Source organism: Brassica napus, chromosome C4 (assembly GCF_020379485.1).
Source record: "Brassica napus cultivar Da-Ae chromosome C4, Da-Ae, whole genome shotgun sequence".
Lineage (NCBI taxonomy): Eukaryota > Viridiplantae > Streptophyta > Magnoliopsida > Brassicales > Brassicaceae > Brassica > Brassica napus.
Window position 1 is genome coordinate 31,735,866 of NC_063447.1, and position 72,089 is coordinate 31,807,954.

The 72,089-nt window shown below is 35.8% G+C and overlaps 2 protein-coding genes and 2 long non-coding RNA genes across 10 annotated transcripts; 2 read left to right on the forward strand and 2 right to left on the reverse strand.

The window, feature by feature from the left end:
- Nucleotides 1–28,958: 28,958 nt before the first annotated feature.
- Nucleotides 28,959–30,713, reverse strand: LOC125585137. Its single transcript, XR_007322052.1, has 6 exons — nt 30,287–30,713; nt 29,985–30,012; nt 29,677–29,898; nt 29,490–29,558; nt 29,356–29,407; nt 28,959–29,233 (listed from the first exon to the last, which is right to left on the reverse strand). It is a non-coding gene; the product is annotated as an uncharacterized LOC125585137 (long non-coding RNA).
- A 23,079-nt stretch (nt 30,714–53,792) lies between these two features.
- On the reverse strand, nt 53,793–57,408 carry LOC125585138. Of its 5 annotated transcripts, none has more exons than XR_007322055.1 (4): nt 55,684–56,781; nt 55,327–55,565; nt 54,629–54,993; nt 53,793–54,249 (listed from the first exon to the last, which is right to left on the reverse strand). It is a non-coding gene; the product is annotated as an uncharacterized LOC125585138 (long non-coding RNA). The 5 variants fall into 5 exon arrangements; XR_007322056.1 differs by having other exon boundaries at nt 54,629–54,737; nt 55,684–56,775; XR_007322057.1 differs by having other exon boundaries at nt 54,629–55,462; nt 55,684–57,408.
- Nucleotides 57,409–64,931: 7,523 nt separating this feature from the next.
- LOC111212273 (UPF0481 protein At3g47200) lies at nt 64,932–67,122 on the forward strand. 3 transcript variants are annotated; one of them, XM_022713732.2, is made up of 2 exons: nt 64,932–66,609; nt 66,663–67,122. In XM_022713732.2, the coding sequence occupies exons 1-2, from the start codon at nt 65,545–65,547 to the stop codon at nt 66,915–66,917; spliced, it is 1,320 nt and encodes a 439-aa protein (XP_022569453.1). In that variant the 5' UTR covers nt 64,932–65,544; the 3' UTR covers nt 66,918–67,122. The 3 variants fall into 3 exon arrangements, with proteins under 3 accessions (XP_022569453.1, XP_022569452.1, XP_022569451.1); XM_022713731.2 differs by having other exon boundaries at nt 64,937–66,565; nt 66,650–67,122; XM_022713730.2 differs by having other exon boundaries at nt 64,937–66,565; nt 66,681–67,122.
- A 962-nt stretch (nt 67,123–68,084) lies between these two features.
- On the forward strand, nt 68,085–69,524 carry LOC111212275 (solute carrier family 35 member F1-like). The gene is made up of 8 exons (XM_048755771.1): nt 68,085–68,150; nt 68,199–68,282; nt 68,335–68,432; nt 68,526–68,612; nt 68,983–69,034; nt 69,114–69,182; nt 69,264–69,350; nt 69,441–69,524. Exons 1-8 carry the CDS (start codon nt 68,085–68,087, stop codon nt 69,522–69,524), a joined length of 627 nt encoding a protein of 208 aa, XP_048611728.1.
- Nucleotides 69,525–72,089: the final 2,565 nt, after the last annotated feature.

The following is a 72,089-nucleotide window of genomic DNA, read 5'->3' on the forward strand; positions in this document are numbered from 1 at the left end:
TGGACATAGTTAAAAATCGAGATATGATCACCAAAGAACGGTGTTATTACCAAAGGTCCTATTTGATTGGAGAAATCCCAGAATCCAGGACTATAAGTCCGTGGATGAGTCTATTGCTAGCTGGACAAAATAATGGATTACTGATGAGAAACAATGAATTGAGACCTCTTGGATTAACCCCATTACCTGATAACAATAAGGCCGCAGAAAAAAAAGGTAACCATGTCCAGAATTATAGACCACACGGTCATGGCCGTGGAGGGTGGAAAGGACGTGGCCATGGCCACTATAACACATTTGGCATGGGAATCACTATGGCAAAGGCTGTGGGTATCAACCCAATTTGAGCCATGGTCAAGGCAGTGGCCGTGTTATATCCTTTAAACCACAAAGCTCGACCAAATCAGTGTGCCATCGATGTGGAATGGGGAACCATTGGGTTAAGATATGAAGGACTCCCAAACATTTTTGTGACCTCTATCAAAGAGAGTCTGAAATGGAAGAATCCTGAAACTCACTTGGTCTATAAAGATGGTAAAAATAATTTCGAACAAGATCAAGATGATCTTATGGAATATGAGACTTATGATTGCCTAAAAGAATCAAGTTGATAATCTGATTTCGACATCAAACTTGTGTGAATGCTTTGCTTGTATGTTTTCTCTGATTTTTATCTCCTTGAATTTATTTCTATTACATTGTCTGCTTAGTTTAAATGAATGAATAATTTTTCTATATGAGTACACTGAAAAACGCCAATATAAGTACTAAAGCAGGTATCGCCAGTCTGAAAGAAGACTATGGCTAGGCTAATATATTATTGCCTAAAGGTATGCATCTAGAAATCAGTGATGCCTTATATTCACCCAGCTCTAAGAGCAAGAGCAGCCTGTTGAGTTTTAAAGATATAAGAATGAATGATTTCCATATTGAAACAATGGGCGAAGGAAACAAAGAGTTCCTTTAGATATATGTATAAAATCGCCCAAGGCCATAATAAGTTCTAAAGACTATACATGCATTCTCTACTGACCTAGACTATGCATAGATCAATATGATAGAGGCTAAAAGCCTGCGAAAATATACACTTTATGGCACGATCGGATTGGCCATCCTGGTCCAAAAATAATGCGAAAATTGATATTCAAAAGGCACACATTAAAAGATAAGAAAAGTTATCCCAAAGAATCTCAAGTGTGTAGCATGTACACAAGGAAAACTCATTAGGCCATCACAAGTAAAACGGCTACGAGCCCCTTTTTCATAAATAAAGACTATATGTCTAGATAATACTGGTGAATACATGTCCCAAGCGTTTAGATGATTATGATATGTCTATGGGGGTAAGTGTGGACAATTCTGTGATATATGTCCATACCAAGAACGGCTTGGCCAAAATCTTTTAAAACGCAAATAGCTGATTGATAGACCATAACTTATGAGGTCAAAACTCCCATTCACAGCTTGGGCCACACTAAATTTACATGCACCTAAGTTAATACGCATCAGGCCATTTAGTGAGCATAGATATCCCCTATCACAATTATAAACGGGTCAAGAGCCAGACATACCCCATCATAAGACATTTGGATGTGCTGTCTATGTACTAATTGCTCCACCACAGAGAACTAAGATGGGACCTCAAAAGGAGGATGGGGATATATGTTGGATATGATTCTCCCACAATAATAAAGTACTTTGAGCCAACTATGGGTGATTATATTTGAGGCCAGGTACACAGATTATTTTAAGACCAGGAGGAGAAAAAAAAAATAAAGCTGGTAAAAGAATGGTAAAATGAATAGAATGGAATCAACCATCAATGTCTTGGCAAGATCCTCGGACTAAAGAATGTGAAATAGACGTCCAAAGATCATAGATTTACAAAGCTAGCTAATCAAATACCAGACACATTTGCTGACCCGAAAAAGAATGACTAAGTCATATATAAATCAGCTTGTAAAGCACCAACGAATTTGATGTCCAAGAAGAGACACAGTCAAGTTGCTACAGAGTATAGAAAACGTATGAAACGTGGTAGACCAATAGGTTCCAAAAGATAAGAATCCTCGAAAACAAAAGAAAGGTGCAGAGAATGATAATCAAAATCCAAATCCGAGGTTACTAAGGAAACCATCCCAGACATGGAGATAAGGCTAGCCGGGTCTAAGGTACAGGTACCAAACAATGTAGCTTGGGACGCCAAGCTGCAAAGTATTAAAGGTCCTGATAATAATGAATCTCAATCGATTATATCATGTCTGGAACATAATGGAACCAATAAGGAATGTCGACATAAAAGGAACAGAATGGAATCAACCATCAATGTCTTGGCAAGATCCTCGGACTAAAGAATGTGAAATAGACGTCCAAAGATTATACATTTACAAAGCTAGCTAATCAAATGCCAGACACATTTGCTGACCCGAAAAAGAATGACTAAGTCATATATAAATCAGCTTGTAAAGTACCAACGAATTTGATGTCCAAGAAGAGACACAGTCAAGTTGCTACAGAGTCTAGAAAACGTATGAAACGTGGTATACCAATAGGTTCCAAAAGATAAGAATCCTCAGAAACAAAAGAAAGGTGCAGAGAATGATAATCAAAATCCAAATCCGAGGTTACTAAGGAAACCATCCTAGACATGGAGATAAGGCCAGCCGGCTCTAAGGTACATGTACCAAACAATGTAGCTTGGGACGCCAAGCTGCAAAGTATTAAAGTTCCTGATAATAATGAATCTCAATCGATTATATCATGTCTGGAACATAATGGAACCAATAAGGAATGTCGACATAAGATGATTTATTTGCATACAAGGTAGCACTTGAATTTATGAATATAAGCGAGGATCATGAACCCACGTCAATATAATAGTGCGCACTCGTAGAACAGATTCGATTGAATGGAAACGTGGGGTTAAATAGTTTAAGGAAGAAATGCGTATTTGGCCATATGATTAAAACGCCATATGACGTTAAAACCAGTGGATATAAATGAGTCTTGTGAGGAATAGAAATCGTGAGATATAAACCTGATGTTGTACAAAGATTCTCACAAAGACCAATAATAGATTATGAGGAGACATACTCCATGTGGTGGATGTAACTACTTTTAGATTTCTCATAAGTCTGGCTATATAAGAGAGAAAATTAGATTTGCAGCAAGTTGATGTAGTGATTGCATATTTATATGGCCTACTGGATAATGAAAGTACTAGAGGGTATTGAGCTGAAAGTACATCAAGTTCTCGAGAACAATATTGATAATCATCAAAGTATATGATCCTAATATCCTAGGAACCTCTGGATACAATTTCCCAAACAGTTGAATATCTCAAGAAAGAGTTTGAGATGAAAGATCTTGGAAAACAAAGTTTTGTTTGGGATTACAACTTGAGTACATTAACAATGAAATCTTGTGCATCAAATAGTATATACAGAAAAGAGTACTCAAGAGATTTAATATGGACTAGTCTCAATCATTATCTAGTACATGGGCGTGAGATCACTTGTTTTGGACACTGATCCATTCAGTCCAAAGGTGGACGATAAAGAAGTCCATTTAGTCATGAGATGGACGATACAGAAGTCTTGTTTTAGACACTAATCTGATTGGTCCATAAGAAGGACGATGAAGAAGCCTTTGATTTTGGTTTAGTTTATACTAACCAGCCCAAATAGGGGTTATTTGGTTTTGTTGATTTGTTTTCAGACAGGTTATGTTTTACACATGGTGGTACACGCATATCACAACAACATCATCCAAGATTTCGTGTGTGTGTATTTGAGGTCGATGACTCAATATGTTCGATCAGATTGTGGCATGGCCGATGGTAAAGAAGAACCAACTATCATGTTCGAGGACGAAGCATATTCTGTCCAAGATCTTCATCACCCACGGATTGCAGAAAATTGGAGAGGTCCAAGGGACCTTCAGTAATGTCCAAATCAGGGGGAGTAATATGTGTTGTACTCTTTTTCCTTCACCGAGGTTTTGTCCCAAATGAGTTTTCTAGGTAAAGTTTTAATGAGACAACATTAAAGCACATTACAAGCTCTAAATGGTTATGGCATCCAAGGGAGAATGTTATGAACCAGATTATGGATGGCTCATAACCAAGAGATTATGATTTGTAATCTTTCCATTTGTCTATGACGGTGTAATCTTCTATATAAAAAACATCTATGTTACAAATAAATATAGACTTTTCCATTACTTTTATAACATATAACATAAGAAATCTTTTAAGCCACCAAAATTTCTAATTCAGTCTTGTTGCGTTGTAGTAATTTACAGAACCATACATTTTTAAAATTTATATGGTGTACTGTAGACTGTAGAAGTTTAAATTTATATTCTACATTATAAGGAATATATTATATAGGAATTCATAATTGACACCATTTAATAATTATAGAAAGTCACATTTACCTTATTTTAGAAATATAGAAAGTCCCACATACATTTTAGTACAATGTATATTTGACAATTGACATAAAATCAATAACTATATTTATTTCTTTCCAAAAACATTTGTACCTTACATAATTTGAGTTATTATGCCTTTGAAACTTTCCAAAATCATTCTAACTACACAAACTCACACTAAAATTATTTTTTGCTAATAAGTTGTTTTGCTTTTCGAACACGTACATTATATATATGATATAAATTTGTAATATTTATCACCAAGCGTGGTTAGTGAAATTTTAACCGGTACTTGGTATTAAAAGAGTTCAGATTAACTTACATATATGATATTTCTATTTAGATAAATTATTCACAAACTTGTGTAAACCAAACCAAATTTAATTTTACTTTTGAATTCATGTCATCTTAGTTGTCTCTATTCAATATATTCAACAATTGATATGACCTTCAAGCTTATGCAAAATTGACCTTAGAAATTATCCATGTTTATCTGTCTCCAACCATTAATAGATCATAAATCTCGTGAGTTATATATATCTTTTTAGATATATTATTCTCAAACATAGTAAACGAAACAGAAATCAATTAATAATATCAAATAACATAAAAGGTTCTAAATAGACGAATTGTGAGTTATGTCCATACATGGTTGCACAATAGAGAGGTTCACAGTGCTCAACAACGTGTACTTGTTGAGTATTTTTGTGAGTTTAAAGTCGTAAGAACAGTCATTGTCATCTCTATTCTCTGATTTAAATATAAGTTTATAATGTTCAAGCTTTTTTTGTGTGGCAGAGATTAAAGAATGTAATCTATCAATAAACTGTGCTGACGTGATAAAGTACAAGAAGGGGTGTGCTAATTATAAATGTATAGTATACCTATCTGCAAAATTTTGACTTTGATTGAACCAGAAAGTATGTGAGGTATGCTAAATATACGATGGTCCCTATGTTCGGTTCTGTTGTTGGTCTGTCGATTGTGATAGTTGAACTTGAGTAATAACTGATACGTAAGCTAATAATAGTATAATACTAACTGAGTGATTAGGATTATTGTCACATTTGTTACAAACTTAATGATTCAAATATTCTGTTTGTAGTAAAATATAAGGAATATATGTATATGCTAATTTTATACGATATATATGCAACTGTTGTGTTTTATACGATCCTAACAGGATTACATATATATGCAGCTGTTACGTAATGATATTTATTACTAGGGATATGCGACCAAAGTTATATTTTGAAGGTGCTCTAAAATTCTTCTAAATAACATTTAGAAGGCATATACAACTGCAACATAGGATGAAATTTTCTTAATTTTTACAAAATTAAGATTATAACTATTTAAAAGATCATCAACTAATATATAGAAGATTTTTAATGCTCTAATTGGTAGATAACTTAAAAATATTACCAATTATGCATTAATGCTCCAATTGTTGACGTTCAATATATAATGCTATTAGGTTAAGACGTGCGTCTTGCGCAGGGCGAGAGTAATTTTACAATTTTTTGTCACATTATATTTTATAAAATTATGTTTCTAACTTACAAAAGATTTGCAACTTGTAAAAACTAACAATAAGAAAGTGAATTACAAAAAAAACAATACAATACTTGTATATTTACTTCACTCTAAAGCCTGGATTTCCGGAACCTGCTCAGGGTCAAACAAAAATTTTGAAAACCTTTTAATGTTAGTTACATGATTGAATCCACCTAATCAGAAACAAAGTTGTAAGGTTACCAGGCTAATAAGGAATATGATCATGGACATTTGTAATTATTATAAATTTAAGTTACCTTCTCCCTAATCTATTTGCCAAAACCTTAAACAAATAGTACTACACTAGTATTACCACCTGTGCATATTCTCTGTTTCAAAAATTATTTGATCATCGTTTTAATTTTCAAATAAAGTGAATGTTATTTCAGCACGTAATATTAGAGGTACATGCATGATACAAAGCTGTTAAAAGGTCGAAACAATAACTTTGATATCATTACAAAATTGATACATGTTTGTAGAATTTTTCATAAATAAATAAAATATATACCGAAATACAAAATATACTTGAAATACAATATTTGATGGTTAAGTACAGAGTAACAAATGATTATAAGAAATTTATTATTTTAGTTTGTTTATAGTTTGAAATTGACATTTTATGTTAATTTACCTAACATGTTTTTTTTAAAAGCACACATTTAACCAAAATTAACCCATATTAGTCATTATTTATTTTGATAGTTCACTACAAGAAAATAGCGATATTCTGACGGACATTCCGACGGAAAATAAAATCCTCGGAATATACCGAGGAATTTCCGAGGAAATTCCGAGGGAACACAAAATTGGGTTTCCTCGGAATTTCCTCGGAATATACCGACGGAATTCCGAGGAAACTACAGTCCGTCGGAATATTCCGAGGAAATTCCGAGGAAAACTGTGTTCCTCGGAAAAAACCGATGAATTCCGAGGAAATATTATAGCCGTTGGAGAGCCGTTGGGGGATTTTACAAAATTCCGAGGAAATTCCGACGAACTAGTTTTGTCCGTCGGAATTCCGTCGGAATTTCCTCGGTATGTCGGCAGGATTTAAACTATAAATACAAGCACTCCTCTTCCTCTTCATTCACTTCATATCTTCATCCTCCCTCTTACTCTATTTACACACGAATTTGATTCATAAAAAATATGTCTTCTTCAAATTATTTTCGTTCTTGGATCGATCGACCTCATTTGGATCCGAACACGAGATTGCTTACGGAAGAATACCAACGAGGTATAACTGAATTCATGGGGTTAGTTCACCGACAACCGGAAGCAAAAACAGGTATGTTAAGATGTCCTTGCTCTAATTGTAAAAATAGAAAGGTTATTAAAGAGTGGGATGTTTGGACTCATCTATATTTGAGTGGGTTTACACGAAGTTACAAAATTTGGTATCATCATGGGGAAACTGATTATGAACATGGTAGTACTAGTGAACCTCAGCCAGCGGTTAGATTAGAAGAACCAATTAGAACGGATGTAGATTATGGTGTAGGTACTGAGCAGATGGTAAATGATCATTTTAGAGGGGAAGATTTACCCAATGCAGAAGCTAGGAGATTTTATGATATGTTGGATGCTGGAAAGCAACCATTGTACGAAGGTTGCAGAGATGGTCATTCAGCTTTATCATCTGCTACAAGATTGATGGGCATTAAAACAGATTATAATTTGGCTGAAGACTGTGTGGATGCGATTGCTGATTTTGTAAAAGGTATTCTACCCGAGGATAATGTAGCTCCTGGTTCATACTACGAGGTTCAGAAACTCGTAGCTGGTCTTGGTTTATCGTATCAGGTAATAGATGTATGCAGCGACAACTGCATGATTTATTGGAGGGCGGATGAACAGCGGGTTACATGCAAATTTTGTGGAAAGCCTCGTTATAAAGATACGAGTGGAAGAGTTCCAGTGCCATATAAAAGGATGTGGTATTTACCTTTGACGGAAAGGTTGCAGAGGTTGTATCTGTCTGAACGCACAGCGCAACCAATGAGATGGCATGCGGAGCACTCAACAGATGGTGAGATCAGACATCCTTCAGATGCAAAAGCGTGGAAGCATTTCCAATCAAAGTATCCCGACTTTGCGTATGAGAGAAGAAATGTCTACCTTGGATTATGTACTGATGGTTTCAGTCCGTTTGGCAAGAGTGGAAGACAGTATTCTCTATGGCCCGTCATTCTTACACCATACAACCTCCCCCCAAACTTGTGCTTGCGACGAGAGTTTTTGTTTCTCTCGATTCTCGTTCCCGGACCAGAGCATCCTAAGAGATCACTTGATGTGTTTCTTCAGCCACTAATATATGAGTTGCAACAACTATGGGCTCAAGGTGCTGAAACATACGATGTTTCGTGTAAAGAAAACTTTCAAATGCGGGCAGTACTAATGTGGACAATAAGTGATTTTCCAGCATATGGTATGTTGTCTGGATGGACAACGCATGGAAGGCTATCATGTCCATATTGTCAAGATAACACTGATGCTTTCCAACTAAAGCACGGAAGGAAAACGTGTTGGTTTGACTGTCACAGGAGATTCCTACCACCTGATCATCCATATCGTAGGAGTAGGAATTTGTTTACGAAGAACAAGAGGGTGTTTGACAGTCCACCTCCGGAAATTTGTGGGAAAGATTTGAAGATACAACTAAGAGATTTTGGTGCAGAAAGGACGCCAGAAGTCGGTGGACATGAGCGTTTTCCGGTAGATGCTGTTGGAGAACTACATAACTGGCACAAAAAAAATATTTTCTGGGATCTGCCATACTGGGAGGATCATCTGCTAAGGCATAATTTAGATGTCATGCATATTGAGAAGAACTTTTTTGACAATCTCATGAACACGATCCTTAATGTTCAAGGTAAAACAAAGGATAATTTGAAGTCAAGACTGGATTTAGTCGATATATGTGCTCGTTCAGAACTTCATGTTGATGAGAATGGTAGGGCTCCTTTTCCCATATACCGACTTGATGCAGCGGGAAAAGATGCGTTCTTTGATTGGATTTCAAACGATGTGGAATTTCCAGACGGTTACGCATCAAATTTGCGTAACTGTATCGACAGAAAGGAAGGAAAGTTTACTGGCTTGAAAAGCCACGATTGCCATGTAATGATGCAGCGCCTCCTTCCGTTCGCCTTCAAGGAAATATTACCACGAAATGTTCATGAAGCAATTGCAGGGATAAGTGGTTTCTTCCGCGATTTATGCACGAGATCAGTGACTCTTGAAGGTATTGAAAATTTGAAGACTAACATAGCCGTGATTCAGTGCAACCTTGAGAAGATATTTCCTCCCTCATTTTTTGATGTTATGGAGCATCTTGTTATTCACCTGGCAAGAGAATTGGAACTTGGTGGTCCTGTGCAGTATAGATGGATGTATCTGTATGAGCGGTATATGTTCCATTTGAAGAAGATGGTGAAAAATTTAAGTAGGGTGGAAGGTTCTATAGTCGCACAGATGATCAATGAAGAAACTTCAAACTTTGCCGAGTACTACTTTCCAGCAGAAGTTCAGACCAAAAACAGAAGACCTGCTCGGCATGATGATAGAGGCGAACGGGCAACATATCATGTTACGGTTCCAGACATTTTCACAGACGTTGGACGACTTAGCGGAAAACCAAAGGACCGTCGACTTACTGAGCAGGAGCGCAGTCATTTGCAAACATATTTGCTCACCAACTGCGAAGACGTTCTTCAATATGAGAGGTAAATAAATGAGCTTACAAATTTTTATTTTAACAAGTTGAAATTTAAATCTTAATTAATTACATTATTGTCATCATATACAGGATTTTCATGGCAGAAAAGCGGTTCGAGTATAGATACGCCACAGAGGACGAACTAGAAGAAATGAAGCAAGAGAATTTACTGGATGGATGTTTACTTATGTGAGTGCTTTAAACAAATAAAATATATTTTATCACATATTTATACTAATTCACATTTATTGATATAATATATATATATGTGCTATTAATAGGTGTCTGCTGGTTTGGCCAGAGGTGAAACATTTGACGATTGGATACGTGAGATGGTCGTTGGACCAAACTTTGTTGTGAAGTCATATCCGAGATTTTGTACTCGAGGATATGCATTCACAACTCAGAAGAGGAGACGTTCGAGTACGACTTATGATGCTGGCGTTTGTTCTGCATCAGGAGATGATGTATACTACGGACACATACATGAGATTTTGGAAATCAAGTATTTGGGCATGGTTGGATTGCGCTGTACTGTTTTCTATTGTGATTGGCACGACAACACCCCAGATCGAGGTGTGAGAACAGATGCATTTGGTGTTACATCAGTAAATTCGAGGCGAAAGCTGCAATATTATGATCCTTTCATTCTTGCTTCCCAGGCCGATCAGGTAATTAAATGTTAATTATTCAGAATGATTCATCATCATGTGTATTAATTTATAATTTTTCTAAATGTTACAGGTTTGTTATATCAAGTACCCCCGGGTAAGGAACAGAGATGATCCATGGGTTACTGTTACAAGACTCAACCCGAGAGGCCGAGTTCAGGGAAGTTCTGAGCTGGAAGACCCACTACAACCAAGCACATCCGGCAACTGTAGTGCAGCAGAAGATTTAGCTGGAGTTGGCCTTGTAGTCGATTTAACCGACTTTGGAGAGGAAGCCGTCGTTCACGTAGAGGATGAACCAGTGATTGGAGAGTTTCACCAAGATCCAGATTCAGATTCATCTGGTGATGATGACTCGGAAACAGACTACCATTGAACTTTTTTTTTTTTTTTTTTAAGAAATACCGAGGAAATTCCGAGGAACACTTGATATAACCTCTTTCCTCGGATAATAGTTATTTGGTTTATCTAGCAAGGCAAAGCTGAATACGAATTAAAAGCTACACAAAACACAACCAAATAAAACAAAGAAACCATGTAAAAGAAATACGAACTCATAATTAAGAAACCTAAAAAAAAACTCAGTTCAAAATTAACAGAAAATAAGACCATAAAACGTTAGAATAGAAAAGAAAATAAAATAGCCGGTGATAGCTCCTACTCCTCGTCTCCTGCTCCAGATGTTCCTGCATCGTTGGGTCTCTTGGACCTCTTTCTTACCCTGTGTGTACCACTCGAACCCGAACCAGAGCTGGATGGAGAGTTGTCCCGATGAACTACATCATCCTTTTGGCAACGACACGGCCTGATACGTGAAATGGCAGCCCAGATCTTGTGTAGCATGTCGTTGTTTGTCTTTATGCTCTGATCTCTCCAATGTTGTTGCTGGCGCGAAGTGGCGTTCGGTGGAAGCTCTTGCAGCTTGTACTGGCTGGAGTCTGATGGGAGTAGCTGATGGGGTTGTGAATCATCTGGAATGGCTTGTGCAGCCTCATCTTGTCCTTCTTCATCAACCACGCCCTTGCCTTTGGTCTGATATTTTGGCGTGAAGAAGGATGGCTTGTCTACTAGTGCGGTAGCAGGGGGTAGGAACTCAACTGCAGCCTCTGAAAGTAGAGCAGTCAGGCCGATCTGAGGCAGGTGGCAGTAGAGTGTTTTCTTCGCTCGGTCCTGGAATACGTAGACGTAAGGACCATCCCGATGGATCCTCGAGTGGGGACCAGCTATGAACTCCTTACTTACTAGAGAAATGACATCCAGGTAGTTCCAAGCAATGTTGTTCGATCTGTCCAGTGCTACCTGCTGGTTCTCGCAGTCTACACCCACATGTCTAAGGATCCGAGTAATCACTGCACCAAATCCACATGCATTGCTCTTGGATTTGGTTACTTTCCCCTTGTATCCTGCTAAGTTTGCGGCCAGCACCGCTCCCATGTTGAAGGCAGTAGCAGGTGGGAATGTAGAGTTTCCAAATGCCGGTAGCAAATGCCTCACACCTTGGTACAGGAGGCACAACTCCCATTGCGTGACTGATGCGGCTGTGGTTGTCCCGTATAGCAATGAGCCAATGAGGCGTGTGGCATATCTCAGTACTGGGCTCCGGATAAGTGACTCCTTTGCCTGAGAAGATCTATAAACCCCTGTGCCAATCGTTTCCCAGAAGTTCAACAGCTCTGAAGTCCAATAAAGACCCGATGTCCTCTCCCCTGCACTCAATCCAAATAGTCCGCAGAGGTCTGTGAAAGATACCTCATAGTATACTTTCTGCACTACGAATGCCAGAAAACCTTCCTGATGGCTATCATCGGGACGGGTGACGTATGCGGATGCTATGAACTGGCGTACCAACTCCGGATAAGTGGGTTCGTTGAGGTTGCATAGTTGGCCTAGACCCATGTTCTGGAACAGTCCTTCAATGTCTGCTTTGATTCCCAATATTGTCATCGTCTCAGGACATGCTAGTTGTGTAGCCGGAACGGCTACCTTCTTCATGTTGTTGTAGTGGGTGGTATCAGACTTATCCCACTTCTTTGGCCTTTGCTTCTCCAGCTGAGACGAACCCTCTTCTTGTGTGTTTTCTTTGCTGATGTTTTCGTGCGCTTCATTCTCTACAAAATAGAATCATTGCTCTCAACATGGTTATAATCAATTAAGAACTCAAAGCAACATGAAAATGAAAAGCGAAATCGAGTTGTGATAAAAAAAAACCAAATTGAAAAAAATTCTCAATCCCTAAATCATCTCAAATCTGTTCCAAACTCGTTGATCACAGACAATTGTGTTCTATTCCATGTTTAAACATCTGTTTCATGCATATTTGATCAAGGAATCAACACGGAAATAAGAAATTCACAAAACCCAAAAAATTGCTCAAGAACACGATTTCAGAATGTGGAGATTCGCGGAGTATACCTGTCTTAGGGTGAAGACGAGTGTAGGAATCAGGTAGAGCTCGAAAAATCAAGTGGAATAGAGCCCAAAATTGTTCAAATCGGATGATTATAGAGAGAGAAAGGGGGGGCGAATTATAGGGGAAATCGGAGGGGATGAGATTTCTAAGGTTTAGATCCAAAAAAGGTCGGGTTTTGCCTTATAATTCTGTTTTCCGAACACGCATCGATCGATGCGTTTTGTTCTATAACGCATCGATCGATCACATTCTTACGGCCCGGGCCATCTTGGTAATCGATCGATGCGTTTTTGTTCTATAACGCATCGATCGATGCGTTTTTAAAAAACATACAAGATTTTCCGAGGAAATTCCGAGGAACAATTCAGATTGTCGATCGATCGATGGGATACTCTCATCGATCGATCACAATCTTACGGCCCGGGCCATCTTAGTAATCGATCGATTTGTTTTTGTTCAAAACGCATCGATCGATGCGTTTTAAAAAAACATACAAGATTTTCCGAGGAAATTCCGAGGAACAATTCAGATTGTCGATCGATCGATGGGATACTCTCATCGATCGATCACAATCTTACGGCCCGGTCCATCTTAGTAATCGATCGTTGTTTTTGTTCAAAAACGCATCGATCGATGCGTTTTTAAAAAACATACAAGATTTTCCGAGGGCATTCCGAGGAACAATTCAGATTCTCGATCGATCGATGGAATACTCTCATCGATCGATCACAATCTTACGGCCCGGTCCATCTTAGTATCGATCGATTTGTTTTTGTTCAAAAACGCATCGATCGATGCGTTTTTAAAAAAACATACAAGATTTTCCGAGGGCATTCCGAGGAAACAATTCAGATTCCCTTAGGCCCGGGTCCATCTAGTAATCGATCGATTGTTTTTTGTTCAAAAACGCATCGATCGATGCGTTTTTTTTTTAAAAAATTACGTTTTGAAACCCAAACACTAGTTCGTCGGAATTTCCTCGGAATATTCCGAGGAAATTCCGAGGAGAAGAGGGTTTCCTCGGAGTTCCCTCGGAATAACGAGGAAATTCCGAGGAAATAGGGTTTAAACCGAAAACAACGTTTTGCCGTTTGAATAACACCTATATAACCCTTATTAAGTGTCTTACGTTCATTATGAAGTCAAAAATTTGTTCCTTACCGTATAATTAACACTTTTCCGATTGTATGAACGAAATCTCGCAACATAAGAGAAACACTTATACCTTTTAATGAACGGTAAAGGGAATACTTTCAATTAGTTTTGAAATTTGTTATTTCATGGTTTATGCTCATGTATACAAAGAATCCTCAATGGTATGCATTACAATTGTATAAGAAATGAAATACGGCAAAAAAAATTGATGTTTTGAAACCCCAAACACTAGTTCCTCGGTATTTCCTCGGAATATTCCGAGGAAATTCCGACGGATATTTTACTATCTGTCGGAATTTCCTCGGAATATTTTCATTTTACCGGGCAAATATTTCGCGAAAATTGAAATTAGAATTCCGACGGAATTCCGACGGATAATGTCCGTCGGACCCTAGGTTTTATAACCACGAGCCCCTTCTTCTTCCCCATTTCTCTTCTTCCTCTGCGCGACTCCTCTCTTTCTCTCCGGCGATTTCCCCCTGAAATCCGACGATATCTCCGGCGATCTCCCTCTTCTCTTACACAAATCATGTAAGGACCCTATCCCACTCTTAGGTTCTATTTGTTGGTTTTTGTGTAGTTTGATAGATTTTTGTTAGGGTGATTGGTTAGGATTGTGATTGGTTGTATAATAGGTTTAGAATTGTGATTGGTTGAATAATTGTTTTGTTGAATTGATTAGATTTTTTTTATAATTTTTTATTTTTTTGTATTTATAAAATCGATTTTTGTATATAAAATCGATTTTTGTATTTTACAAAACGATTTTTCTATATAAATCGATTTTTTGGATTTTACAAAAAAAATTTCTATATAAATTCGATTTTTTGGATTTTACAAAACATTTTAAATATCTATAAAACTTTTTTTGGATTAAATACTATTAAGATTGAAATTTACAAATATTTTGCCTTTTATAAATTAAAAAAAAAATTGTTTAGCAATAGTAAAGTGATTCAACTTTGGATTCAGAAATGAAAGCTTCGCTATACGTTCAACAAATAAAAAAAAATAGAAAAAAGTGGAAAACGGGCAAACCTTCTTCGTGAGGCCAAAACCTTATGCTTCTTTGATTCCACAAGAATAATATTTTATGCTCCATACTATCACTCCAAACCGTGATCACCATGGAAGAAACACGAAGTCAAAGTTGCAGATTTATGAGAGGTGAAAAGATTTGTTGCTTTGTTGGAGAAGATTGAAGAAAGAAAAAAAAGAAACATAAAGTAAATTATTAGATCAAAAGTTATATAAAATAGGAAAACAATTGAGATCGTGGTGAAGTGGCTTTGAACATGAATGAAATATTGAGATATATAATTGCAAAAAACAGGGATCGAAGAGGTTTTTTTTCCAGTCAATTGTTTTTCTTTTTTTTCTAAAATCTTTTCCAATTGTCAAAATTTGATTTGTCAACTGACTTGTGCTTTAGTAGGATTACTAGTATTATCTCACCTACTCCGTACGGGCAAGCTCAATATCAAACAAAGAAGATGAATATAAAATATTTATTTTTCTTTTCCAAAACAATAAAAAGTTATTAGATATGAAAATTCAGGTAAAGCATCTCAACTAAAACATTGACGTTACTTTTCTAGATAATTGACGTCAGTATTTCTTGTAATCTTTACGTTCTTACTTCTTTTTTTGAAAAAGGGTTACGTTCTCACTTCTTAGTTCTTATCATGTGTATTTTTTTCTCTCTTAGTACTCTTCTCTCTTTTTTTTCTCTCCAATGGTATATTTATTTCAAAGTTTTTATTTATGAGTAAATCTACAAAAATTGGTAAGAAAAATGAAAACAAAAGTGTATCAAAAGCAAACACACATAATAATTAATATTTTTTTAAATTAATATTTTTTTTTTATAAAATCTCAGAGTGATCCTAAAAATTTTATAGGCCCAAGACCTAATCACCAAAATAAACAATAGAATTTAAGTTTTCTTGCCAAGTCTATAGATGGCCAAGGGGAATCAAAACCATAGACATAATATCTTTATAATATTATAAAACATATTTAAAAAAAAAAACAATCTGAGGTTTGGTTTGATCTCGAGAGAAAATATAAGTCCTCGTTTCTGGTTATCACCACACTTTTTTTTTCTTTTTGCTTATGAATTGTGAATCGTCTTTAAATTGAGCTTCTTATTTTCCTTCCTCGAAATATCATCTCCACATCAATAATCATTCTTAGCAAACATCAATAATCATCTCTTAGCAAATCGAAAATAATTTAGTCTATTTTTAAAATGATATGATCAAGTATTACTTAAAAAGGATAAATATTATGCAAGTAGGTGAGAGGTAAAGATTCATGAAAAAAATCAACATGATGCAAAATTCAGTTTGAGTATTGAAAGGTTTGAGAGTATTTAGTACCAACCTGGATTCATTTCATCTGTCAACTTCACACAAGCTTCACCAAAAACAATTGTTTTATTCTCAACTCACTGAAAAGCACTTTTGTTTTAAAATATCGTCATAAGCCTATCGATATGTTTGTGTTTTGGTTGGAAATTATAATTCATCACTCTTTCACAAAAAGAATCAATGGAGCCACTGGAAAGATTATAATTACATTGAATGCAGATGTAGATAATTAAATTTATAGCATCACGTGAGTCACTCCCTTTCTATAGGGAATGGGAACTCGAACTTTTTTAAATCGTGTGATCAGATCATGGTAGTGTGAGAAAATAAGGGACTTATCTAAATTTTATTTAAGGAAAAATAATATAGAAATCACTAAACAGTATATCAGCATTTGCACTTTTTCTGTAAAACTTTTTTTCAGATTGTATTTTATTTAGATTGTTACAATACAAGAAACATCTAGCGATTATTTTGACGGACCATTCCGACGGAAAATGAAAACAGCGGATATATCGGGACATTCCGAGGGAAATCCGGGAATATACCGAGGAAATTTCCGAGGAAATTCCGAGGAAACACAAAATTGGGTTTCCTCGGAATTTCCTCGGAATATACCGACGGGATTCCGAGGAAACTACAGTCCGTCGGAATATTCCGAGGAAATTCCGAGGAAAACTCTGTTCCTCGGAAAAAACCGATGAATTCCGAGGAAATATTATAGCCGTTGGAGAGCCGTTGGGGGATTTTACAAAATTCCGAGGAAATTCCGACGAACTAGTTTTGTCCGTCGGAATTCCGTCGGAATTTCCTCGGTATGTCGGCAGGATTTAAACTATAAATACAAGCACTCCTCTTCCTCTTCATTCACTTCATATCTTCATCCTCCCTCTTACTCTATTTACACACGAATTTGATTCATAAAAAATATGTCTTCTTCAAATTATTTTCGTTCTTGGATCGATCGACCTCATTTGGATCCGAACACGAGATTGCTTACGGAAGAATACCAACGAGGTATAACTGAATTCATGGGGTTAGTTCACCGACAACCGGAAGCAAAAACAGGTATGTTAAGATGTCCTTGCTCTAATTGTAAAAATAGAAAGGTTATTAAAGAGTGGGATGTTTGGACTCATCTATATTTGAGTGGGTTTACACGAAGTTACAAAATTTGGTATCATCATGGGGAAACTGATTATGAACATGGTAGTACTAGTGAACCTCAGCCAGCGGTTAGATTAGAAGAACCAATTAGAACGGATGTAGATTATGGTGTAGGTACTGAGCAGATGGTAAATGATCATTTTAGAGGGGAAGATTTACCCAATGCAGAAGCTAGGAGATTTTATGATATGTTGGATGCTGGAAAGCAACCATTGTACGAAGGTTGCAGAGATGGTCATTCAGCTTTATCATCTGCTACAAGATTGATGGGCATTAAAACAGATTATAATTTGGCTGAAGACTGTGTGGATGCGATTGCTGATTTTGTAAAAGGTATTCTACCCGAGGATAATGTAGCTCCTGGTTCATACTACGAGGTTCAGAAACTCGTAGCTGGTCTTGGTTTATCGTATCAGGTAATAGATGTATGCAGCGACAACTGCATGATTTATTGGAGGGTGGATGAACAGCGGGTTACATGCAAATTTTGTGGAAAGCCTCGTTATAAAGATACAATTGGAAGAGTTCCAGTGCCATATAAAAGGATGTGGTATTTACCTTTGACGGAAAGGTTGCAGAGGTTGTATCTGTCTGAACGCACAGCGCAACCAATGAGATGGCATGCGGAGCACTCAACAGATGGTGAGATCAGACATCCTTCAGATGCAAAAGCGTGGAAGCATTTCCAATCAAAGTATCCCGACTTTGCGTATGAGAGAAGAAATGTCTACCTTGGATTATGTACTGATGGTTTCAGTCCGTTTGGCAAGAGTGGAAGACAGTATTCTCTATGGCCCGTCATTCTTACACCATACAACCTCCCCCCAAACTTGTGCTTGCGACGAGAGTTTTTGTTTCTCTCGATTCTCGTTCCCGGACCAGAGCATCCTAAGAGATCACTTGATGTGTTTCTTCAGCCACTAATATATGAGTTGCAACAACTATGGGCTCAAGGTGCTGAAACATACGATGTTTCGTGTAAAGAAAACTTTCAAATGCGGGCAGTACTAATGTGGACAATAAGTGATTTTCCAGCATATGGTATGTTGTCTGGATGGACAACGCATGGAAGGCTATCATGTCCATATTGTCAAGATAACACTGATGCTTTCCAACTAAAGCACGGAAGGAAAACGTGTTGGTTTGACTGTCACAGGAGATTCCTACCACCTGATCATCCATATCGTAGGAGTAGGAATTTGTTTACGAAGAACAAGAGGGTGTTTGACAGTCCACCTCCGGAAATTTGTGGGAAAGATTTGAAGATACAACTAAGAGATTTTGGTGCAGAAAGGACGCCAGAAGTCGGTGGACATGAGCGTTTTCCGGTAGATGCTGTTGGAGAACTACATAACTGGCACAAAAAAAGTATTTTCTGGGATCTGCCATACTGGGAGGATCATCTGCTAAGGCATAATTTAGATGTCATGCATATTGAGAAGAACTTTTTTGACAATCTCATGAACACGATCCTTAATGTTCAAGGTAAAACAAAGGATAATTTGAAGTCAAGACTGGATTTAGTCGATATATGTGCTCGTTCAGAACTTCATGTTGATGAGAATGGTAGGGCTCCTTTTCCCATATACCGACTTGATGCAGCGGGAAAAGATGCGTTCTTTGATTGGATTTCAAACGATGTGGAATTTCCAGACGGTTACGCATCAAATTTGCGTAACTGTATCGACAGAAAGGAAGGAAAGTTTACTGGCTTGAAAAGCCACGATTGCCATGTAATGATGCAGCGCCTCCTTCCGTTCGCCTTCAAGGAAATATTACCACGAAATGTTCATGAAGCAATTGCAGGGATAAGTGGTTTCTTCCGCGATTTATGCACGAGATCAGTGACTCTTGAAGGTATTGAAAATTTGAAGACTAACATAGCCGTGATTCAGTGCAACCTTGAGAAGATATTTCCTCCCTCATTTTTTGATGTTATGGAGCATCTTGTTATTCACCTGGCAAGAGAATTGGAACTTGGTGGTCCTGTGCAGTATAGATGGATGTATCTGTATGAGCGGTATATGTTCCATTTGAAGAAGATGGTGAAAAATTTAAGTAGGGTGGAAGGTTCTATAGTCGCACAGATGATCAATGAAGAAACTTCAAACTTTGCCGAGTACTACTTTCCAGCAGAAGTTCAGACCAAAAACAGAAGACCTGCTCGGCATGATGATAGAGGCGAACGGGCAACATATCATGTTACGGTTCCAGACATTTTCACAGACGTTGGACGACTTAGCGGAAAACCAAAGGACCGTCGACTTACTGAGCAGGAGCGCAGTCATTTGCAAACATATTTGCTCACCAACTGCGAAGACGTTCTTCAATATGAGAGGTAAATAAATGAGCTTACAAATTTTTATTTTAACAAGTTGAAATTTAAATCTTAATTAATTACATTATTGTCATCATATACAGGATTTTCATGGCAGAAAAGCGGTTCGAGTATAGATACGCCACAGAGGACGAACTAGAAGAAATGAAGCAGAGAGAATTTACTGGATGGATGTTTACTTATGTGAGTGCTTTAAACAAATTAAAATATATTTTATCACATATTTATACTAATTCACATTTATTGATATAATATATATATATGTGCTATTAATAGGTGTCTGCTGGTTTGGCCAGAGGTGAAACATTTGACGATTGGATACGTGAGATGGTCGTTGGACCAAACTTTGTTGTGAAGTCATATCCGAGATTTTGTACTCGAGGATATGCATTCACAACTCAGAAGAGGAGACGTTCGAGTACGACTTATGATGCTGGCGTTTGTTCTGCATCAGGAGATGATGTATACTACGGACACATACATGAGATTTTGGAAATCAAGTATTTGGGCATGGTTGGATTGCGCTGTACTGTTTTCTATTGTGATTGGCACGACAACACCCCAGATCGAGGTGTGAGAACAGATGCATTTGGTGTTATATCAGTAAATTCGAGGCGAAAGCTGCAATATTATGATCCTTTCATTCTTGCTTCCCAGGCCGATCAGGTAATTAAATGTTAATTATTCAGAATGATTCATCATCATGTGTATTAATTTATAATTTTTCTAAATGTTACAGGTTTGTTATATCAAGTACCCCCGGGTAAGGAACAGAGATGATCCATGGGTTACTGTTACAAGACTCAACCCGAGAGGCCGAGTTCAGGGAAGTTCTGAGCTGGAAGACCCACTACAACCAAGCACATCCGGCAACTGTAGTGCAGCAGAAGATTTAGCTGGAGTTGGCCTTGTAGTCGATTTAACCGACTTTGGAGAGGAAGCCGTCGTTCACGTAGAGGATGAACCAGTAATTGGAGAGTTTCACCAAGATCCAGATTCAGATTCATCTGGTGATGATGACTCGGAAACAGACTACCATTGAACTTATTTTTTTTTTTTTTAAGAAATACCGAGGAAATTCCGAGGAACACTTGATATAACCTCTTTCCTTGGATAATAGTTATTTGGTTTATCTAGCAAGGCAAAGCTGAATACGAATTAAAAGCTACACAAAACACAACCAAATAAAACAAAGAAACCATGTAAAAGAAATACGAACTCATAATTAAGAAACCTAAAAAAAAACTCAGTTCAAAATTAACAGAAAATAAGACCATAAAACGTTAGAATAGAAAAGAAAATAAAATAGCCGGTGATAGCTCCTACTCCTCGTCTCCTGCTCCAGATGTTCCTGCATCGTTGGGTCTCTTGGACCTCTTTCTTACCCTGTGTGTACCACTCGAACCCGAACCAGAGCTGGATGGAGAGTTGTCCCGATGAACTACATCATCCTTTTGGCAACGACACGGCCTGATACGTGAAATGGCAGCCCAGATCTTGTGTAGCATGTCGTTGTTTGTCTTTATGCTCTGATCTCTCCAATGTTGTTGCTGGCGCGAAGTGGCGTTCGGTGGAAGCTCTTGCAGCTTGTACTGGCTGGAGTCTGATGGGAGTAGCTGATGGGGTTGTGAATCATCTGGAATGGCTTGTGCAGCCTCATCTTGTCCTTCTTCATCAACCACGCCCTTGCCTTTGGTCTGATATTTTGGCGTGAAGAAGGATGGCTTGTCTACTAGTGCGGTAGCAGGGGGTAGAAACTCAACTGCAGCCTCTGAAAGTAGAGCAGTCAGGCCGATCTGAGGCAGGTGGCAGTAGAGTGTTTTCTTCGCTCGGTCCTGGAATACGTAGACGTAAGGACCATCCCGATCGATCCTCGAGTGGGGACCAGCTATGAACTCCTTACTTACTAGAGAAATGACATCCAGGTAGTTCCAAGCAATGTTGTTCGATCTGTCCAGTGCTACCTGGTGGTTCTCACAGTCTACACCCACATGTCTAAGGATCCGAGTAATCACTGCACCAAATCCACATGCATTGCTCTTGGATTTGGTTACTTTCCCCTTGTATCCTGCTAAGTTTGCGGCCAGCACCGCTCCCATGTTGAAGGCAGTAGCAGGTGGGAATGTAGAGTTTCCAAATGCCGGTAGCAAATGCCTCACACCTTGGTACAGGAGGCACAACTCCCATTGCGTGACTGATGCGGCTGTGGTTGTCCCGTATAGCAATGAGCCAATGAGGCGTGTCGCATATCTCAGTACTGGGCTCCGGATAAGTGACTCCTTTGCCTGAGAAGATCTATAAACCCCTGTGCCAATCGTTTCCCAGAAGTTCAACAGCTCTGAAGTCCAATAAAGACCATATGTCCTCTCCCCCGCACTCAATCCAAATAGTCCGCAGAGGTCTGTGAAAGATACCTCATAGTATACTTTCTGCACTACGAATGCCAGAAAACCTTCCTGATGGCTATCATCGGGACGGGTGACGTATGCGGATGCTATGAACTGGCGTACCAACTCCGGATAAGTGGGTTCCTTGAGGTTGCATAGTTGGCCTAGACCCATGTTCTGGAACAGTCCTTCAATGTCTGCTTTGATTCCCAATATTGTCATCGTCTCAGGACATGCTAGTTGTGTAGCCGGAACGGCTACCTTCTTCATGTTGTTGTAGTGGGTGGTATCAGACTTATCCCACTTCTTTGGCCTTTGCTTCTCCAGCTGTGACGAACCCGCTTCTTGTGTGTTTTTCTTTGCTGATGTTTTCGTGCGCTTCATTCTCTACAAAATAGAATCATTGCTCTCAACATGGTTATAATCAATTAAGAAGGCAAAGCTGAACATGAAAATGAAAAGCAAAATCGAGTTGTGATAAAAAAAAACGAAATTGAAAAAAATTCTCTATCCCTAAATCATCTCAAATCATGTTCCAAACTCGTTGATCACAGACAATTGTGTTCTATTCCATGTTTAAACATCTGTTTCATGCATATTTGATCAAGGAATCAACACGGAAATAAGAAATTCACAAAACAAAAAAAATTGCTCAAGAACACGATTTCAGAATGTGGAGATTCGCGGAGTATACCTGTCTTAGGGTGAAGACGAGTGTAGGAATCAGGTAGAGCTCGAAAAATCAAGTGGAATAGAGCCCAAAATTGTTCAAATCGGATGATTATAGAGAGAGAAAGGGGGGGGGCGAATTATAGGGGAAATCGGAGGGGATGAGAGTTCTAAGGTTTAGATCCAAAAAAGGTCGGGTTTTGCCTTATAATTCTGTTTTCCGAACACGCATCGATCGATGCGTTTTGTTTCTATAACGCATCGATCGATCACATTCTTACGGCCCGGGCCATCTTGGTAATCGATCGATGCGTTTTTGTTCTATAACGCATCGATCGATGCGTTTTTAAAAAAGCATACAAGATTTTCCGAGGAAATTCCGAGGAAATTCCGAGGAACAATTCAGATTGTCGATCGATCGATGGGATACTCTCATCGATCGATCACAATCTTACGGCCCGGTCCATCCTAGTAATCGATCGATGCGTTTGTGTTCTATAACGCATCGATCGATGCATTTTTAAAAAAACATACAAGATTTTCCGACGAAATTCCGAGGAACAATTCAGATTGTCGATAGATCGATGGGTTACTCTCATCGATCGATCACAATCTTACGGCCCCGTAAATCCTAGTAATCGATCGATGCGTTTTTGTTCTATAACGCATCGATCGATGCATTTTTAAAAAAACATACAAGATTTTCCGATGAAATTCCGAGGAACAATTCAGATTGTCGATAGATCGATGGGTTAATCTCATCGATCGATCACAATCTTACGGCCCGGTCCATCCTAGTAATCGATCGATGCGTTTTTGTTCTATAACGCATCGATCGATGCATTTTAAAAAAACATACAAGATTTTCCGAGGAAATTCCGAGGAACAATTCAGATTGTCGATAGATCGATGGGATACTCTCATCGATCGATCACAATCTTACGGCCCGGGCCATCTTAGTAATCGATCGATTTGTTTTTGTTCAAAAACGCATCGATCGATGCGTTTTTTTAAAAAAATTACGTTTTGAAACCCCAAACACTAGTTCGTCGGAATTTCCTCGGAATATTCCGAGGAAATTTCGAGGAAGAAGAGGGTTTCGTCGGAGTTCCCTCGGAATAATCCGAGGAAATTCCGAGGAAATAGGGTTTTTAAACCGAAAACAACGTTTTGCCGTTTGAATAACACCTATATAACCCTTATTAAGTGTCTTACGTTCATTATGAAGTCAAAAATTTGTTCCTTACCGTATAATTAACACTTTTCCGATTGTATGAACGAAATCTCGCAACATAAGAGAAACACTTATACCTTTTAACGAACGGTAAAGGGAATACTTTCAATTAGTTTTGAAATTTGTTATTTCATGGTTTATGCTCATGTATACAAAGAATCCTCAATGGTATGCATTACAATTGTATAAGAAATGAAATACGGCAAAAAAAATTGATGTTTTGAAACCCCAAACACTAGTTCCTCGGTATTTCCTCGGAATATTCCGAGGAAATTCCGACGGATATTTTACTATCTGTCGGAATTTCCTCGGAATATTTTCATTTTACCGGGCAAATATTTCGCGAAAATTGAAATTAGAATTCCGACGGAATTCCGACGGATAATGTCCGTCGGACCCTAGGTTTTATAACCACGAGCCCTTCTTCTTCCCCATTTCTCTCTTCTTCCTCTGCGCGACTCCTCTCTTTCTCTCCGGCGATTTCCCCCTGAAATCCGACGATATCTCCGGCGATCTCCCTCTTCTCTTACACAAATCATGTAAGGACCCTATCCCACTCTCTTAGGTTCTATTTGTTAGGTTTTTGTGTAGTTTTGATAGATTTTTGTTAGGGTGATTGGTTAGGATTGTGATTTGGTTGTATAATAGGTTTAGAATTGTGATTTGGTTGAATAATTTGTTTTGTTGAATTGATTTAGAATTTTTTTATAATTTTTTTATTTTTTGTATTTATAAAATCATTTTTGTATATAAAATCGATTTTTGTATTTTACAAAACGATTTTTCTATATAAATTCGATTTTTTGGATTTTACAAAAAAAAATTTCTATATAAATTCGATTTTTTGGATTTTACAAAACATTTTAATTATTAAACAATTTTTATTTATTAAAACTATTTTTGTTTATTAGAACTATTTTTATATATTTATTAAAAAAATTTAATATATATAAATCTTTTTCTGTGATTAAATTATTTGGGATTTTTTTTAATAAAAAAATTAATTTATATATTTCTGTATTTATTAAATATATTTTTTTTAATTTACAGGTCTCATGATGATCAGACCCGGCCTCGACAGCGTCGTGGTCGTGGTGGTACGGGGAGCCAGTCTCGGGATTCCAGCCATTTTCAGGATTCCCCTTCGCCCCACAGCTCCAACCATACATCTCCCTCTGCTGCACCCGCTCATGCTCCTCTCGCTCCCGCTGCTGCATCCGCTCCTGTTCCTCCGGGTCCTCCGGGAGTGATGAGGGTTGCGGAGTTGGTTCAACAGCCCGGTCGTGACCATCTTCCGTATCTCACTCCGTATCCACATGGACGGGGTCAAACATGGTAATTAAACATTTTTTTTTCTTTAAATTTGGATTCATTATTAACCGTTTGTTCTTTTAATAAGGTTCAACCGATCCGGGAACGGGATCAGCGCATGGATCAACCGTATGATGTACTCGGCCCTCGACAGTGGACATCCGACTTTCACTCACTTCCCAACCGACAAGCAGGTTCTGTGGTTTCGTCAGTTTGCGGTAAGTATTCTAATTTTTTACTTATATTTTTAATCTTTAATATAAATTTTCTACTAATTGTGTTTTTTTTTCAGCAAGAGTTCAACTGGAATTCCGATGAGACGCTCTTTATCTATCACCACTTCGTCCATAAAGTAATGGACAACTATGGGAAGCAGATCCACGAGTGGAAGAAGAAGTGGGAAATCAATAAGGTTCGATTTAATTTATTAAACAATTTTTTAATTTATTAAACTATTTTTTAATTTATTAAACTTTTTCTTTTTTTTTTAATTAAAAGGTCCCAAAGTCGATGAACGATACGGTCTGGAAGGAGTTGTGTGCGCATTGGGATAAGGAGGAGACGAAAGAAACTTCTTCCACCAACTCCACCAACCGCAGGAGCGACCGTAAAGGGAAGGGCATCTACAAGCATAACTTGGGTGCTCAATCTATTGCCACTCTCGGAGATCGCATGGTAAGTTCAACCGCTTTTTCTTCAATTATTTGAGTTTCAGAATTTAAATTTATTGTGCATTTCTTCTAATTTCTAATGTTTCTTTAATTTTATGTTTTTTTTCAAGGCGGAAGAAAATGATGGCGAGCCGGTCGATGATCTCGCCCTAATGAGGAGGGCGTATACCAACAAGAAGACCGGCCAGATTGATGACGGTCTTGTGAGGGACGTGGTCGACCTGGTCCAAACTCAGGTGGTAGACGAAGTGTCTCAGCTTCAAACCGAGGATGACGCTTCGACGGCTTCGACCAACTTGTCCCGGTTTCGAATCAACGAAATCGTTGAATCCGTAAGTTCTTTTTTTTTAAGTTCAATTCATTTATTTCTTGGTTTAAATTTCTAAATTTGGCTTTTTTCTATTCAGTCGGTTCCAAAGAAGAAGGGACGTTTGTTCGGTTTGGGTCGTCGCACCCGGTCGGTTCCTCCTTCTTCTGCACCACCGCCCTTTGTTGATCCAGAAGTACTTACGGCTCAGTTGAAGGACAAAGATGATCGAATATCTTTGTTGGAGACCCAGATGGCGGCTCAACAGGCGGGCTATGAGGCACAGAGGAGGCTGAACCAGCAAATGATGGAGATGATGCAGAGGATGTACCCGAACGAGGTGTTCCCGGACGTGCCAGACCCGTAGTTTTTTTTTCCCCAATCTCGGAATGTTTTATTTTTATTTGTGAAACTTTGAATATTAATAAGTATGATTTCAATTTTACTTTTAATTTCATATTTTCGAATTTAAATTTCAGAAATTTTATTTTTTCAAAAAAATTAATATTTTTTACATTTCGAGGAAATTAATTATATTTTTCACTACATCGATCGATGCGTTTTTGAACAAAAACACATCGATCGATCCGTTTTTTAAAAAAAATATAGCGAGGGACATTTCCCTGAGGGACAACTCCCTCGGAAAATTCCGAGGAACGGATCCCTCGGAATATACCGAGGGAACAGTTCCTCGGAATAAACCGAGGAAAAAGTCTGTCGGTATACTCCTATCGAACGATGTATATATGTCCAAACACGCATCGATCGATGAACTTCCGAGGAATTATCCCGACGAAGTTCTACCTCGGTATATTCCGAGGACTTTTCCGACAAACAAGGGATCCTCGGAATTTCCTCGGAAATTTATTTCCTCGGAATTCCGTCGGAAAATTCCGAGGGATTTCAGAGGAAAAAAGAAATTCCGTGGAATTATTTCCGACGACGTATTTCGTCGGAATTGCGTCGGAATAACGATATTCCGACGAAATTTCGACGATTTTTTCCCTCAGAATCCTTGATGTTTTCTTGTAGTGTTAAACATATTCTATGTGTCAAAATTTGATTGGTTGAGTGACTTGTGCTTTAGTATATAAGGGATTAGTATCAGTAGATATTCAGAAATCTTGTAACTCTTGAGCAAGATTTCCATAAACAACACACTTTATTTGTATGAACCTGTAATAAATATTATAGCGTAAATAAAAGAATAACAAAAGAAGCCATACGTAAACAAAAGTTTTTAATCGTATATAAATGATAGACTTGTCGCTTGATATGATGGAATAACAAACGACCAGAGGGGTGTTTTATATAGTTGAACCGGGTTCGACCATGAACTGGATCCATAGCTGGATTGGATGTAATAATTGGTCGACCATGAACCATCACGTAGTAAGATTACATTTCAGAGTTATTAAACTGTTAAAAACTATTTAAAACTATCAAAAATCTCTAAACCATCCATATAAACATAAAACTAGTTTATATTTACAACTAGGGCCGGCCCGCCCTACGGACGGAATTAAAATTAACAAATATTTTAAGTAGTTAGAGTAAATATTAAATATAAATTGTTATTATTTAAAAATATAAATTTTGTACATGTTATTGTATTTGAAGAATAAATAAACCATATTATCTGGAAAGTTAGTTATAATGTTAAAAGTAAATATTACTTGTTATTTTTCAAAATATGGTTTTCTTTTTTTCTTGTTAAAAGGTTTAAGATGATTTTCTTTTGTTAAGTAATCTCTGTTTTAGTTATATATTAAGAATTTGGATGAACATTACATAATTTCTTATGATTTTTTGGAGTTGGATGACCATAAAAATACCCGTGAGATTCTTTTTTTTTTGTCAGTGGAAAAAAAACAAACTTGTAAATAAATTCACATATTTTTTCCTTTAATTTTATATACTTAAGTGGATTATCTCATGTTTTTACTAAATTTAGTTTTTACGGTGTATTATTACTGCAGATTTTTATTTGAGTAGATTGTTATAAACTACTCTAACATGTTATAATATAAACTGCTGGCAACTGCAATTTACGAAGTGTGTAATGAGACATATTATCATCGTCTTTACATTTACCAGTTAGATCTTATCTGTTTCAGTTCGTCTGGAATCAAATAAATTTATTTAGAGCAACTATTTAGACTAATTAATTTATTCTTGACTGAGAGCCAACTGGTGATAATCATGTAATTAATTATGTTTACCCCATCTCCAGTAACTCCTCTGGTTTATTCCCCTGGAAAGTGAGATTTCACAAATTAAATAATCATTATAAATAACGATTTGCGCGGGATTTTGTTCCGTTATATTTTTCTAACATTAATTTTAGTTTAAATGATTTTTATTTATGCTATGTGTAGATCATTATTTTGAATTTTTTTTTAAATTATCGCCTTTTTCCTTTGAACTTGTTTGTTGTAAATGACTCAAGGTTAGTTTCACTATAGTTGAATAAGTTATATACTTCGTTGGACTAAGCAAAAACATATTATTTTCATATCAATATTAAAATTATGGTTGAACATTTTTTAGTATATAATATTTCAAATTTTCACATTTATTTGAGTACAATAACCTTAAATTTCATTGTCACAACAAAAACTCTTTTTTAGTGACTGCAAATAAAAAAGTTTAAGATTGCTAAGATTGGCACAACTTGAGATGAGTACAAAAGAAAAATGATCTTTGGAATCTGAAAGACACTCTTGCATCCAAGTACAAAGAAGAAAATTCATTATTGATGATAAAAAGCTTCTGAACCATCTTTGTAAAGCTTCTCAACCATCTTCATGTATTATGTACAGCAGAAAACTCAAAAGCAGAAAAAAGAAGAACATTCATTATTAATGATAAAAATGGAGAAAACCAGAGATGTGTAAATCTATTTATCATTGTTGCACAGACAAAAAAAAAATATCATTGTTGCAAAGTACCTTCTTGATTGCTCCAAAATCGGTTTGTTCAAAGTTGAGCTAATGTTCGGTTCTGATGAGCCAAAACAATAAACAAATCAGATATTGGATTGGACCAATAAAGAAAACTTGGTTACATCAGCCATAGGTGTTACCTCCAAAAAGGTTTTAAACTGAAACTGAAAGTGATATCGTCCTCACATCACAAGCGGATGACCATTTACCTATAAAAAAGTGTGAAACATTCTTTTGTTTCAGTAATACAGCTTCTTTAATATATAGTAGCTTGAGATTAACCAGTTACAAACAAATAGTAGTAGAAGCAAAATGATTGTTTTGTACCTAAAGAATGTCAAAGCAAATATTGCCATAGACATCCATATTGGGATGGAAGCAGAGTTTTTCAAACATGACTTTGGGGGTTTTGAAAAGGCAAACGTTGGAGAAAGAGTGAAAATTTTCAAACCCCTTATATTAGCTTCCTCTGATTGTTACTTTCTAGCAGAATATGTTGTAAGCTGATACTACGATCAGCTTCCATCCAGCGACCATCAAATCAAAATTCTACACACATATACACGTTTATCTCTGAATCAAATGTTCATCTTTTTCTTTACACTGAAAAGAGAAGGGAAGGTAAGATAGCTTACCAATAAACCCATTAGTCCAGATTGCTCCCTGCATATAAAGGGCCAACAATGGGTTACAGAAAATCATGGAGAGGGTTACAGAAAATCATGAATTTTCTGAACAAATGAAGAAGTGTGGAATTTAATGAGAGTAGAAGAATAGAAAAATCAAAGGAAGATAATAAATCTTTGTTCTTCAATGCTTAAATCGAAGCCCAATGTTGATTACCTTTTTGGAAAGAGATGAATGATCTTCTTCTTTCATGCATAACTTTACTGACTAAACAGATTGATAAGATGGTTTTGAGAGGATAAAGACTGACCTATTTATACTCACAGATACACGATTTGTAGAAGAGAAACTCGCATTGAAGGCAAGATCGTGGCTGGCGAAGTTAATAATGGATTTACTGCAACGAATCTGTAACCGTGAGCGTTTGGTTGATGAAAGCAAAGATCAAACGGCGCATCGAAACCCTGCAAAGATATTCATCACGTCGATTTCATAATCTCAAACCCTGAAACGGCGGAAAAAAAAGTGTGATGAACCTAAGAACAGAAAGGGACGTAAAACGATAGGATTTAGGGTTTCTAGCTAAAAGGCATGTTTCTTAAAAAAATAAAGCCCAACGCCAAACCCGAAACAATAGAAACGCACTTTAATGAAACGATGCGTTTCATACGTGTCGCAACAGTAGCTCGCAAATTTCTGTCACAACAGGAGCTCGCAAATTTCTGACATGTTCGCCTACGTGGCATACCTGGGAGAGAAGGAAAGCCTCTTTTATATATAAAGATGTTTATGTTTTAAATTCATTTATATTTTAATTATGTATCATATTTACTAAAATTACTTTTAAATTTGTACACTAGAAATATATTAACCTAGATTATTGAACCAGGTTTAACCCGGTCGAACTATATTGAACCATGACCCAAAAATTATCCGGTTCAGCTTCCGGTCCGGTTTTAAAAACACCGAGTAGAACCAAGGTCGGGACAAATTAATGAGCAATAATTAGTAAAGGGATTTCTATATATTGAATTTAAATGTACCAAGATTGTAGGGAAAATTGTTCAAATTTCGTATAGAAACTGTTTGAATACATTCCTTAACTCATACTTGATATAAGGTTATTTTGCATTTGTTATCGGAAAAAAATTCCTAATCTCAGTCAAATATTTACATTTGCAAAGCAGGATATTCCTATTCCGATTGTGTGATTGACTATATTTTATAATTAGTCGAGATACCCAATATATATAATGTATTATGAAAATTTTATATTAGGTGTGCTTTTATTATTAACCTTGCACTGCAAGCCGAGAATGCATGTTTCACCACGCACATAGTAGTGCGGTAGAAAGTAAATCCCGGGGAACATTAGAAACTAAGTAACTTGAATTTTGTAAGTTATTTACATTCTGATGCAGATAAGTATTTGGAATATATCCAAATATCTTATTATTTATTTTATTATTTGGAATCAATTAAGATATTTACTTTTATTTGTATTTTCTATATTTTATTGGTTTTCCTATTTTAATTAAGATTAGGGTTTTCTAGATTTAAAGATTTATTATAAATAAGTATTCAAGCCTAAAGTTGTATTCAGACTTTGATAATTAATAAACTAGTTGTTTTGCTTTATACCTTGTTCGATTTGATTAAATTCATCAAGCAGGAAGTTGGTCTCAAGAAGCTATCGAAAGAAACTTTTGATCGATCCAAGAACAGGTCTCTAAGAACCCTAAATTTCCTTGATCGACCGTTCAACCTATTTGTCCGCTGCATCAGGTGATATCAGAGCTGCGTCTCTTTGGTTTCTTAATCGAAGAACGATTTTGGATGTCATGGTGAGTGCGAACATCTATCCTATCCAGGACGAAAGTCCCTTTGTTGAGAGAGAAGAAAACTATGAGATCTATCGAGAGATCTATGGTGATCCGATCTACGACGTCTACGAAGATGATGTCCGCGTTGTCGACTTCGTTTTCAGTGAAGATTCTTTTACAAATCTTGTCTGCGCAAAAATCATGCAGCAAGAGATCCGTGCAAAGTTAGTGCAGGACGGGTTTCGTGCAAAAATCAGGCAAGATTCAAATTGTGCAAATTTCGGGCAGATCAGAAGATTCGGCTTTGTGCAAAATTCGGATTTGAAGATAAATTTTTGAAGATTTCAGCTACAAAAAACCGAATCAAGATTCGAGGACGAATCAAGATTCGAGGACGAATCAAGATTCGAGGACGAATCTTTTCCAACCCGGAGAGAATGATGCAGATAAGTATTTGGAATATATCCAAATATCTTATTTTTTATTTTATTATTTGGAATCAATTAAGATATTTACTTTTATTTGTATTTTCCATATTTTATTGGTTTTCCTATTTTAATTAAGATTAGGGTTTTCTAGATTTAAGGATTTATTATAAATATGCATTCAAGACTAAAGTTGTATTCAGACTTTGATAATTAATAAACTAGTCATTTTGCTTTATACCTTATTCGATTTGATTAAATCCATCAAGCAGAAAGTTGGTCTCAAGAAGCTATCGAAAGAAACTTTTGATCGATACAAGAATAGGTCTCTAAAAACCCTAAAGTTCCTTGATCGACCGTCACTACAAGAAAAATTGTATTTAGCTACAAATTAGCCGCAAAATTTTTTTTGTGGCTATTTCAAAACCACAAATAGCTACAAAATAACCACCATTTCAAAAAACCTATAATTTGTAGCTATTTGCTGATTTTCGTAGCTAAATAGCTACAAATTTAATGTTGTGACTCTTTGAAGAAAATTAGTTACGAATAGCCACAGACTAAATTGTAGAAAAGATATCCACAATTAGCCACAAAATAAAACGTAGATATATATATATATATATATATATAGCAACGACATAATTTGTGGCTATTCAAAGAATATTTAACCCCTGAACATACTCTAAACCCTAAATATATAATTTTCAATCATAAAATAAAAATCTTAAATTCTGAATTTAATAAAAACAATAAATAAATTTCAGAAAAAAAAATCCAACACTTGTAATAACTCAATATAATAATTTTCTTTTATCGAACTCTAAACCTTGACATATTTCAAGCTTTATGTATATTCTAAAACCTAAACCTTTAATCTTTAATAACAAATTTAAAAAATTTAAATCATATAATTCATTAAAGATTAATGTCTTGAACAAAATCAAACATTTATAGCAAACTTTAAAAAGTTTCAAACATAGTCATTATATACCTTAAACTATTAACCCTAAATATCAGATACTTATATATATATATATGTATCTAATATCAAATACTTATGTTATTTTTATAAATAAATATGATATTTAGTAAATCATAAATGGGGAAATTACATGTTTATCACTTTCATGCTACCACTTTTCATTTTTACCACCACTAAAGGGACATTTTCAAAAATACATTCTTCACTAAGTGGAAAAAGACTTTTATGCCCATGTTCTTTATATATATAATAAATAAATAAAAATCTAAAAAATAAAAAATATTTTTTTTATTTTTTTCCGAATTATACTATTTCGAAATTCAAACCCTAAACCCTAAACCATCAACCCTAAACCCTATATTTTTTTGAAATACGAACCCTAAACCCTAAACCATCAATCATAAACCCTATTTTGTTTTGAAATAAACCCTAAACCCTGAAACATCAACTCTAAACCCTAAACCCAGAAACATCAACCCTAAACCCTAAACCTTCAACTCTAAACCCTAAAATATCAACTTTAAACCATAAACCTTAAACTTCAACTCTGAACTCTAAACCATCAACACTAAACCCTAAACTATCAACACTAAACCCTTAACCCTAAACCCTAAAAAGTAAACTCTAAACCCTAAACCCTAAAAATTAACCTTAAACCCTAAAACATCAACTCTAAACCCTAAACCCTAAACCTTCAACTCTAAACCCTAAACCCTAAATCCTAAACCCTAAACCTTAAAACACTAGAGTTGATGGTTTTAAGGTTTAGGGTTTAGGGTTTAGGATTTAGGGTTTAGGGTTTAGATTTGAAGGTTAAGGGTTTTAGGGTTTAGGGTATGAATTTCATAAAAATATAAGGTTTAGGGTTTAGGGTTTATGTTTAGGGTTTAGTGTTGATGTTTTAGGGTTTTGATTTGAAGGTTTATGGTTTAGGGTTTAGGGTTTAGAATTGATGTTTCGGGGTTTAGAGTTGATGTTTCATGGTTTACGGTTTAGAGTTGATGATTTAGGGTTTAGAGTTGATGTTTTAAGTTTAGAGTAGTTAACCATATGTTTTTTTTTGTCAAAGGTAATCAAAAGGTTATAAATGTCTTTTACCCTTCATTAAAGATGAGGGTAAAAGTGGTTAGTGTAAACTTGAAAAGTGGTACTTTGAAAATGATATTTTGGGCAATTTTCCATCATAAATATTTAAGCTTATAACTTAAATCTAAACGCTAATTTTTTTTTTTTTTTGCTAAAAGGTAAATATCATTACGAAATGAACTTTGAGGTTTACAAAATGTTAAAACAAACTGTAGACCTCTATGCTTGATTACACGACAAAAAAGTTAAAACATGTAATCAAGACGACAATCGAGCCTGAAACCGTTCTGCCTTGGAGCGAACAGGACAACAAGGATCGATACAAACTTAAGAGTCGGGTGAAAGGACATAAACAATGTAGGCAGATGGGGAGACCGAAAACCAGAGATCAAGGGACACGATGCTGGCTGGAAGTTGTTTCATCCGACTGCCTGAACCAATACCTTCTTCTGAGACACAGAGACAAGCCCGCTCAAGGACCGCCCTCTAAGTCCGGGCTGGGCAAACACTGAACCCAAAATCCGGTACAGATAGGACAACACAAAACCACAGGAGCTTAATAGCGCTCAACTAACCTAACCGCTCGTCCTCTAAGCCGGTTAATGGAAAGGGGCAGCATCACACCACTTCCTGGGTCTTACTCCCTCCTCCAGCCACAAGGTGCTTACCCTAATCTCGAAGAGCTCAAAAACACCACTCCCATGCTCGTTTAAACCTGCAGATCAAACCCATTCTCCCAAGAAATGCCAATCAAGTGCAAAGGGGGGAAGAGGAGCTAACAAGAGCATCGACTCAATAGCCAGAACGTCTAGATCAACCCGAAAGGAGAATCATCTCATCAATCGAGGTCTGAGGTCCCGGGACCTCATCTCAGACGCAGCAAACCCAATTTACCTTTGAGTCGATGATGGCAAGAGGCGACGTTTAGGATCCTCGCCGTCGAGGTGATTTTGATGTTGGGAGAGGAGTCACCTTCACCAGTGGAAAGAAGATTCGTGTTGTTGACCCAGTCGCAGAGAGCCTAGACACGAACCCCCGGACTCGTAACAGCACTGTAGACAGAGCCACAAAACGCGTACGACGGCACCAGAGATTAAGACACATCACCAACGGACCACGACGGAGAGGAAGGTGGACTTGGCGGGAGCATCGTGAGCCCTCTCACAACGCCTAGAGGCGCCGGAGAGGCAAGGCGGAGGCTGAGGTGAGAACGAAGGAAGTTAGGGTTAGGGAGAGGATTTGGGGGCGCGTTAGGTGGACGCACTCTCCTTTTCGTTCTGTTCTTTTTTGTATGTCTTCTCAAAACTAAATGCTAAATTATAAATTATAATATTGTTTTAACCCTGATATCTGACCTTATACATGTCCCCTTAAACTGTATCTCCAAACCAAATCAAAACTCCAAAACATAATTCATAAAATCGATCTTTTTATTTGAAACAGTTTTAATTACTAAATAAAACTATAGATCTTTTTGTGTCGGTAAGAATGGTAGACAAAAGAAAAAGGTTAAGATGTAAGCAATTATCATATATATTCAAAAGAAAAAGGTTAAAATATCATCTTATTTCTGATTGGGTAGTACATCAAAGGCGCGGATTACAGTGTGGACCATTGATTAAATTCAATCTAAGATTGTTTCATCTCTTATCTCTTCTTTTTGTTTTCTCTCGATGTGTTCTCATTTTCTAATTTTTCATTCTTTCTTACTCCTTCTTCCTCTTGTATCAATATGGTCTTTTTCCTCCATACAAACATCATCATACTAGACACGAGTTGATGATGATGTGCTTAATCTCTTATCTCTATTTTTACCATCATTAGTCTTCTACTTGCCTGTTAATCACTTTCTTCCTCCCCCTTTCTCATCCGTCGCTCAGTTCGTACCTCCTTAAACGGATTCACTGCATTAGTCACCAGATCTGGTCCATTGAACTCACGTCTCCTCACCTCAATCTCCGGATCTCCCTTGCTCAAGCCCCAAAATCTCGCCGCTCTCAGCTTCAGTCTCAAGTTGCATCTTCTTCATACCGGTCAACTCGTCACCGCAATCTCAGCTTCAGTCTCAATTAAAACCTCCTTCAACAGCTTCACTCAGTCAACACTAAACCCTAAACCCTAAACCCTAAACCCTAAACCCTAAACCCTAAACTATCAACACTAAACCCTTAACCCTAAACCCTAAAAAGTAAACTCTAAACCCTAAACCCTAAAAATTAACCTTAAACCCTAAAACATCAACTCTAAACCCTAAACCCTAAACCTTCAACTCTAAACCCTAAACCCTAAATCCTAAACCCTAAACCTTAAAACACTAGAGTTGATGGTTTTAAGGTTTAGGGTTTAGGGTTTAGGATTTAGGGTTTAGGGTTTAGATTTGAAGGTTAAGGGTTTTAGGGTTTAGGGTATGAATTTCATAAAAATATAAGGTTTAGGGTTTAGGGTTTATGTTTAGGGTTTAGTGTTGATGTTTTAGGGTTTTGATTTGAAGGTTTATGGTTTAGGGTTTAGGGTTTAGAATTGATGTTTCGGGGTTTAGAGTTGATGTTTCATGGTTTACGGTTTAGAGTTGATGATTTAGGGTTTAGAGTTGATGTTTTAAGTTTAGAGTAGTTAACCATATGTTTTTTTTTGTCAAAGGTAATCAAAAGGTTATAAATGTCTTTTACCCTTCATTAAAGATGAGGGTAAAAGTGGTTAGTGTAAACTTGAAAAGTGGTACTTTGAAAATGATATTTTGGGCAATTTTCCATCATAAATATTTAAGCTTATAACTTAAATCTAAACGCTAAATTTTTTTTTTTTTTGCTAAAAGGTAAATATCATTACGAAATGAACTTTGAGGTTTACAAAATGTTAAAACAAACTGTAGACCTCTATGCTTGATTACACGACAAAAAAGTTAAAACATGTAATCAAGACGACAATCGAGCCTGAAACCGTTCTGCCTTGGAGCGAACAGGACAACAAGGATCGATACAAACTTAAGAGTCGGGTGAAAGGACATAAACAATGTAGGCAGATGGGGAGACCGAAAACCAGAGATCAAGGGACACGATGCTGGCTGGAAGTTGTTTCATCCGACTGCCTGAACCAATACCTTCTTCTGAGACACAGAGACAAGCCCGCTCAAGGACCGCCCTCTAAGTCCGGGCTGGGCAAACACTGAACCCAAAATCCGGTACAGATAGGACAACACAAAACCACAGGAGCTTAATAGCGCTCAACTAACCTAACCGCTCGTCCTCTAAGCCGGTTAATGGAAAGGGGCAGCATCACACCACTTCCTGGGTCTTACTCCCTCCTCCAGCCACAAGGTGCTTACCCTAATCTCGAAGAGCTCAAAAACACCACTCCCATGCTCGTTTAAACCTGCAGATCAAACCCATTCTCCCAAGAAATGCCAATCAAGTGCAAAAGGGGGAAGAGGAGCTAACAAGAGCATCGACTCAATAGCCAGAACGTCTAGATCAACCCGAAAGGAGAATCATCTCATCAATCGAGGTCTGAGGTCCCGGGACCTCATCTCAGACGCAGCAAACCCAATTTACCTTTGAGTCGATGATGGCAAGAGGCGACGTTTAGGATCCTCGCCGTCGAGGTGATTTTGATGTTGGGAGAGGAGTCACCTTCACCAGTGGAAAGAAGATTCGTGTTGTTGACCCAGTCGCAGAGAGCCTAGACACGAACCCCCGGACTCGTAACAGCACTGTAGACAGAGCCACAAAACGCGTACGACGGCACCAGAGATTAAGACACATCACCAACGGACCACGACGGAGAGGAAGGTGGACTTGGCGGGAGCATCGTGAGCCCTCTCACAACGCCTAGAGGCGCCGGAGAGGCAAGGCGGAGGCTGAGGTGAGAACGAAGGAAGTTAGGGTTAGGGAGAGGATTTGGGGGCGCGTTAGGTGGACGCACTCTCCTTTTCGTTCTGTTCTTTTTTGTATGTCTTCTCAAAAACTAAATGCTAAATTATAAATTATAATATTGTTTTAACCCTGATATCTGACCTTATACATGTCCCCTTAAACTGTATCTCCAAACCAAATCAAAACTCCAAAACATAATTCATAAAATCGATCTTTTTATTTGAAACAGTTTTAATTACTAAATAAAACTATAGATCTTTTTTGTGTCGGTAAGAATGGTAGACAAAAGAAAAAGGTTAAGATGTAAGCAATTATCATATATATTCAAAAGAAAAAGGTTAAAATATCATCTTATTTCTGATTGGGTAGTACATCAAAGGCGCGGATTACAGTGTGGACCATTGATTAAATTCAATCTAAGATTGTTTCATCTCTTATCTCTTCTTTTTGTTTTCTCTCGATGTGTTCTCATTTTCTAATTTTTCATTCTTTCTTACTCCTTCTTCCTCTTGTATCAATATGGTCTTTTTCCTCCATACAAACATCATCATACTAGACACGAGTTGATGATGATGTGCTTAATCTCTTATCTCTATTTTTACCATCATTAGTCTTCTACTTGCCTGTTAATCACTTTCTTCCTCCCCCTTTCTCATCCGTCGCTCAGTTCGTACCTCCTTAAACGGATTCACTGCATTAGTCACCAGATCTGGTCCATTGAACTCACGTCTCCTCACCTCAATCTCCGGATCTCCCTTGCTCAAGCCCCAAAATCTCGCCGCTCTCAGCTTCAGTCTCAAGTTGCATCTTCTTCATACCGGTCAACTCGTCACCGCAATCTCAGCTTCAGTCTCAATTAAAACCTCCTTCAACAGCTTCACTCAGTCACCGGAGTTGGTTTCGTTGGAACTCACGTGCCCTCTGCCTCCACCGGAATGTCTAGATCTTCTCCGCTCAAGACTCAAAATCTCGCCGCTCTCAACTTCAATCTGAAGTCGCTTCGTCATCGCCGGTTAAGCTTCAGCTCCAACCATACATTCGGTCATGACGGCGTAAGACTATCCAAGACATAAGTCTAGGTTAATTTCATTTGGTTAAATGTGTAAACCAATTTTAATTTCCAAACCAGATTATTATTTGTAAACCATAATAAATTGATAAAAATACTGTTTTAAATAAAATAATTTGTTGCAATTGTATATCAACCCCATATCTAATCGGTAACTAAAACACAAATTTAATTATAGTCTATTGTAATTTGTTTAATTATTTTATTTTATTAAATTTTATAAAAATTTGTTTAAATAAATGTATTAAGATAGCCACGGTTTGAATTGTGGTTTGTTGTGGCTATTACAGCTACAAATGCAATCTCCTGCTTTTTGTGGAAACTCGCTGCAAAATCATGTTGTGGCTGTGTCGTAGAAGAGCAATTACGAGTAGCCACAACTAAACGATAGCCACGAGCTCATAGTCAACGGATTTTTTTTGTGGCCATTTGTAGCTATCGGTTAAATGGCCACAAATTTTTAGTATTAGCCACAACTAATTTCATAGCTATAATAAACTTTTCTTGTAGTGCATTCAACCTATTTGTCCGCTGCATCACATTCCAACCTTGCTAATGTGTCAAGCTCTCGGCCATTCTTAGCCAGTTATAGAAATACTCTTTCATTACTAGAATAATTACATAGAATTGTTGGGATTGTGAAATCCTGTGTCCAACTCTCTATTATCCAATTAGTACGATATTGTTCACTTTGGGCCTAACAGGCTGGCCCGCATGGATTTACTTTTGGGCTCCTTCCCAAAAGGCCTCGTACTATTAGAGTTGGACATCTTTTTATATATTAGACACTCCTTGTCTAATTCTCCAATGTGGGACTTAGTTTGTTATCTCACATTATCCCCCTCAAACTAAGGATCACATTCATCTCGTGTCCCACAATTGACTTTCAGGATCTTCTGACTTGATCTCTGCCACACACACCTCCCAATCCTAACTCGATGGGTCTCGTTCCTACTCGAAGGGTATTTTGGTCTTTTTGCAGATTTCTCGTCAACCGCTCTGATACTAATTGTTGGGATTGTGAAATCCCGTGTCCAACTCTCTATTATCCGATTAGTACGATATTGTCCACTTTGGGCCTAGGAGGCTGGCCCGCATGGATTTACTTTTGGGCTCCTTTCCAAAAGGCCTCGTACTATTAGAGTTGGACATTTTTTTATATATTAGACACTCCTTGTCTAATTCTTCAATTTGGGACTTAGTTTGTTATCTCAGAAGAATGCCACTACCTAAAGTTTATACATATACATCAAATAAGTGGTACACATCAAGAACATTGATATATAAAGGATACTTCACGAACTTAAGGTGATTAACACACATAACTGGTCCAATCATTGGAAAAGTTTTTAAAAGTATTTGACATTACCTTTTGTGTATGGTTAATTAATGTAGAGACTTACTGTCTATTCGTTTCATATCAAATATGGTATTCAATGTTGTTTACAAGTTTCACTGAAAAGGAAATTTTAAAACTTGTTGGTGTGCAAAATCTTTCAATAATGAGAACTATATATGTATCATGGATTTATATTCGTTTACTATTGAAACTTTTTTAATATGTTTTTTCTAATAAGAAAAGTTCCTGATATGTTATGTTTAATTATCAAATCATTACCAAAAAATGTCTCTACATTAAAATTTCGTATATTATCTAATTTATATCTCAAATCTTACTCATCAATGCACCATTACTAAAGCCACGACTACTTCACAACTATAGTCTACTAGGTGTTTTCCTGCACCATGTGCAGTAAAAAAAATTAAAATAATTTTTAACTGATAAATATAAATTATATTTTAAAATAAAATTTTATTAATATTGTAAATTTTCATTTTTTGTATCAATGTTTTAATATAAATTTAATTTAATTAAACATAAAAATTATATTTAAGAATATGCATGTATATATTTGAAATTATAATCTTAGATAGATTTTTCTATCTAATTATTTTAATTAAATATATTAAATAAATTTGTAAAAGTTGCATAATTACCAAAAATTAAAATTAAACAATATTTATAAAATTTGTAGATATATAAGAAAATAATGATTTTACGATTAAATTTTTATAATTTTCTAAAAAAATTGTATACATTTTGGAAAATTTTAGTAACGAACTTAAGGTGATTAACACACATAACTGGTCCAATCATTGGAAAAGTTTTTAAAAGTATTTGACATTACCTTTTGTGTATGGTTAATTAATGTAGAGACTTACTGTCTATTCGTTTCATATCAAATATGGTATTCAATGTTGTTTACAAGTTTCACTGAAAAGGAAATTTTAAAACTTGTTGGTGTGCAAAATCTTTCAATAATGAGAACTATATATGTATCATGGATTTATATTCGTTTACTATTGAAACTTTTTTAATATGTTTTTTTCTAATAAGAAAAGTTCCTGATATGTTATGTTTAATTATCAAATCATTACCAAAAAATGTCTCTACATTAAAATTTCGTATATTATCTAATTTATATCTCAAATCTTACTCATCAATGCACCATTACTAAAGCCACGACTACTTCACAACTATAGTCTACTAGGTGTTTTCCTGCACCATGTGCAGTAAAAAAAATTAAAATAATTTTTAACTGATAAATATAAATTATATTTTAAAATAAAATTTTATTAATATTGTAAATTTTCATTTTTTGTATCAATGTTTTAATATAAATTTAATTTAATTAAACATAAAAATTATATTTAAGAATATGCATGTATATATTTGAAATTATAATCTTAGATAGATTTTTCTATCTAATTATTTTAATTAAATATATTAAATAAATTTGTAAAAGTTGCATAATTACCAAAAATTAAAATTAAACAATATTTATAAAATTTGTAGATATATAAGAAAATAATGATTTTACGATTAAATTTTTATAATTTTCTAAAAAAATTGTATACATTTTGGAAAATTTTAGTAACGAACTTAAGGTGATTAACACACATAACTGGTCCAATCATTGGAAAAGTTTTTAAAAGTATTTGACATTACCTTTTGTGTATGGTTAATTAATGTAGAGACTTACTGTCTATTCGTTTCATATCAAATATGGTATTCAATGTTGTTTACAAGTTTCACTGAAAAGGAAATTTTAAAACTTGTTGGTGTGCAAAATCTTTCAATAATGAGAACTATATATGTATCATGGATTTATATTCGTTTACTATTGAAACTTTTTTAATATGTTTTTTCTAATAAGAAAAGTTCCTGATATGTTATGTTTAATTATCAAATCATTACCAAAAAATGTCTCTACATTAAAATTTCGTATATTATCTAATTTATATCTCAAATCTTACTCATCAATGCACCATTACTAAAGCCACGACTACTTCACAACTATAGTCTACTAGGTGTTTTCCTGCACCATGTGCAGTAAAAAAAATTAAAATAATTTTTAACTGATAAATATAAATTATATTTTAAAATAAAATTTTATTAATATTGTAAATTTTCATTTTTTGTATCAATGTTTTAATATAAATTTAATTTAATTAAACATAAAAATTATATTTAAGAATATGCATGTATATATTTGAAATTATAATCTTAGATAGATTTTTCTATCTAATTATTTTAATTAAATATATTAAATAAATTTGTAAAAGTTGCATAATTACCAAAAATTAAAATTAAACAATATTTATAAAATTTGTAGATATATAAGAAAATAATGATTTTACGATTAAATTTTTATAATTTTCTAAAAAAATTGTATACATTTTGGAAAATTTTAGTAACGAACTTAAGGTGATTAACACACATAACTGGTCCAATCATTGGAAAAGTTTTTAAAAGTATTTGACATTACCTTTTGTGTATGGTTAATTAATGTAGAGACTTACTGTCTATTCGTTTCATATCAAATATGGTATTCAATGTTGTTTACAAGTTTCACTGAAAAGGAAATTTTAAAACTTGTTGGTGTGCAAAATCTTTCAATAATGAGAACTATATATGTATCATGGATTTATATTCGTTTACTATTGAAACTTTTTTAATATGTTTTTTCTAATAAGAAAAGTTCCTGATATGTTATGTTTAATTATCAAATCATTACCAAAAAATTTCTCTACATTAAAATTTCGTATATTATCTAATTTATATCTCAAATCTTACTCATCAATGCACCATTGCTAAAGCCACGACTACTTCACAACTATAGTCTACTAGGTGTTTTCCTGCACCATGTGCAGTAAAAAAAATTAAAATAATTTTTAACTGATAAATATAAATTATTTTTTAAAATAAAATTTTATTAATATTGTAAATTTTTATTTTTTGTATCAATGTTTTAATATAAATTTAATTTAATTAAACATAAAAATTATATTTAAGAATATGCATGTATATATTTGAAATTATAATCTTAGATAGATTTTTCTATCTAATTATTTTAATTAAATATATTAAATAAATTTGTAAAAGTTGCATAATTACCAAAAATTAAAATTAAACAATATTTATAAAATTTGTAGATATATAAGAAAATAATGATTTTACGATTAAATTTTTTATAATTTTCTAAAAAAATTGTATACATTTTGGAAAATTTTAGTAATAAAATTCTATAATTTAAAAATATATAATTAAATTATATTTTGAAATTTACAATGCTATATTTGAATATATTTATTTTATGATGATTTATGAGTTATTCACATATTCTAAAAAAAATTCCAAAAATATAAATTGACATTAAATGTAATATATGAGTTATTACCATATTTTAAAAAGTTTACCAAAAATATAAATTAACATTAAATGCAATTGTCCATGTCATATTAAGCTATAAGACATGTCATTAATTTCAGTAGTCATGTCATATTTATTTTGTGAAACTGATTTACAAAGGACATGTGGCAAAATCACTTAGCAAATATAGTCTAGGGGATACTAGTAGTATTCCGGCGCATATGAATTTACAATTCATTTATAGTCTTATTAAAGACAATATGCTCAAAATATGAAAATAAAAATATGTTGAAAGAAAATGATATTTTTTTGATCAATTTGATATTGGTTAGCGACCGTAGTGTATTATTCTGTTTTGAAGTTGATTAATTCAAAGTAGAATAGCTTAATTCAAAGTAGAATATAATAAGTGGTTGTGACTAATTGTCTGGTGAGAGAACTCATAAAAAAGATGTAGTTCATTATTCATTTTTTGGTTGTTTGTGTGAGTTCAAAGTTGTAAGCAGCGTAAGGTGTTATACCTATGTTTTATAGACGGTGAGTTTAAGTTATCGATTTTTTTGGCCTTTTGTAACATCTTGTTCAAAAGACCATTTATTTCAGAAGCGTTTGATTTGTTGAATCAATGATTTGTGATGAATTGACTGTTTGCTTACACTTGATTTTTAATTTTTATCAAGATTATCTATAAATATTTATATTTAGTGTGGATTTGTAAGAGAGCATCACAATTTTGAATTGGTATTTTATACATTATGTATGAATCATTATTTTTGTTTATTTTTCATGACTTCTTTCGATTGCAATTGTTTGATGGTAAAATATTTAACTTTATTTCGTTGAGTCAAGTTAAATTTCCTAATGAGGTTGTTAAGATGGTTTAATAGAGCTATGTTCAATTTTATTGATTAGTCTTTAATATATTTTCTGTTAAGTCATCTACTTTTATTTATATTTTATTTGTTTCTTGTCAAAAAAAATTATAATGCGGTTTTCCGTTTAGACTCTGCAACTATGTACTATTTTATATAAATATTAAACTTATGCTTGAAATTTTCTAAGAAATCACATTTATTTTGTGTGTTATATTTTTGTTTTATTTATTATATCATATTTTATTTTATTTTCTCAACTTTGATTTTTTTTAATTTTTTTTGTTATGATTATGTGTTAATTTTTGGTTCTGGGTTGAATTGTCATGTCCCCGTTCCTGGAACTTGACACAGGGTCTATACGTTTCAACAGAAACGGAACTGCTTTGGTTCAGATCATGGGAATTGATCGTGAACAAGCTGTAATGAAGTAAATGATCAGGATGGATCATGAGAAACCTAAGTCTAGGTCTGGAAATAGACCAAGGGACTTAGTAAGATTGAATAAGATGAAAAGAAGAAGTTGTACTGAGTGTTCAAGTGTTAGACAGTGACCGGGCCTTGTGGACGACCCATGGGTACCGATGGGCCGGTGGGCTCTTGTGGTTGAACCATGGGGATGGGCAATCACTTTGGGCTTGTTTTAGACATGTCCAGGGGTGGTTTGGAAGGCCCGGGACGTGAATTTAAAAAAAAAAAGAATAACCGCCATGGGCAGTTACTTGGTGGCGGTTATGGGAAAAACTGCCCCTTTTGGTACCTTTTTGGTAACTGCTCGTCCATGCAGTTAAGGGGGAGGTTATGACCGAATTCTTCTTCATTTTTCTGGTCTCTGGTCGAAAATATCATTACAGAGAAGATAGAAAACTCAGACAAACTTCCAGAGAGAAAAGGGAGGCAAACCGACGGTTGGACGATCTGATCCGTGGTGGTTCCTGGTTGTTTCCGGTGGAGTTTGTTTGTGAGATCAAGAGGATGGATGCTAGGCACGCCAGGGCTTCCTTCTACACCCTGAAACACAAAGAATCCAGAGAAAAAATACAGAGAGTTGGTCGGATTCCCAATCCAAGACCCATGGTGGTGTGAAGGCCATAAAGAGACAGTTTTGGGGCAGATCAAGGGGGAAGTTGAGAACGACCCTCTGAACGGTTTTGATCATTGTTGACAACACCCAAAGCCTTATCTGGAGCCTGTGAACACACGAAAATGGTGAGGAAAGGAGGGAGTTGGCCGGAATCCATTCCCAAGGGCCAATGCAGCCTTAAAGGGAGATTGGTGTGGAAAGCAGTTTCATGGGGAGCAAAGAGGAAAGTGATGCACGACCTTTGGATGGTGATTGATCATGGATGATCATGTCTAAGGTTTCCTCTGTGTCTTGGGAACACACGCAATTGGTTAGGAGAGAAGAGGGAAGGCTTGACTCCACTCTCAAAGGCATGAACAGCCTTGAAGATGGATGCAGTATAGAAACTGGTTTCATGAAAGTTCCATGGAAGGAGTGATGGGCACGAACCATGGTTAGATCTTATCAATACTGGAAGTATGTGATAAGGGTTTGATGAAGGCGTGCTAGGAGGATCATGGACGCCCCTGATGAGGTAACAGGTGGGGACTGCAGACCATTGGACATAGTCTGGTAAACTATGGGCTGATCTGGTCCTGCAGTTACACCTTACTCTGTTTTATGATTATTAATCATATTAGTTCTTCTTCTTATGATTGAGATTGATGATTAGACATAGTAGCACTGAACCATAGCTTGGCCGGTTCAGAAGAATCCTCCATGGCCTTGGTTTGGCAGCTAAGTCCGGATCTCCTACTTCCTGATGGATTTATGGCGATCTGACTTTGGAATCCTCTTAGTGGTGAATTATCAAGAATTATCATGGTATTTGGGGATTTTTATCTGATTGATTTCGAGATGGTCAAGGTGGCCGGTGGGGCTGTTCTAGGTCGAGATCCATAGGATCGAGATCGGTTCTTGGAATTCTGACTTGACCATTCTCTTAGTTAAGATTTATCATGAATTATCATGAATCCTAATGAGTTTTTAGGGATTGATTTAGAGATGGTCCCTTGGGCCGGTTTGGCTGATCTTGGCCGAGATCTATGGGATGGAGGCCGGTTCTGGGAAATCTGATTGGACCATTCTCTTAGTTATGATTTATCATGAATTTTCATGAATTTTAATTGATTTTTGGAGCAGGTTTGCTTGCAGTCGAAATTGCACCTGAGGGCATATTGGGGTCAGATCCTTGTGTTAGGATATCTGATCATATGTTTGTGTGCTGGAACATATTGTCACTTATGGTATTGATCATAAGGAATTGCTGGTTATCAACCTTGGCGTTGGTAAGGCAGGCCGTGTGTGACCTGATCATGGGCAAGGATGGATGACCTTATCCTTGGATGATGGATCAAGGTGTCTGATCTGATTGATCAAAGGATGCACCGGTGGTAAGGGCAACACTAATCAGGTTCAGTGGGACATGGTTCCATGACTGATTAGGAAGTATGGAGACTCATCAGTTCTGAGTCATGTGGGGTGGTTGGTTGATTGACTCAGGATCTGATGGGCATTGTTAGTCCATGAGCTGGAGTTGGTATCATAAGTTGATAAGGCAAAAAGGATGTGGGACAGTGCATGAGCCGGTAAGGGCCAGATGCATGTCCTTAGCTGTTTGAAAACTTCTCAAGGGTTACTTATGTCTGTGGGGATGGTTGGCTGAATGACTAAGTACCCAAGGGAAGAGTTTATGCAGGCATAAGGGAGTTGGACGAGTGGACGGGGAGCTGGGCAAAGCTACCTCGCAGCTCGATCAGCTGGAACGGAGCAGCAAACCTCAAGTGAAGTGGTTCAGCTCAACTAGCTGGGTGAGCTAGCTAAGACAGCTAAGTCAGCTGGGACAATGAGCTAACAAGCTCTGGGAATGTGGCAAGGGTATGATCTGTCAATGTTGCATAGATCTAGATAGAATGGCTTAGGGGAATGGAACCTCTGATTGTATGACTTGGTCTAGGTTCAGGATCGACCTTGGAGCTAGCTGGCAGTTGCGTTTACTGACCAGTAGCTGAGGAGATCTGACCACACAAGTGTTAGATTGGATTTAGTCCAATGGTTAAGTAGATACTATTCCGCTGCGTATGTGTTGTATTGATCTAAGCTAGGAAAGACTATGGTAGTCTTCAGCTAAGATCTGAGTTAGCCCTCGCCTATGGGCGATGTTTTAAATAAAGGGCAAAAATTTTTAGAGGTTCGGTCCGGGTATGGACTGAGCGACGTGAGGCATCGACCGCGGCCTAGTAGACCGGGATCGGGTCTTACAAGTTGGTATCAGAGCATGCTTGATCCTGTTACGGACAGTGCTCAAAGATGTTGAGTTCCAAACCGAAATTATTTCTGAAAACTGAGATGACTTGGAACCTTAGTTGTGGTGAGCCAAGTGAGAGTTGAGGTAAGTTTGGGTTTGATGCTTGTGAACGGGAAAGTTCCAAGATGAGCCGGCGTAGCCAAGATACACTCTTCCACGGCAAGACCCTGAAAACATAAAGGTTAGTTTATCTAGTTATTTGGGAATAATGGACGGATTGGATGATGGACGCAATGCAAGATCTTTGTATGGACGACCTGGACAAGGGAAGTAACATGGACCAGAGAGTGGCTAAGGTTGAAAGAAACGTGCAGCACTCTCTTGGAGGTAAATGTTATCCCTTGGTGGCCGTTCAAAACAAGTGAGCATATGCAATGTTCATGTTAGTCTAAGGGAGACGCTACATGGCTAGTACATGAGTGGGCTTGTGATCAGATGGATCAGCTTGGACTCAGTGTAAGTCAAGGTAGGATTCCTTAAGATTGAGTGAATGGAATGGATCAATTCCAAGAGGAATTGGAAACACGATGTTAAGTATCTTAGTATGATGAGGATTGAGGTATACTATAAATACTTTTGTGAATGGTATGGGACGTTCACAGATGTGTGATGCTTTGGAGAATGGTATGGGACATTTTCCAAATGTGTGATCAAACCGAGATCCTACTCATCTAAGTACTTAATGATCGGTGGTGTGGAAACACATTATTTGATACTGGAGTTACACATAGTTTTGTGAGTCCAAGTATGATTGGAAAAGGTTTGTTCCAGTATGGAACATGGGATGGTCCTGAACGAGTGAGTGCGGCCGGAGGGCAAGTTATGAACTCACTCGGTCTGGTTAAGGACATCCCTGTGGTGATCTTGGATAGGCCGATGCCTATAGATCTGATTGTGGTCCCCCTCAAGCATCATGAAGTGATCTTGGGCATGGACTGGTTGGGAAAGTATCGGGCAACTCTAGATTGTCACCGGGGAAGGGTGCAACTTGAGAACGAGTTTGGACCCCCGATTAAGTACCAAGGAATCAAGCCAACCTCTTGTAGTTTGGTGGTTTCAGCAGTCCAAGTAGAACGGATGCTTGGAAATGGTTGTGAGGCCTTTTTGGCTACCATTTACACTGATGAGGTTGTAGGGGCCTGTGACCCAGAGGGTATACCGTTGGTTCGGGAATTTCAGGATGTGTTTAGGGCACTAGAGGGCATTCCCCCTGATAGGGCTGACCCATTCATCATTGAATTGGAACCTGGAACGGCCCCATTATCTAAAAGTCCATATAGAATGGCACCAGCTCAGATGGCAGAGCTGAAGAAGCAACTTGAGGAGTTGCTTGAGAAGGGGTTCATACGCCCTAGTGTATTGCTTTGGGGAGCACCAGTTCTTTTTGTGAAACAGAAAGATGGTAGCTTCAGGCTGTGTATTGATTGAGACGGTTGAGTCCCTGAGTGGACCAGAACCGTAATATGATCAAGTCCGGTAAGGGACGAGGATCAGGACACGACCTACTCGGAGATGGACCTATGGTCGGAATGCACGGTCGAGTCCTTGAGTGGACCAGGACTGGAATATGATCACGTCCTAAATGGACCAGGATCGAAATATGACAAAGTCCAGTGATGGACAGAAGTAAAGTTAAGGTGGTTTAGTCTTCTGGAGACTAAGATCGCAATATGGCCAAGCTAGAAAAGGTTGTGGCTGGTTAATGAATGATCCAATAATTTCTGGCTGGAATCATAAACCTTAGTGTCCGGGAAGGACTTAAGGAAACATAACAATCTGTTAGGACTCATGGTAGAGTGATCAGCCTAAAGATTGGGACATGTTCGCTAGGACTTGGCTGGTGCATCGAGTGGCTTGGAGATTGGTTAAATCTACTAAGACTTGAGTACACAGTATGTTCCTAGGGACTGAATTTGATCTAGTCATGGACTAAGATCTGAAAAAGAATCAAGTCTAGAGTAGACGACATTCTAAAGAAAGACACGGACTTGGTGTCTACTAAAACCGCAACCTGGAGAGTTGGGTCAGTGACACAAGTCATGTCTTTGTATGAGTGCTTGACGGACCCTCGACTGTGGTCGAAGTAGCCAAGTAAGGGTGCCATAAGCAAAACCAGATGGACCTCTTGATAAGATTTTGGGTTAAATCTCTATCAAGTGGGGAACACTTTTATATATGATGATCAAGACGTGATCATTCAGAAGGAACAAGGAGGGAGATGCAATAAATTGGTTAGGAAGAACCAAACGAGCATGCTCCATGTTCTGGATGCAAAGAGTTCGGTTGGAACATTTTGTCAATGAGATAAGATGTTAACACCACTGGATTCGAGGACGAATCCATCACAGGTGGGGGAGACTTGTCATGTCCCCGTTCCTGGAACTTGACACAGGGTCTATACGTTTCAACAGAAACGGAACTGCTTTGGTTCAGATCATGGGAATTGATCGTGAACAAGCTGTAATGAAGTAAATGATCAGGATGGATCATGAGAAACCTAAGTCTAGGTCTGGAAATAGACCAAGGGACTTAGTAAGATTGAATAAGATGAAGGGAAGAAGCTGTACTGAGTGTTCAAGTGTTAGATAGTGACCGGGCCTTGTGGACGACCCATGGGTACCGATGGGCCGGTGGGCTCTTGTGGTTGAACCATGGGCGTGGGCAATCACTTTGGGCTTGTTTTAGACATGTCCAGGGGTGGTTTGGAAGGCCCAGGACGTGAATTTAAAAAAAAAAGAATAACCGCCATGGGCAGTTACTTGGTGGCGGTGGGAAAAACTGCCCCTTTTGGTACCTTTTTGGTAACTGCTCGTCCAGGCAGTTAGGGGAGAGGTTATGACCGAATTCTTCTTCATTTTTCTGGTCTCTGGTCGAAAATATCATTACAGAGAAGATAGAAAACTCAGACAAACTTCCAGAGAGAAAAGGGAGGCAAACCGACGGTTGGACGATCTGATCCGTGGTGGTTCCTGGTTGTTTCCGGTGGAGTTTGTTTGTGAGATCAAGAGGATGGATACTAGGCACGCCAGGGCTTCCTTCTACACCCTGAAACACAAAGAATCCAGAGAAAAAATACAGAGAGTTGGTCGGATTCCCAATCCAAGACCCATGGTGGTGTGAAGGCCATAAAGAGACAGTTTTGGGGCAGATCAAGGGGGAAGTTGAGAACGACCCTCTGAACGGTTTTGATCATTGTTGACAACACCCAAAGCCTTATCTGGAGCCTGTGAACACACGCAAATGGTGAGTAAAGGAGGGATTTGGCCGGAATCCATTCTCAAGGGCCAATGCAGCCTTAAAGGGAGATTAGTGTGGAAAGCAGTTTCATGGGGAGCAAAGAGGGAAGTGATGCACGACCTTTGGATGGTGATTGATCATGGATGATCATGTCTAAGTCTTCCTTTGTGTCTTGGGAACACACGCAATTGGTTAGGAGAGAAGAGGGAAGGCTTGACTCCACTCTCAAAGGCATGAACAGCCTTGAAGATGGATGCAGTATAGAAACTGGTTTCATGGAAGTTCCATGGAAGGAGTGATGGACACGAACCATGGTTAGATCTTATCAATACTGGAAGTATGTGATAAGGGTTTGATGAAGGCGTGCTAGGAGGATCATGGACGCCCCTGATGAGGTAACAGGTGGGGACTGCAGACCATTGGACATAGTCTGGTACACTATGGGCTGATCTGGTTCTGCAGTTACACCTTACTCTGTTTTATGATTATTAATCATATTATTTCTTCTTCTTATGATTGAGATTGATGATTAGACATAGTAGCACTGAACCATAGCTTGGCCGGTTCAGAAGAACCCTCCATGGCCTTGGTTTGGCAGCTAAGTCCGGATCTCCTACTTCCTGATGGATTTATGGCGATCTGACTTTGGAATCCTCTTAGTGGTGAATTATCATGAATTATCATGGTATTTGGGGATTTTTATCTGATTGATTTCGAGATGGTCAAGGTGGTCGGTGGGGCTGTTCTAGGTCGAGATCCATAGGATCGAGATCGGTTCTTGGAATTCTGACTTGACCATTCTCTTAGTTAAGATTTATCATGAATTATCATGAATCCTAATGAGTTTTTAGGGATTGATTTAGAGATGGTCCCTTGGGCCGGTTTGGCTGATCTTGGCCGAGATCTATGGGATGGAGGCCGGTTCTGGGAAATCTGATTGGACCATTCTATTAGTTATGATTTATCATGAATTTTCATGAATTTTAATTGATTTTTGGAGCAAGTTTGTTTGCGGTCGAAATTGCACCTGAGGGCATATTGGGGTCAGATCCTTGTGTTAGGATATCTGATCATATGTTTGTGTGCTGGAACATATTGTCACTTATGGTATTGATCATAAGGAATTGCTGGTTATCAACCTTGGCGTTGGTAAGGTAGGCCGTGTGTGACCTGATCATGGGCAAGGATGGATGACCTGATCCTTGGATGATGGATCAAGGTGTCTGATCTGATTGATCAAAGGATGCACCGGTGGTAAGGGCAACACTAATCAGGTTCAGTGGGACATGGTTCCATGACTGATTAGGAAGTATGGAGACTCATCAGTTCTGAGTCATGTGGGGTGGTTGGTTGATTGACTCAGGATCTGATGGCATTGTTAGTCCATGAGCTGGACTTGGTATCATAAGTTGATAAGGCAAAAAGGATGTGGGACAGTGCATGAGCCGGTAAGGGCCAGATGCATGTCCTTAGCTGTTTGAAGACTTCTCAAGGGTTACTTATGTCTGTGGGGATGGTCGGCTGAATGACTAAGTACCCAAGGGAAGAGTTTATGCAGGTATAAGGGAGTTGGACGAGTGGACGGGGAGCTGGGTAAAGCTACCTCGCAGCTCGATCAGCTGGAACGGAGCAGCAAACCTCAAGTGAAGTGGTTCAGCTCAACTAGCTGGGTGAGCTAGCTAAGACAGCTAAGTCATCTGGGACAATGAGCTAACAAGCTCTGGGAATGTGGCAAGGGTATGATCTGTCAATGTTGCATAGATCTAGATAGAATGGCTTAGGGGAACGGAACCTCTGATTGTATGACTTGGTCTAGGTTCAGGATCGACCTTGAAGCTAGCTGGCAGTTGCGTTTACTGACCAGTAGCTGAGGAGATCTGACCAGACAAGTGTTAGATTGGATTTAGTCCAATGGTTAAGTAGATACTATTACGCTGCGTATGTGTTGTATTGACTATGGTAGGAAAGACTATGGTAGTCTTGAGCTAAGATCTGAGTTAGCCCTCGCCTATGGGCGATGTTTTAAATAAAAGGCAAAAATTTTTAGAGGTTCGGTCCGGGTATGGACTGAGCGACGTGAGGCATCGACCGCGGTCTAGTAGGCCAGGATCGGGTCTTACATGAATCATTTTCTTGTTAATTTTATTTAAACTTGATGAAACTAAAAAGAAAATATCATAAATAAATTTTCCACCCTTTTGTTTTTATAAAAGTTTCTTCTATTATTGAATTTTTTATATTTTTGAATTATATTATGTATTGTCACTAAATTATTATTTGTTGGCTAATTTTATATTTTTAAAACTCTGTTGACTAATTTTGCATTAACCTTATTGTTCTTATAAGAAAAGTCAACTCAGTATATATATCAATGAACTCTTATTGTTTTAACTTAGATACAAAATTAAAATTATAGTGCTCTCAGTTACATATAAATATTGTTGTAAATATATAAGGTCGAAGTACTGGGTTTGTCCATCATGATGTCGTTGGTCAATTTATAATATGGAACTGTAAAGTGATCAGACCTTTTTCATTATTACAAAATGGAGTTGGTCGCTTTTAGAATCATAGAAGAAATCATCATGCTCTTCTTCTATATCGACTATTTCATCACCATTGAAGGCACCTGCGGCAACAACGTCCGCTCTTCTTAGTCTCTCCATGCGTTCGACGGCAAACTCTATTCTTAGATCGGATGTCATAGTCACCGTTAAGACTCGTGCTTTCGTTTATGGTGCAGTGTTATGCTTAGAAAGCGGATCCTCTCAGAAAAGAGGAAGACGCGTTGAATGTCCGGGGTGTCGTGTACGTTACACCTGTCGAAAACATGTGTATAAATATACAAAAAGATAAATATCCAAAATTTACACATCAGAAATATAAGCTAACATAAAAAAAAGCTAACATCAAACTCTTGAACAACTACGGATAGTTTTTTCTTTAAGAATTTCAATTCAACTTATATACTATTACATAATGCTATTACAATGGAATCTCTTATGCAATCATGGAATCAACAAAACTAAACCTCATGAACCTTTCAAAGACAGCATATAACAAAACTACAATAGTTTGTTTGTAGTTTTCTCGTATACAGAAACGGCCTGGCAGGAAGCTCGAGAATTACATAGAATTTTGAGATCATTAAAATGAAAGAAAATACTCCAAGAAAAAAAGTGTGAGTGAGTATTTTACCAAAAAAAAGAAAGTGTGAGTTAGCAAACTGGTTAAGATTTCTGGGAGAGGATACAACTTGACCCATGTTTCACTGTCAATGCATTCAGCTCACAATAACACCTGTTATCTATAAAAACTAAAATGTCATCAAAATGCAGGCCGAAAGAGTATTGTTGAATAATGGCCCAAGGCATGCTATGTACGTAGTGGATGGTACAGATTTCCCGGACCCTTCCCCAAAACGAAATTTAAGCGTTGACCGTTACTTTTAATTAAGTTGGCTCCTTTACCACATGCAGAATTACAAACACTAAGACACCATAACCACCATGGCTATCGGACAAGTTCAAAACCACCATATCCCCAGAAGATATATACACTTACTGCATGACAAAGCAGAAAGGTATGAAGCAAACCTCTTCCCTCCACATACATCAATGCTTTTTAAAAGTTTAACAAAATTTGCTTAGCTAGGTAATCACAGAGCATAAACATGCAAACATAAAACACTAACAATAAAATAATTTTTTATGAAAAAAGAAACCACAAAACACCAATGAAACCTACAAATTTCGAACAAAGACCAAAATTTCACAACGACCCACAAAATTCAACCTTGCAATTCAAAAATCCTAATAAATCTAGAACCAGGGGTGGCTTGAGTAGAAACAAAGATGCATGAAAAAATACAGGAAAGTGAATCGATGAGGTGATACCTTCTTCAACTTCTTTGTCTGTGATGCCTTCACCAAATACCTGAGAGAATCTCCAATCCAAAGGCCACGAAGCTCCGACCTCATCACCACCTTTAGTTCTCTCCTCTCAGACACTCTGCTGTCCCTCAGATACAATCTACAAACAAATCAACGGAGCTAGAGTTTAACATGAGCAATCAGAAAGAATCCGTTGAAGATTCTTGCGAGCTCGAAGATGGATTTCTTCATCTCCTTCTTTCCTAAAGCATTCGATCAAGTAGTATCAGATGCTTCCCAAATTTCAACAACACAACATACGCACACAACTCAAATATTATTAACAAAAAGAGTCTTTTTTGTTGCTCTTTGATTCCAAACCTTGAAGTCGTGTTGTTCATCGCTGGAAGATGAGATATTTATACTCGTAGCTTCAATCGGTTACGTTGGGAACCGATGAGATCGATTGAATGCTTCACAGTGAGAGGAGTGGGTTAAGAACATAAAACCTCGGATTCAAGTACATATTAATGCAAGGTTGAGACGTATTAATGCAAGGTTGAGACGTTACGGTGAATTGATGGGCGCTTTAGTTTTCTGGAACTTTCGTCTGGTAATCGACGAAGGTTGAAGGTGAAAAGATGAAGAAACCTAATACTTCACCGGGCTTGATCTAACCGGACTTGACCTAATGTTTTCTAAAAGCCCAATCGGAAGTAGTAATAGAAAGCCCAACACATATAAAGAAACAAAAACTTTAGTTCGATGTTTTTATAGCTGCCACGTGGCTTAATTTGCCCTATGCTAGTAGATGAGTTGGAGGGCTTTGCGCAGAGCACAAGCCTACTTTATATATATAAGATATACACTAGAGATATCGATTTCTAAATCTTCACTACTTCAAGCAAAAGGAGTGAATCCCCAAAGGAGCAACAATGATGGAACAAAAATGAGTGAATCACTTTTCACATACGTGACTGATAATATACGGTCCATATCATTATGAGAACAAAAATGATGGGCCAAAATTAGTGAAAATAGGATACGGAATTTTCGAAGTATAGACAATGTATTTGGTATATACACAATATATAAGAAATTATGAAACTGTATAAATTCATTATATTTACTATGAAACGAATTAATAATTTTGAAAAAAAAAACAGTATAGATCATGTTAATCCCGCGCAAAGCGCGAGTGGTTAAGTATTTAAATACTTTATAGGTGATTCACATAGAAATGGAGTATGAATATATTGTAGGTTAGCATGTTCATACAAATGTATTGTAGGTTAGTATGTTCATATCGTCACTGTAAACAACTATTCGTATAAATGTTTTTGTCTAATGTCAAGGTATTTAGTGATTCAATACTGGTACTTTAATGCTTAATTATGAATTTCTTCTACAGGTTTTATAATTTAATTCGTAAAAGCTTATAATCAGTAGTGGAAGAGTCAACGCGGAATATTAAATGACCATACGAATTTAAAGTATTAGTGTAATGTAATCACATTATTATGTGAATGAGTCATACCAATGTCATTCCTTAGTAGTTATTCTAGTTGTGAAAGGGTTAATTTAAAAAGAAGCTGAGAAAGACTATCATGTTGACATATCAGCAAAATGGTAGTAGTGTAAATAATCTACCAATTAAAGGTTATTTTTTCAAATTGCTTTCCTATTAATAATAAGTGGATATTAATAATAAGTGGATGTATTATCACCACCACAATGTTCTCAGAGAAAAAAACTAACTTGTTGTCAGTGGCGAAGCTAAGACTTAGGCACATGGGTCAGTTGATCCCGGTGAAATCTATGTAAAACAATTTTTTTACCTGTATTTAACAGAAAAACTGAAAAACGAATATTACAAAAAATCAGACAATTGACCCATGTAATACATGTTTGTTATGAAATTGACTCTCTTAAACATTTTGGCTGCCTCCACCACTGTTTGTAGTCTTAGGAATGATTCTCAAAAACTGATGTGTCGTCACCATATACATTCTCACGTAACACATTAAATTAATACACATTAAATTAATCTTCTTATGTATATTGGTGTTAACCGTAAATGCCATCAGTCAGCGTATATAGTAGTTATATTAAACTATCCCCTATACTAATCATATATTATATAACTTACTAAATGTCTATATATATAGACAATTGGAAAAGAATGAATAAACATGCATAATGATCATGTGAAAAACTATGAATATGCATTCTTAAACGTTCCAAGTTGCTTTCACAATACGCATTCGGAATACGCATTCATATACATTAAAGATGAGTTTCAAGTCATTATTATTTTCACAATACGCACATATATATAAAAGATGACACTTCTATATATTACCCATGTTTTCGTTTTCAATGCACAAAATATAACCCATTAACTGTGTACTGTACTCTGAACCCTAAACCAGAACTTTAAACCTTAACTGACATGGTTCTAATAGATGTGATTTATGATTTATTTTGATTTATTTTATATTTTACTGGAAGCTTTTGACGCATAATTATAATTACCTTCCAAGTTATCCATACTGCAATGGTAATCAATTGTAGAAATTCTATAGATTAATTATAATCAGACTTTGACTCGTATGTCTGTGTAGATAACTTTTCTGTGTAGATAACTTTTTATTTTATAAATGTATATATAACTTTGATATTATCTCAAATATTTTAATACATGATTTACATTTTAGTATTATATAACTCTATAATCTTATTGGTTAGGTTTCTTATTCGACATTATTAATGTATAATGATTTTTTATAAACTCCACTTTGTTATTAATTGTTATTACATACTAATATATTTTCAAGTTCAGTACAATAAATTCATAATATAAAATAATGAAATAGACAATCTTCTTCACTATATATATATTTTTAATTTCTATAGTTTTCATACAATAAATTTTTTAAAAATTATTACCCTATAGATATGATATTTGTGTAGGATAATTTATATTTTTATATTGTGTTTAAAACATACTTTAGCATCTATTATTTTACTATACTGCATAATTTTATAAGTAAATACATTTTTCAGTTTAAATAATTTAGTCCTATTATTTTAGTATATTTTATACATAGAGCATCTATCGTATTATTTTAGTATATGATATTTTTAGATGTTATGATATTAAGTATTTTTTTGTTATTAACTTAAATTTTCAAAATATTATACCACTTTGATTTTTGCAACATATTTTTCTCGTGTTGCATTTCAAAAAAAATATAATTTAGCAACCATGATTTTATCGCTTATAAAATTTGAAATATTATCATTTGAGTTTGAAATATTTATCTTCAAAATTGTATACTTGGTCAAGCTAAATTTGAAAAATTACATAACTATATATTTTTAAGCTTGGAAAATTATATGACTTTTTTTTTGTTACTAAACTAAAGCATTATTTTATACAAATCTGAAATTTTGTCAAAATGTTTTATATTTTCTAAACATATTTGGCTACAAATAATAATAAAAAGTAATTATATAGTTAAAATTGATTTCTTATTAGTATGTTTAATGAATTATTAAAATTTTAAAATTTTCAAATAATATTTTTTTAAACAACACTTAAAGTAAAGGTTAGTTATATAATATTATAATTTATATAATCATTTTTGGATAATATATTGTTGTGATTTTCAAAATAAATAAATAGGTAATATATAGTTCTAGATGATGTGATCTTGGGTTGATTTATGAAGCTATGGACATGAAAAACATACCTAAATTGACCCATAATGTTTGCTAACACGTCCATCCAATTTTTATAAGTTACAAGCCCAAATAGATTCATAAACAAGAGGTTTATTTGCTGTCCAAAGAGAGTGACGAAAATTAAGTGTTTAATTGCGAGGAAAGCTTCTCTCTCTTGCATGCAAGAAATGTTTGTTTCAAGAACCTTCTCTCTCCTCCATGCACTAATTTTATCATTTCCCATGTAATAAATATCTAGCTTTGTGAGCAAGTTTAGTTTTATTATAAATAAGTTGTAATATGTATCGAAATGAATAAGAGTTGAGTTTATATTTTTGAAAACCTTGAGAGTGATTCTCAAACATGTGTTTCGATCATGGTGTGTCATATCCATTGGTCAAAACTTTTCTGATTGTTGGTGTGTAATATCCTTCGGTCTAACTTGGTCTAATCTAGTGCGTCATATCTAGAGACGACCATTATAGTGTAGTATCAAGAGACTTTTCGTCCCTCTTGTGTCACCTCCGATCAACATCCCTTGATCGTTTGTTGCTTTCTAGCTTATTCGGTGCAAGACTTATCCCCCTTACCAATTTCAGAGTGTATTTCTTGGGAGGATTTCATTAGTAGATATAAAAGTTTAACATATGTTAACAATTTTAATTTTTGTATAAAAATATTACATATTTTACGAATTTTAATCCTCTTAAACGGTGAATGAAATTTTATTTATTAATTTAAATGAAATGATTTTTTACAAATATGTTAATTTACCAATTTAGTATAATTATCATATTTAATTCATAAATTACTTTTATTTTTATATAATATAAAATAATTATTAATTTTATAAAGATAGCATATAATTATTATTTTTATGATAAAGTTTATTTAAAATTAATTTATAATAATTATATTACTAATTACGAAATTAAGCAATGCATTAATTTAAAAGATATATATTTAAACTTTTTAGTAATATTTTGTTAGATTTTTTCTCAAAAAGTTAAATTCAAATTAAAAGTTATAATTAAAATTTAAATTTAAAAGATATAATTAAAATTATTAACAATGTTTTAAAAATGTTATATATTTAAAAGTTAAATTTAAATTTAAAAGTTATAATTAAAAGTTATATTTAAATTTACAAATAAAACTTATTTATTAGTAATATTTATAAAATTATTAACAATGTTTTTAAAATGTTATATATTTAAAATATTAAATGTAACTAACCAAATAGATGTAATTAATGAAATAGACTGACTTTTTATGGTACATTAAAATTGTAGTTTTCTTTTAGTAGAGAAGATTAGTTTTCTAAACTTTATCATGATTATAAACTATTCGTTTCTGTTTTTTTGTAGCATAATGTTAGGAAATGATTTGGTTGTTTTAGATAATATTGACAGAGTTTTTAAAACTATAGGAAGATGAAAAAAACTGTTTCTGTTTTTTGTTAGCTTAATGAGGAATTTTTTTGTTTGTTCTAGTTAAGATTGTTAGAATGTAAGTTAAAAAAACATTAACGAGTTTTATTTTATATGAAAATTTGGTAATTCCATACAACATTGTTTGTCACATTCCATTTCAATGTGTCAGTATTATTTTTAGATATTGGAAAGAATAATAAATTCAAATACCGAATAACTAAGAGACAATATTGCCATTGGAAACTTAATCTTTTTTTTATTATTTGAGGAGCATTATTAACAATTAACCTTATCCCCATGTGTGATTAACCAAAATGCCATTACTTATGTGTCATCATGAGAATCATTCTCACAACCTTTATTAAATAATCCTTCTTTGCCTAGACTAATTACATGTAATGCCATTATTTATTATTTGGATCCTTTCATACAATATACAATATGATTCTTTATTGCATTACTAAAAACCAATTGATAGTTGTAAATAATATATGAATTGTGATTACATTACTAAAATTATGGTGTACACTGACGGTTATTAACAATACACTTAGACAACTTAGACAACTACGAAAGGTTGTCTTTCCCAAATGTGGTGTGGCATAATATTAGTGTATTTTTTGATGTGTATACTGCATTATTTTACAAATTCGTAGTATAATATTAGTGGATTCTTCGATATATATGTTGTATTATTTTATAGAAGTTAGCATGCATTAAGTGTATTTGTGTTAGCTATTATATCATGGCTATATAACAAATTTCGATAGCTAAGACAAAAATCCATATTTTTATAATATATTGTTAATAATCATGTTCTTGAGTGATTGTAAAATACATTCAAGAACGAATTCCATATTAAATTGTTTGCAATCCCTTAACTTTTGCAACAAGACTTTTTTATTATAAAATTAACATAAATGCTGACAGACATCAATTTGGAAATTTATATAATTCTTTCCGGTTAAGTTTAAAGTCAAATATCATGTTCTTTACGATTCATAAATGATACATGACATTTTTTAGGGACACGATTCATAATTATGTTCTACTATAAACATTGGTACGTGCCATTAATTTTGATTAATTTTTTTTGTATTTGATGAGATACGTGACATTTATTTTGGGATTGAGCAATAGAAACTCGATTATATTATAAAATCAAAATATCGTATATAAAAATTTTAAACGCAATCTCGAGTGATTGTAAAATACATTCAAAAAGGAATGACATATTAAATTTCTTTCAATCCTTTAACTTTTGCAACAAGATTTTTTTATTACGAAATTAACATAAATGGTGATAGACATTAAATATGGAAATTTATATAATTATTTCCGGTTAAGGTTAAAGTCAAATATCATTTTTAATATGAAATTCTTTTATTTTGGCTCCTTTCAAAAATCCATATTTTTATAATATATTGTTAATAATCATGTTCTTGAGTGATTGTAAAATACATTCAAACACGAATTCCATAATAAATTGTTTGCAATCCCTTAACTTTTGCAGCAAGACTTTTTTATTACAAAATTAACTTAAATGCTGACAGACGTTAATTTGGAATTTTATATAATTCTTTCCAGTTAAGTTTAAAGTCAAATATCATGTTCTTTACAATTCATAAATGATACTTGACATTTTTTAGGGACACGATTCATAATTATGTTCTACTATAAACATTGGTACGTGACATTAATTTTGATTAATTTTTTTCGTATTTTATGGGATATGTGACATTTATTTTGGGATTGAGCAATAGAAACTCGATTATATTGTAAAATCAGAATGTCGTATATAAAAAATTTAAACGCAATCTCGAGTGATTGTAAAATACATTCAAAAAGGAATGACATATTAAATCTCTTTCAATCCTTTAACTTTTGCAACAAGATTTTTTTATTACGAAATTAACATAAATGGTGATAGACATTAACTATGGAAATTTATATAATTCTTTCCGGTTAAGGTTAAAGTCAAATATCATTTTTAATATGGACTTCTTTTATTTTAGCTCCTTGCATATAATACTTTCTTTAATTGTATGGAAATGTACGAACAATTAGGGATTTGCAACATTCCTTTGTGGCAATGGGATATTCATTTTTTTTCAAATCTCATGGGTCAGAACTTTATTAGTTGTGTATATATATCATACTATCCTAATATATACGGTATTACAACCTAAACGTTTCAAAACTAGCAAAGAAAATGAGTGGGATGAATTTCATCTCTGACTTGAGCCAAATAAGTCTTTGTGGAAGATGGGTGAAAGTCATAAAACTTTGGAAGCAGTATTCGGCTGCTGGTGGAGAGACCCGTGAAATGGTTTTCTTATGCTATATATTCTTTAAATCTTAAAAAAAATCAAATGTTACTTCTGCTAATCTATATAGGGGTGTTCAATTTTGATGTCAGTTCGGTTTCTTCGGTTTTTTCGGTTTTTCGGTATTCCAGTTTATAAAAAATAGCTACTATATTAAAGACCATATCTATTTTGGTTTGGTCCGGTTTATATACAGCCAGTTTCCGATTTATTTGATTTTATACCAAAATACCATAAATATAATCTTTTATAACATTTTGTCTTTAATAACATTTTGTTTCAAAAAAATGATCTTTTATAATTTTGTAAATTTTAATTTATATAATTAAATATTGGCTTTAATAAAACACGAAGATATTTTCGTTTTTAAATCGACTATTTATTTTTACAATTTAAAATAATTAGTAAACATATTAAGTTGATAACAATAATATTTTCTATAGAATAGAAAAATTAGCAATCCATAATATTATTAACTAAATATTAGTGTACATATATGTCAGCGTAAAAAACTTGACAATACTGTAAAGCATTCTCACAATTGTTTACAATGGCTGGTAGTAGCCAATTTTTGGTTTCCTTTTCGCCGGGATCTGCTCGAAAATTCTCAACAGATTTTGTCCGTCGGAAATTCCATCGAGAATGACTTTGTTTTCTTGGAGTATATTTAAAACTCTAAATTTAATCTTGATATAATGGCCAACAACCAATTCCCCTAGAGCATTTATTTTTGTTATTAGTTACCCCATTGATGAAAGATCCATAACAAATTCCGTACTTACTCTATATTTAATTTCTTTCTATAATAAAAATTTTAGTTTATATAACAAAATTTATTGGTAACTTAATGTAATTTAGTGTTATATATTATATAACTTTATAATACCTATTTTTATATGGTTTATATATTATTACTATAAATTTTGTATTTTTGTAACAAATTATTTTGAAAGCATTATTACGTATACTTTATATATTGTTTTCTAAACAAAATTTATATAGAAGAAAATTAAATTGGACTTATATATGGTAGATAAGATCAAATTTGAGATACCATTAAAACAACAAAAAATGTTTTTTTAAACAATAATACATTGTACTTCAAAATAATTTTGTAGTAAAGATGAGAATAATTTCATTAACATAATTTCAAGTAAAGATGATAAATTACTGAAATACAATAGTTAGATAAACAAGTTTTTTTATTTATTTAAAATAGAAATGAATCTTTCTAACAAAAAATCTTCTTAAAATCTTTGTAAAATGTATTTTTTGAAAATTAATCAATTTATTTTCTATAATTTTAATTTTTTTTATAATTATCTATTGATGGAATAATATATTTTTGAAATTATGCAGATTTAATAATATTTTGATGGAACAAAAAGAGAATTAAATATGTTGTTAGGATTTTATTAAAAAAAATAATAATAATATAACCAACTTTTTAGGAGATGATCCTTTAAAAAAAATATCACACATGAAAAAAAAATATGACTTTTATTTTAATAGTAATAGATGAAATCAACTATTGATACTCCAAGATAAATGACATATATGGAGACCTGCACGTCAAATCCATGATCAAATAGTATGGCTGTGGGTTTGATTGGTATACTCGGAATTTTTTTTTTTTTGTGAACTACTCGAAAACTAACATGGAGTAAAAAAGAGATGAAAGAGAAAAAATAGAGTAAATTGTTTTACTCTAACTAAACTCAAAGTAAAATTGTGTGTTTGTTCTTTTAAAATAGTAACTAAAATAAATAGGTGAAATAGTATTTCATTTGATTGATAAATTTTCAGTGGAATTTGGAATAATGTAAAAATTAAAGTAAATATTTACTCTATGTCAACCACACAATCACAGTCTATATAAACCAAAGGTACCAAAAAATTGAAATTCAAAACCATGAAAAATAGAAAAAACTTCAAGTAACCCTAAGATACACCAGTCACCTATAGACTAATTGTACTAATCATAAATTAACATTAAATTAAATCGGTTATACTAGTTAAACAAAATTCTGGATAATACATAATTGAATGATTTGCTTACTTGTGCATAGGATCTTCCAAGTATATTGCAGTTTTTGTATTAAGTGTTTTCTCAATAATTGCAACTATTAGTACCAAAATTTTCAGGAAAGACCTAACGTGGAAAACGTGAGGTTTGGATAGGTTAGTTGAAACTTGAAAGAAATCGAATTACCGATGGACACCTGGGCAGACAAAGCCTAATAAACTCGGTAATAAATAGTGTAGTTAGAGCATGATTAATGCTCGGGTAGGGCCTAATATGGGGAACCAAAATAAATTCTTATAAAAAGACCAAATCTTTCAAATGAAATGAAGTGTTTTGTCGGTAAGCTGTGAAATGAGTTAGCTACTATTTCACATCTCTATTTTTTTTTAATAAAAGGGCTAGTATCTGACATTTAATTACATTATATTGTGAAAGTATATTCAACGACTTTGTATTCACTATTCCGAACAACAAAAAATCTAGTAAAATCCATGAATCAATTTCCACTTTGGACTTCTTACAAAAATGTAGTTCTATAAAGAGGGGACAAAATAACATATCATTTGTGAATAAGCTCAAGGTTTTATCCAGCTTTGACATACAACATTTCTTTTTTTCTCCCAAGAGTGAGTAAATTCGAAAGTAATAATTCGTCCCTCCTAAACTTGATAATCTCATAGCTTCCTCAATTGCTTCACTGAACTTGTTCTAAAAGTTCAGGTTTTGGAATATGGACGTTAACCAGCCGAGAGAGATGTATCCAGGGATGTGGCGGTATCCTATGAATCCCGACTTTTGTTGTATCTACAGAGTCCCGAACCGTCTACGTGAAGTAAACCCAGAACCCTACACGCCTCAACTTGTCCTCATTGGACCTCTTCACCATTCAGTAAAATCTCAAGCTCTCAAGGCTCTTTATCTTGGAGATGATATCACATACACAAAGTCAATGGCCTACTTAGACATGGAAGAGCATAAGAAGACTTACCTAGCAGAATTCGCAGCAAGGATTGAAGGGGAAACCACCATCGATGAATTAAGAAGAATGATCAAAGAAGAGGAAGAGACAATCAGGGCAAGCTATCAAGAATCAACAGCATGGATTCAATCCCCAGAATTCGTGGAGATGGTCCTCCACGACTCTGTTTTCATTATAGAGTTCATACTGAGGTTTAGCGGAGTAGTAGATAAGAATGGAGATCCTCTCCTGGCCGGTCTATCTCTTGGAATCACAGTCTATTATGATCTCATCTTGCTCGAGAACCAGCTTCCTTTTTTTATCCTTGAGAAACTCTTCAATCCAATTGTCACAAGAATCTGGCCGCACCTAATTACATTCCGGGACCTAATCATCATCTTCTTCGGATTCCAAGGTAAAATCCGAAGGAGTTCCAAATTTAAACATTTCACTGATTTGATCAGGTGTGTTCGCGTGGAGACACTTCCTAACCTTGATGTTTGGAAATCGAAATCCAAACCCATAGAGCATATGTATAATGCGGATAAGCTAGATAGTGGGGGAGTAAAATTTAAGGCAGTAGGAGATGAGTTATCGTTATGTGTGAGCTTCAAGAATGGTTGTTTGAAGATTCCTTGTCTGACGGTTGATGACAGCCTTGAGATGAAACTAAGAAACATAATGGCTCTTGAGCAGTGCCATTACCCTAACAACGCCCACGTATGTAGCTACGCCTTATTCCTAGATTATCTAATTGACACTGATAAAGACGTTGACTTGCTTCTCGAGAAAGGTAACTCATTTATCCTTATTTATATCAGTATAAATATAAAATGTGTGTGTATTGAATGATTTGTGGTGGTTTCGGGTTTGAAAGGAATACTAAAAAGCCCGCTAAAGTTGCGCAGATGGTGAACAAGCTCGTGACAGGCATCGTAGATCCTGGTTCTTACTATTATGATATAGCGGGTAAAGTGAACGAGTACTATAGAAACCCGATGAATAGGTCAAAGGCCATCCTCAAGCGTGTGTATTTTGGTAACCCGTGGACAGAGACAGCCACCATCGCAGCCACGTTTCTATTAGTGATGACACTTATCCAGACTTGGGCATCAATCGTTCAGGTTAAGGAGAGCGAACCTTAGAGATGTCGTTGCATCTCTATCTCTATCTCTAGATCGTTTCCACTTTCCAACTTTGTCGTGGGTACTACGTTATTTCTAAATAATCTTGCAGATTAATATTATTCTTCTTCTGTATTTTCTACCTCTCTTTTATGATAGTTAATCTGTATCCTGAAGCTATTATGACATTGGTATAAGAGTCGTTATGATAATGTTTTAGATGATACTGAAAAGTTTGACAATACCACATGAGATTTCACAAAAAAGAAGAACAAAGTATAAGACATGCTCGAACCACTAGCAGCAACCACGAAAATTAAATAGTTTCACTCGATGCATGAAACTTCCGAAGAGTTGTTCCTTAATCATCTCCTAGTTCAATTGAATGACACTGGAATTCATTCTAAAATCCAAATACATTCAATTCCATTAAATGTTAATATTCAATAACCCGATAGGTTTCTATCTTATAATATTGGGGATAACCGAACCAAACCGGAATCGAATCAATGACCGAATGGGTACCCGAAATAACCAAAATATTTAAAGTCTATTATAAATCTCAAAAAGTTAGATAAAATTTAAATTCAATACTGAAATATTCAAATCTCAGTGGTTGTAGTTTTAAAATTTAACCTTTTATTTTATTTTTTTTGGTACTTTAAATATTTTGAAAACTTTTGGGGTACTTCGGATATTTATTATTCTTGTAATTCATGTAGTTTGGGTATTTTTGGGTATTTTTGGGCAGTTTGGATACAAAAGTAACCGGAATCGAATCGGACAAAATAATATTTTGGATATTTACCGGTTCCTGAAATAATTATCCATACCAAACCGATTTTAGGGTGGTTCTTGTTTGGTTACCTCCAATCCAAAACCAAAAATCCGAAATCCAAATTAACCGAAAACCGAATGTTTTTCCAGCATCTTGGAGCTAAGTACATCATAAGTGGAAAGAGATCAATGATTTTTAACTGATTTTAAGAGGACTAACCAGGTGGATCCCGTGGCGCTAAAAAAAGCTACACATGTGGTGGCTATTGCCGACGAAGAGTGATGCGATGCACCAAGTCTTTAAATTCATTAGGATTTCACAATAAATCCAGTTGATGTTTTTGCCGTTGTTTCGAAGTGGAGAAGTTTTGGTAATATGCAGCAACCAGAACTCTAAGCATCATAAGAGTTATGGAGAATCCTAGGGAGTCTCTTAAGTCTACTACTCAAGAAGTTCATTTGGCTATGCCCAAGACCGTCCCTATTGCAACCATTAGCCTAACATCCTAGATAAAATTATTGTAGGGCAAGTGGTATCACTATTGTCTCTTTGCTTTAGCTGATGTGGAGGCGAATTTTCTTGGTGATAAAATTATTGTAGGGCAAGTGGTAACACCCTCTTCTTTTGTTTCCTGATCATGTGGGTTATTGTGGAGCTTAGAAATGTTACTACTTGCATCACATTCTTGCTGCTGCTGTTGTGGTGGAAAACCGTGGAAGTATTATGTTTTGCTTTTTTGTAGTGGTGAAGGCGAATCAGTACACATCGATAACAAGTGTGATGCTACTGGACTGCTGGGCGATCCCTTGCGTTTTGGTGTTGACTTTTGTTTTTCTGAAAACAAAATACAGTTCGATGAAGATTACTGGTGTGGCTCTCTGTATCCTTGGTGTTGTTATGGTAGTCTTCTCTAACGTTCACCGCAGGGAGTCGAGGAGGTAATAGTGGAAACTTATGACAATAAACTTTAGAGGTTCTTTTTGGTACTGGCACGATGTTTCTTTGATATTTGCACGTGCAAATGATCCATAACTTTCTTGATCCATACCTTGGAGATGATCTAGATATTATTTAAGAATCTTTTGTAATCGAGCAGTGAGAAAGATTCAGTTTATCATTGTCTCTTGTTATTCTCAACTGATTCGTTGCTTCTACTTGCTAACACAGTTGAGCTTATGACCTTTGGATTTTTAGGCGCAATTATTAGTGCCATTCAGATGTATCCTTCACACAAATTATATCTTTTTTTTTATGTTTCTTAGACTTGTATGCACATTCTTCAGGAAGCTCTCCTTGACTTGTCTCTAGATGCATATTTGAACGTGGTGAGCTCAAAGCTGTTGAGTGGTCAGCTGAGAATGTAAGTTTCAATATCCACAAACCAAAGTCTTTGTTTCTTTATCAGTACAAACTTTTATCGTTTCTTTCTACACTTTCAGCCACTTCCTTTTCCTAGATTCGCAGTCTCGATGTTTCTCTCCTACTCATTACTCCCGGTTTTGCTCAAGGCATGACACAAAACCGGCTTTACTCTCTGTTTCCATGTTCAAAAGCCTCTCAAACATTAACATAAAATATGATCATCTCAGACCAGTGGTTCAGCGATGTTCACCCTCTCGTTACTCACATCAGACATGTGGGCTGTTTTGATCCGCATTTTCGCTTATCATGAGAAGGTTAGCTCACTTTGTACCTCAAAGAAATTTTCTGTGTCTTAGCAACCAACGGATGAGACCAGTTTGCCATGTATGTGTATTAATTTTAAGTTTGATTGGCTCTACTACCTGGCATTTGCTACTACAGCTATTGTTGTGACGGATGTGAGAAGATATAGATTAGCAGATGGATAAACAATAAAGAAAGACACAGAGATTTAACGTGGTTCACCCCTAACGGCTACGTCCACGGGCAAAAAAAGATTTTATTGATGGAGGAATTACAGTGATCTGTCTACAAGAAGATCAGATCTAGTTTCTCTACGGCTGCTAACTAGGTTTAGAGGAGGCACAAGATATATATAGTTGTGTCCCAGAAAATCCTAGCACTAGTGGGCCTAAAAAGACTAAGGCCCAACAGATTCAAGGCATTATTCAACAAATCTCCACCTTGACTTGAATCCTCCATAATCAGATGTACCAGAATGCACTTCTTCATGCTCAAAATACAGATGTACCAGACTCTCTCTTTGCTCAGATGTTCCGTCGAACTCAGATGTCAGATGTCCCGTCGGACCAGATACTCCTCAGATCCAGATGCCCTCACTTAGGCCAGATGCTCTCTTCGAGCCAGATACCCCTCAGGGCCAAACGCCCATCAGGGCCAGATTTAACAGCTTGAGATGTTTAGCAAATCAAGACAATGCTTGAACTTGCTATGAGGAACCGACTTAGTGAACATATCCGCAGGATTATCAGCTGTTCCTACCTTCTTCACTTCAATCCTCATCTCATCTCTCAGAAAATGGTATCTTACATCGATATGCTTGATTCTCTCATGATGAACCTGATCCTTGGCTAAGCAGATAGTACTTAAGCTATCACATAACACAGTAGCCTGATCATGATGAAGACCAAGATCACTGACCAATCCTCTCAACCATATTGCCTCCTTACCAGCTTCTGTCAATGCCATATACTCTGCCTCAGTTGTAGATAAAGTCACTGTCGACTGCAAAGTTGCCTTCCAGCTCACAACAGAACCACCCAAAGTAAATATGTAACCAGTCATAGATCTCATGTTGTCCACATCTCCTGCATAATCCGAATTAGAATACCCAGTAACCAGTCTCGGATCTTTGTCTCCATAGACAAGACCAATATCAGATGTACCCTTAAGGTGCCGGGAAATCCTCTTCACAGCGATCCAGTGCTCCTTTCGCGGCTGAACCATGAACCTACTCACAACATTGACTGCGTGTGCAAGATCTGGTCTTGTACAAACCATAGCATACATCAAACTTCCTACATCACTAGCATAAGGAACACGTGACATATAATCGATTTCCCCTTCAGACATTTCATCACTCATGGTAGGATGAAAATTTGCAGCACATGGAGTATCGATAGGCTTAACATTAAGCATCCCGAATGTTGTCAAGACCTTTTCAATGTAGGCCTTTTGTGACAAGAACAACTTCTTCTTCGTCCTATCCCTGAAGATCTCCATTCCTAGAATCTTCCTCGCAGCACCCAAATCTTCCATCTCAAACTCAGAACTCAGTAGTTCTTTCAGCTTCTGAACATAACACTTCTTCTTGGCAGCTATCAGCATGTCATCTACATACAGCACCAGGTAGATATACGACTCCTGTCGTAGCCCAACTTGACCATATAGCTGTCAAACCTCTTGTACCACTGTCTAGGAGACTGCTTAAGTCCATACAGCGACTTCCTCAACTTGCACACATGATCTTCTTTACCAGGAAATTGAAAACCCTCAGGCTGAGTCATATAGATCTCCTCCTCAAGCTCTCCATGAAGAAAAGCAGTCTTCACATCAAGTTGCTCCAACTCCAGATTCTGACGTGCTACTATCGCCAATAGCACTCTGATAGAGGTGTGTCTGACCACGGGTGAGAATATCTCATTGTAGTCCACGCATTCTCTTTGACTGAAACCTCTAGCAACAACTCGAGATTTATACTTGACTCCCTCTTCTGGTGACTGACCTTCTTTTAGCTTATAAATCCACTTGCAAGTCACAACTTTTCTCCTAGGTGGTAGTGTGACCAGATCCCATGTGTGATTCTTTTCATGAGATTCCATCTCATCTCCCATTGAAGGAAACCATTTCTCAGATGCATAACTTGAAATGGCTTCTCTGTAAGTAGACGGCTCGTAAGTGTCCACTTCCTCTGCAACCTGTAGTGCATAACCCACCATATCTTCAAACCAATATCTCTCTGGTTGTCTAACATCAACTCTCCTTGGTCTGTCTTTAGCAATACTGCGTTTTTCAGACCCAATACGTTGATTTCCAGAATTGGAAGATTGAGGCTGCTCATCAGACATCGATCGCTCGCTCTCTTCCTGAGGATCGATCGATCTCGTGTTGTCGGACATCGATCGGAGATCTCTGCCATCGCCCAATCCTGTGTCTGGCGTAGATCGATCGCTCCTTGACACTGGATCATTTGATCCTGGGTAGTCTGACTGCACTTCCTGCAGCTCCACCTGCTTGTCAACTTCCTCCTGCTCTGCTTCTGAAATGGACCCAGCTGAAACTTTGAACATAGAACTCTCATCAAACACAACGTTCCTGCTCATAACAACTCGTTTCTCAGATGGAGATCAAACTCTGTATCCCTTTACACCATCTCCATAGCCCATAAACACTCCCTTCTTCGCTCTTGGTTCCAGCTTTCCTTCATTAACATGATAATAAACCGTGCAACCAAAGACTCTCAGAATAGAATA

What these genes read in the sequence shown, in the direction of transcription:
- LOC111212273 (XM_022713732.2), top strand. Translation starts at nt 65,545, where the DNA reads ATGGACGTTAACCAGCCGAGAGAGATGTATCCAGGGATGTGGCGGTAT. An exon ending in TCAGTATAAATATAAAATGT is followed by an intron (nt 66,610 to 66,662) that starts GTGTGTATTGAA and finishes AATACTAAAAAG; the next exon opens with CCCGCTAAAGTTGCGCAGAT.
- LOC111212275 (XM_048755771.1), top strand. Translation starts at nt 68,085, where the DNA reads ATGGAGAATCCTAGGGAGTCTCTTAAGTCTACTACTCAAGAAGTTCAT. An exon ending in ATTTGGCTATGCCCAAGACC is followed by an intron (nt 68,151 to 68,198) that starts GTCCCTATTGCA and finishes AAATTATTGTAG; the next exon opens with GGCAAGTGGTATCACTATTG. An exon ending in GTAGTGGTGAAGGCGAATCA is followed by an intron (nt 68,433 to 68,525) that starts GTACACATCGAT and finishes AACAAAATACAG; the next exon opens with TTCGATGAAGATTACTGGTG.